Source organism: Theobroma cacao, chromosome 7 (assembly GCF_053813885.1).
Source record: "Theobroma cacao isolate CCN51 chromosome 7, ASM5381388v1, whole genome shotgun sequence".
NCBI classification, from domain to species: Eukaryota; Viridiplantae; Streptophyta; class Magnoliopsida; order Malvales; family Malvaceae; genus Theobroma; species Theobroma cacao.
The window spans coordinates 13,579,219-13,651,307 of NC_142645.1; the positions used below are offsets into that span (position 1 = coordinate 13,579,219).

Here is a 72,089-nt window from a genome sequence, read left to right on the forward strand (position 1 = left end):
AAGAAAGCCTGGCGTAAATCTCAATATAATATGATAAAAACTATACCTAGCACTCCTTTTGTTTGTGAGGGGTGAGAAACAAGTTCTAAAAGAGAGATTTTTTACCTCGATTAATCACCCTGGTCTTGCATTAGAGATGATAAAGGAAACTGGGAAGATTGAAGCAAAGTATATTCTCCCTCCTCTTCTGCTGGATTGGACAACAAAGGAATCGCAAAAAACTTTTTGTCGGCCACGTTTCCATAGTTTCATTATTGAAGCAAAGAATTAAGAATAAAACTTTTTACTTTTTTTTTGCTTGTCATTGAGTGGGAGCTTTCTACTTTTGTTTTTTTTTTTTTTTTTGGTATGTACACGTATTTAGATTCTTTCATGTATTATTTGAAAGGAAAAAACAGGAGAAGAATTCCAAATCCAAAAAAGAAAAGATATAACATCGCACAGAACAGCCCAATAAATACCCCAAATATTAAAACACATAGCCAAAATCTTTCAAGTTTCAAAACAAGTGAAATATAAAAGCTTAACCAATTCATTGTCCTTTTCACACAAGACAGAGACAACCGAATTCTTATCTAAAAATCCCCTTTTAACTAATTCATCTTTCTCATCAACTCTGCCTTTTAGCACTTGTTAGTAGAAGATCTCGATTTTAAGAGGGACAAGGCCTACCCATGCCTGTTTCTAGTGATCAAATTTGAGACAAGAAGTGGCAAGAATCAGCTTGTAGAAAGACTTCACTGAATATTCATATACGTAGAATTTGTCATCATGCCAATGTTATTAGAAGCATTTAAACATTTTCATTAAGAGCCTTTTGCTCATCCTTTTCTCGTAACAGTCACACTAAATATTCTTGAATGAGACTATTAAAATAAAAATTTAGTGCATAATAACAACAGATAGTAACTTGTTATCATCCATTGAACTTTTATTGTTAGTTTTGCTAACTCAAAGTTAAGTTTCTATTACTAGCACATTTAAGTCAAGGGTTTTAGTCCCATTTCACTAGATGCTGATTTTACAACCTCTCTTGGCAATGCTTTGGCAAGTAGATTAGCCAAGTTCTAGCAAGATTGAACATAAGTTATTATTACAACACCATTTAAGATTAATTCTTTTATATAGGCATATTCGTAGACTTATGTGTCTAGACTTTCGATTATAAATCTTATTGTGGGCTACACACATTGTAGCCTTACTATAACAATATATGAAAATAGCTGGCATCGGTTGTGGTCACAACTTTATATCTAATAACAAATTTCTCATTCATTTCGCTTCCTTCACAATAGTTGCTAATGCTAAAATTCAGATTTCATTATGGAATAAGTAATACAAGTCTGCTTCTTACATGCCCAACTAATGGGACCACCTTTTAAGGTAAAAATCCATCCTGATGTGGATTTGTTGTTATCAATTTTAGTTATCCAACTAGTATTAAAAAAATTTTCTAAACTACTAGAAAAACCACTGTAACAAATCTCCAAATTTTTTATTTTCTTTAAATATCCAAGTACTTTAGTGATAGCCGTCCAATAATCTTTGGTAGGTTTACTTGTAAACCTTGAAAGTCTGTAAATGGCAAAAGCTATATCCAATTTGGTACAATATGCAGCATACATTATACTACCTATGATACTTGCATATTCTAATTGTATCATAACTCTTTCACAATTCATAGTCAATTTTATACAAGAATCACAACAAGCATTAAACTCTTCGATTTCTAAAGGACTAAATTTGTGAAGAATTTTCTCTATGTGATGTGATTGATTCAATGAAATACCTTTTTTATCTCTTTTGACTTTAATTCCCAAGATTGTATCAACTTTATTAAGATCTTTCATTTTGAAAACTGACGTCAAATATTTCTTGGTTTTAATAATTCCAAGCATATTTGTACCGAATATCAACAAATCATCTACATAAAGACATATGATTACACCATAGTTTTTCGTAAATTTAGAGTAAATGCACTTATCTGCATTATTATGTACAAATCCATTTGAAAGTAAATTCCTATCAAACTTTTCATGCCATTGCTTTAAAGCTTATTTTAGTGTATAAAGAGATTTGATTTTACAAACTTTCCTCTCATTTCCAAGAAGTATAAAACCTTCAGGTTGCTCCATATATATTTCTTCACTTAGATCTTTATTTAAGAAGGCAGTTTTAATATGCATTTGATGTACATGTTATTTATAAATAGGTGCTAAAGCAAAAAGCACTCTTATGGATGTTATTCTTACTACTGGAGCATTATACGTATCAAAATAATAATGCTTTCTTTTTATGTCAAACCTTTAGTAACAAGTTTAGCTTTAAAAGTTTGTACTGAACCATTTGTGTAATATTTCTTTCTAAATACCCATTTACAATCTAGGGTGTTTGATCCAAGACCTTAACGTCAAGGTCTTTTCGTTTTGAAACTAAAATTTGTAGTTCATGCACTTGATCCATGATAAGCAGATTGCCACTTATCTTAAACTTAAAATATTTTAAGGACAAAATTTATCAATACCTCATTTGTCGTTCTTGTAGGTAGTCTCCAAGGCTACCATATTTCCTTTGGAGTTTTTAGATTAGAGTAGAGATCATATAGATAATCTATCAAAGTGTTTAGGATATGTCCATGGCATATCAATTCATCTTCTTCATGTTTTTCTCTTTTTACCTTTTGTGCATCAGAATCTTCATCAGTTGGTTTTGGAAGTGTAGTAAGACTTGAACTGAGAACATAATAAGGCAATGAGCAAAAACACCATCTTATCCCTCCAACGAGTGAAATTAGTTCCACCAAATTGGTCAAGTTTGACGAATGCTTGCTTCATGACTTTAAACCTCAGATTTGGATTAGACTCCATTCAAAAAAACTTTTTAAAATTGTTAGAAAAGTAGCATAAGAAAAGGAGCAAGAAGGCTTGAGGCGCACTGTAACATACTATATTTAAAGAGTTGTTGCCTACTATAGGGATTTAAAAACAAAAGCTTTCCAAGATACAACAAGGCTATTGCAGAATTTTATTAAAAGTTGAAGTCTGTTTTGGAAGTACATTCACTATTATGAACACTGAACCAGTATTTTTCAGTAGTTGTGTTTGTTGAAAACTCTAAACAACTAATCAGTGTATTTCAACAGTTGTGTTTGTTGAAAACACTTCTATTTATGTAAAAGTTATATCTTAAACTGAACAGTCATAACTGAATAATTAATTAACTTTTAATGTCAGTTTTCCAATAAATCCAAATATTACAAACTATCTAATAACTACTTGCATAGTTATCTTGTTACTTGAGTAATAACTAGGGATTTGCGCTCGAACCATGAAAGGAAGCAAATAGTAGTGCAGAAACTTCTCTAAATTTTGAGTTGGGGAAAAAGTGTCATAAAGAGGATTTTGTTAAGCATTGAAAGAGTTTGATCATTCAATTCATCAAGAGCTTTTGTCTTTCTTCTAATACCATCAGGATGAGTAGGAACACAACACTAGTGCTTGATGATGAACTTGGGTGGATTGCATGATTTGCTCAAACAGGCTTGAGAGCTGGATCGTTGGCAGAGTTCTTTTGGGAACCATTTCAACTTGACAACTTGAATTTTGAAGAAAAGATATGAGAGGCAAAGATTTTTCCCAACAAGCATGTCAAAAATTTTTATACACAAATTTTGTGTACAAATTATCATTTTTAAATATTTGTTATTGATTATAATTAAAATTATAATCATTAATTAATAATAATAACATTTATTTAATTATCTATATATGTGTATGTGCATAAAAATAAATTAAAAAATTAATATATTGAGGAAATTATTAATCATTCTAACCTCGTAAGTTAGAGTCGATATTTTGGAGAATTATTGATGACTCCACACAAATTAAGGTGCTTCGAATAAGCACACCACCAAAGACTTTTGTAGATTTTTGGACTTTCAGAGACACCCTCAGATATCCCTATTATCACATAGTGCACCTCTATTCCAACTCCAAAACCTATAAACCATATATAAAAAATATACATCAAAATTAAGATTTTAAGATCAAATTATATAAATACAAAATTCCAATTAATTATGCATCAATTTGATGGCTAAACATATCTTAAGTCAAAATTAAAGAAATAATATGTAATTAGTTCAACCTCTTTCCTCACAAAGGAAAACAACTTAGTAAACCAAATTCTCTTCATCAAAATTACCTAAGAGATATAACTCGGTTTGGATCTTTGAAGTAGCTGAGTTCAACCTGAACCCTCAACTTGGAGAGATTAATAAATGTGAGAGGTCATGGGATACTACGATTGAGGATATCAAGTTTAAAGCTTAGGATGTTTTGGATTGTCATTTTAGCTTTGTGAAAAGAGAGGCCAACATATAGTCTTGCTAATTTGTTAGCTAGCTAGGCAGGAGTGTGAACCTTATGCTAAATTGGTTTGAATGGATTCTCTTCTGGTCTCTATTTGTAACCCTGATGTTTCCATTTGATCTTTAATGATATTTTTTTTTTCTCCTTTCTGGTGCAGAGCATTTGCTGCCTTATTTGTACGAAGAATATGGTTGGGGATTTGTTTATAGAGTTAGTTGGTGACTCATTTTGAACTTTAGTTGTAGAAATCATGTGATTGTTTTTTTTTAAAGGGATTTCTAAATCAATCCCTACAATTAAAGATAGCCCAAAGTGAGCTTATTTGAGTGCTCGATAAGTGGCAATTTTAGCCACTTCAAAGCTCGACATGTGGCATAATTAATTGGGTTCAAGTGTGTTTATCTCTTGACACTTTGCTCTATATGAATCCCTACAATCAAACAATTTAAGGTTTGATTTTAACAAATTAAAAAGAATAGATTTTTCTTAAAAAAATATTATTAGTAACACATGAATAATGAGATTATACATCATGAGCAGGCATGTGACAAAGAAACTAACAATGAAAAATATGATGTAGATTATCTACATATCATGTACAAGTTCTGATATGGAGGAATAAGTTCCTAGAACTCCCGCAATGGTTCCAAATACAATAATTCCAACAATGCATATTAGCTTGCAGCTCCAACTCTGATAGGAACCAGAAGCTTTTAAGTAGCACAAGCAAGGTAGAACAAATGAAGCTAAAACCACAAATATTGATCCCACAATGGCCATCAGGTTCTCAAAATAAGGAAATACAAAGGCCACAATAGTTGTGCTAACCAGCAATGCTATCCTAATAAACAACTTCACTGCTCTCCAATTTTTTAGATTTTCTGATAGCCCACCTTCAATAGCTGTTGCAACAGGGGTTACCATCAAAGCATATCTGGTAACTGGGATGAGTAAAGTGGTGTATATTGCAACTTTTGCAGCAACTTCTCTTGTTGGTAAATTCAGTGTAATCTGCGATTCCACACCATCACCGTACATGAGGTATCCGACCATGGCAGTTGAGGCATAGGTAATTGTTGTAAGGACGAAACTAAACAGCAACACCTACAAGACAGTACAATAAAATATAAATGCAATGTTTTAAACGGTATAGATTTTGTTGAATGGTCGATGAGGCAGCCTTAAAATCTTGTAGGTCATAGGTACAAGCTCATCAAGAGTGGGTTGGTCCTAGTATCCAACTATGTGTTGAATTTTATCCAGTTATATTCTAATTTGTTAAATGAAAACATCATGTCTAAATATACCTTACTGAACTGGTGTGTGTCTCGCATTGAAGTGTATATAGATGGGATCACCGGATGGCCAGCAAAGCACACTATATACAAACTAACTGCAGTAGGAATCCCATTCATGTTCAACAATTTTCCTCTTGCATTAAACCCGACACCACCAATTGCTCCAACACACAAAGTTGATCCAAAAATGAGAAGGCAAGAAAATACCCCAGTTGCAGATACATAGGATAGTATGCTCAAGTCAGTTAGCAGCATTGAGGGCAATATAACTAGAGCTGTTAATACAACAAATGCCTGCCTTCCATCTACTAAAATTGTTCCAAGCTTGACCATGAATTTTGGAAATAATTTGTGTAAATTGTCCCCTTCTAGTATCAGAAGCCCTATTGCTACGAGGTACAGCTCCGAATTCATGATAATCATGACTAGAATTCTTCCTTTTTTTCCAAATGCATGCTCAGCTATGTCAAGGTAACTTTTGATAGAAGGATTAGCATCCATGCACTTCTTCAGGAGAATGCCAGTATAAAAGGTCATGATACCAATCAAGAAAAAGAAAAATAAACTCAACCAACCTCCACTTGCAAGTGCATAAGGCACTGTTAAAAGACCGATTCCTGAAAAAGCAGAAAAGTGCTGTCAGTAAGTAGTGTATGATTGATTTTAGTACTGTTGGAAACTGAAAGAATAGAAAAATGGGGAAAACAGAAAATTTTCTGCGGAGGGCTATGGAAGAGGACTCCAGCTTACCAAGGAAAGCATTCGTTCCATTGAAGCATGCCTTTATAAAACTGGAACCTGTGGTGGTTTGAGTTAGCGGAGTTCTTAACTCATTTGCCATGATTTCTACCTGTTCAATGAATACACAACTGGAATATTTCAGAACTCTGGAATGATTTGAGAGTTACAGGAAGCATTACAAATTGTCAATAGTCTCTCGCAAGCATTGCAGCTGTGTATTTATATTGACTCTGTCGCATGCTAATTACTAATTATAAACTTCACATGAGCTTCTCCCTTTAGAATTTGCTGGTAACATTTTCTTAGATTCAAAGATCCATTTGCAGGAAAAACTTTTCTTATAATTTGCAGGAAATTTTTTCAAATAACGAAAGACTTTTCTTTTTCCAAGTCGATCTCTCTATTTACCAATCTACACATTTCTTCAGGAAAGCCCTGAAAATCTAACAACCCCAAAGTCTTTATTTTCTATACAAATCACTTATCAAAACAGTTTAGCAACACAAGAGAATAAGAACTGAGAGTAATGTATGCTTACCTAGTAAAAATAGAAGAACGTACAGTTGGAGAAAACAATTTTAGAAACAGGTGAGTAATAAGGCTTTAGAAGGATGCATGCTGCACGTCAGTGCCAATGTCAGAGTGAGCTTGACTGGAAGCTTACAACTTAGAACTAGTGGCCAGGTTTCTAATTTCAATGCATGTAATTGGCCATACATGTTAGTATATGCATGCTCTTATGTATAGAGAGCTTAACCCTTAGGTAGTGTTTGGTATAAGGAAAGTGGGAGCACATTCCTTGCAATGTGTCCAATTAAATTACATTACAGTATTTGTTTTGCAACAGATCACTGCAATATAAGATTGTAATGTAATCACATTAAAGTCAAGAGATATAATGTGATTGCAATCCAAACCAATGCAATCACATTACATTGCACTCTGTAATGTTCTTAAAGACACTTTTACTCTTCAACTTTATTACCTTATTAAAAACATTTTGTAACGTTATAATTAAAATAAAATATATAATATAAAAATTAAAAATTAAAATAAAATAAAATATAAGAAATTAAAATTTATATAATATAGGTAAAAAATTAAAATAAAATATATAATAGAAAATATATATTAAAAAATAAAAATAAAATATATAAAATTATAATTAGAAATAAAAATAAAATATATGACATTAAAAATATATTGAAGAGATGATATTATATAAAAATTAACAATAAAAAATACAAGTATATTAAACTTGCATTTTAATAAATAGAGGTAACTTTGAAAATTAACATTATATTCTCAGCAAAGTACTTGTAAATCAAACGCTATAATGTTATCTTCCCTGCATTTTAATCATTATTTTACTTGCATACCAAATACTGTAATGTTATTTTTTCTACAATCACATTACTTACAGTCACATTACTTGTAATCACATTACCTGTAATCATATTGCATTATAAAATATCAAACGTCACCTCAATAATAAATCTTTTAGAATGTCAGCTACCTTTCTCACCTACCATTCCTCTATATTTGCATGATTGCAAACTCTCCTTTGATTTATTATGGTCTCATATGTCTAGAGATCTGTGTGATTAGGTCCCACAATATATTCCCACCAGCAGCAGCCAAAATATGGAAGAAAATGGCAAATTCATCATGAATGAAGAGCTGTTGTCTGGTTAGGCAAATATAGGGACAGGTCATAGACAAGGGCAGAATAAGAATTTAAACCTGGCTAATTTTGTTGCTCTTTTGAAGACTGTTGAGTTACCTTCTGTTACTGTCGAATTCCATCATTGACAAGATGTAGAGTCCCCTTTTCTTTTCTTTTTTTTGAATAATTGAATTGAATTATTTTTAGAGAAGTAGAAGAATTGCTACAACATAAATTAAACAAGGCAATTACCATGAAAAAGTGTCTCCTATAGCAGCAGGTGCATCTCTAACCTAAATTATTGGTTTCCATTAAGTAAATAGTAAAGCAGAACCAGCGACAAACCAATAATACTGGAAAACAAGAATCCAGGACAGAACAAAATACTTTTATAGTGCATCTTGCTCCACATCATTTTGTTGGCACTGCTTTTGGTCTGCAGTGAGCGCTGCGTCAAATTATTAAAACAGACAGATGCATTGCGTCACTTTGACTCCCACTACTTTGACCATTGTCTTTACGTAGATATAAGTCTAAGGAATCACGTCTGACAATATATATGTTAGCATGAATAGATCCAATTTAGATTAATGTGATAAAGTTTATTATTATTAAAATCATGCATTTGATTCAAATTCGAATTAGTTCATACTATTTTAGATGGGTCTAAAAATAGAAATTGAATTTGAGCCTCAAAATTCATATACAACTGGCACAAATTCACGTTTGTCTAATGTTGTTAAGGGTTCTCTTTTTTCTTATTGACAGGAATCGTTATTTCTCATCTTATAAATAGAGATTACAAGTAAATTAACTTGCATAAGTATTGTAAGAAATTAAATAATAAGATAACAAAAAAAAAAAAAGAAAAAGAAGCGGAAGTCACCTAAATTATATATGAAGATTATAAATTTAAGCATGAGATAAAAACTATAAAATGGGTTCTTTCATAGAATTAATTCTGTTGAAATATTTTGACGGATTATCGATAGAATGAATACTTCACTCTTTTCAACAAATATGAATTTGGATCAATTCAAATTCACATGAACAAGCATGTTAATATCTCAGCATAATATACAAAAAATAAAAAAAAAAAATCTAAAGATGTTATGTCTTGTAACCTTTTGTTGCTGGAACCAATTCAACCTTCTTAAGTAGACAGAGATGGTGAAATGCTCGTTTGACCTAATGCAATGAGTACAGGGCAAAACTTATTTGTAATGATCCTATATTGAATATACTTGTGAAAACTTATACAAAACTCATTCTAGTTTCACAATTATTTGCTTTAATCAGGTCAACCTCTTTTATAGCTATGACTACCCCACTTGTTATGTATGAACAAAACCACCAAGATGGAACAAACGTTGAGGTAGCTTGCCATTTGATTGCTAACATGACTTTCCAACGAGACTTGCTATCAAGAAAAGGTTCATTTATAATGTGATCAGTAAGGGGCTGAGAGGCATAGCATTTATGTTACTTTCTCTATAACCACACAATTTAATGCCATACTTTTTCTCCATCATTGTTAATTCTTCAATGGCTTTCTTTAAAACACAAAATGAAGCTCAATAGAGGCCTTCATTTCATGACAATTATGTCCAAAAGGACTAAAAAACTATAACCAAGAACAAGTAGGAAAAAAAAAACAATAAGAGATAGGGACTTGCTCCAATTAGCTTTAGCTTTATCAAAACACTAAATTTGCATTGCAAAACGTGTAATATACACTTTGCTTATCAAAACATTCAATTTACATTGATAAATATGTAATAGATGGTTTTGTTTTGCACAAAACTAAATATTCCTTGAAAGTTTAATTTTTAAAATTAAAAATTAAGTTTAAGTCAAACAATAAATCAATCAAAATAATATCTACAAGTTCATCAATCTGTTGAAACATTAACTAATGTTGACTTGTTTTGTTTGATATCTAAATACATTTTTGAAGCTTGTCTGGTGGTAAATAGATGCTAATCAACTTGTACATGACCGTAAATTGAAACTCCACCCCTACACGGATATAAACTGGATAAAACTTCAAATTTTATTTCCGAAATAATTGTAAAACCAACCAAACATTCAAACTAGTAACCGCTTGCAGCTCACATTCTGTAGTTATACACATGATTTACAAAGAAGACTACATGAATTGTTTAGATTTACACCAAAACAGTAATGATCAAAAAGGAGAAAATCTCACCTTTCCTCGCCAATGATACTATGGAGCATAGGTTTAGTAACGTCCATTGGTGAATTCTCTGTATTAGCTACTATGGTTGCACTTGTTGAGGTATCATAGCTGGTTTCACTCGCTCTAGTTGCCTGATTACTCATAAAACTGGTGTCATCAAACTTCCAGTCAGTTAAGTATCCAGGCTTTGAAACCACTCTGCTCACTTCAGCGTCTCCCAAAAGCATAGCCACCACACGGGACATGGATGGCCTTCGCATTGGTGATGCCTGAGTGCACAAAAGAGCTATTCCTATTACACACTTCACTTCTTCCTCGTTGAATTCTGATAAACTACCATCCACTAGTTCAACCTCACGATTGTTTTCATGCAGGTACCAAGCCTTATAAGCAGAAAGACGAAAGAATATTTTACAAAAAATAATTAGACATAATGCAAATGAATCTCAGAAAGCAGAGGACTAAAGGTGTAGAATGTGTTTTTAGTTGTATAAAGTCACATGAATACAAGTCAATAAGTCTAATTAATCATACATGAGATTTAAATGAACATGACTAGTATTTGAATTCAAGTAATCACTCCCTTCAGCTTTTTCCCCTAGAATAAGAATATTGGGGCAGAAAACCCAACATCACACACCAAAGCAAAAGGAAAATGTTGTCAAAGCTAAACAATTTAAGGTACCAGAAGAGAAGTGAATATGCCATAGTGCAAGTCACAAACTTTTTAATCCTATAACAACTTTGCAAGTCACATTCCCTTAGGTTCCAATCAGACCATTTCAATTGCACTGTTGTGAGAGAAAGAGAGAGAGAGAATAAGTCAATTCCAAGGGATGTCCAGAATTCAAACATTAATGTGAACAGGAGTTTTCTTGACATTCCATTTTCAATAGTGAAATACATGTATATTGTCAAAGCATCAGGGCTAAGTTTCAAACACATGGCTAACATTGATATAATGCAACAGCAACTAGTAGAAAATTGTAGTTACTATATCCAATGATGATGCAGTACTAAATTAAAACTTTTTAAAACTTCTCTCTTTGGAAAAAATAAAAGCAAAAAGAAAAGAGATGGACTGACATGTAAATCAGTATACGAGAAAATATCATTCACACCCATCACCAGAGTGTAGCAATGTCGGTACCTATTTACACGTCAAAGTCTTGGTTCTAGGGCCAAGGTTAGAGGTTGATACCACTATAACAGCTAGGCACACTAATATACTAACAATCTACCATATAACTAAAATGATAAATTAATTCATACCCATTCAAGAAGGTAGATCTGCTCTTCCTCCAAGCTAGAGTCAGAGTTAGGTCTTCCGCTAACAATCTCTAGAGCCACAACACCAAAGGCAAACACATCAGTCTTCTCTGTAAGGTGTCCACGCATGGCATACTCCGGTGCAAGATACCCACTACATAGGTGATGACAACAACCATTTAGTAATAATCTACTAGAGGCATAAAAATATGAGAAATAATAAAGTTGTTTAGAAAGAAGAGGGCTGCTAGTCTTCAGAATCTTACATTGTCCCTGCAACACGGGTGCTTATGTGGGTTTTCTTATCATCGTAAAGTTTGGCTAAACCAAAATCAGAGATTTTTGGGATGAGCTTAGAACCAAGCAAAATATTACTGGCCTTGACATCTCTGTGCACAATGCGGACACTTGATTCTTCATGAAGATAAGCCAGACCTCGTGCCACTCCCAAGCATATATCATAACGTGTAGACCAGCTGAGGTTCAAATTTTTTCCTGCTTCATGAAAGCCATATGTAACTAGATACTAACATGTTTCAAACTTTCCATCTTCAAGAGAAAAGCATAAAACATTACATATATTCTATCTACGTACCAAAAAGTATTTGATCTAGACTCTTGTTTTCCAGATACTCATAAACAAGGAGACATTGATCTGCCTCGAAACAGCATCCATATAGTTTGACAAGGTTACGGTGTTGCACAGCCGATATGGTGGCAATTTCTGTAACAAACTCACTCTTGCCTTGGCGTGATGCTATCGACAATTGCTTCACAGCAATTACTCTTCCATCATCAAGTTTTCCCTGGTGTTCAAATCAAGTCAAACATAATGAATGAAAATATAACAAACTTAATAACAAAAATTAATCATGCTATGCTCCAATATTTTTATACAATAGAGTTCATTTCATTCAGTTTGTTAATTTCAGTGACTAAAATCTGATTCAATGAAATTATAATAAACTTCGATCCTCAATGTTCCCTCCATTGGAGCACACAATTTCTCAAAAGAAAAGTAATAGAATAACCATCAAATGTGTCAAATTTCTTTAATTAGGTTTTCAAATGGAAACAATTGAGGATAAAAGGATCAGTCAATTGCAATTCCTTATCGTGTCAAATGCCTATGTCTTATCCCAGCTTTCATCCTTCCCTGTGAGCATATGTTATCGATTAACAATTAAAAGGAGAGAACTACTTCCACTTAGTAAAATTGATATAAAACGTAATTCTCAATCTGAGATTAGTCATGGATTCAGAAGCGTTATCTACTTTATGCATAGATAAATGCCTCCATTTCAGACAAAAATCCCATAACACGGTGTATTCATCCACCTCTTTACTACTGATACAACCACAAATTACCTCATAGACTGGCCCAAATCCTCCCTCTCCAAGCTTATTTTCAGGATTGAAATCCTCTGTAGCAGCTTTTAGTTCAGCATAACTGAAAGTGTATGGTCTAGCATCTATTCCTAGGAGCTCTGCAAATTCAAGAAAAACACAGATTAGTGTTGTGAAACAGCTTGTCTAAAGATAAATTCGCTTGTTTAGCCTATAAGTTGGTAATAAATACACCTAAGTTTTTTTCTTAAAGAAAAGGTTCTTTAGTAAATATTTCTAAGGTCCCATAAATCTATAAAATGAATGTTGCCTCTGTTAACTGTGACAGAAGACTAGGACCACATGGATGCTCAGGACAAGTGTTCATATCCGAAAGCAGCTTCAAACTAAAGAAGTTAAACAACTCAAATATCAGCAGCAAGACTTTAAGTTCTACCTTCATCATCTTTCCTATGGGCCCTTCTTTTTCTAAAAATGCAGAAAGCTGCAACAGACAGAAGACTTACAACTCCGACACCAACAACAATCCCCACGATCAGACCAGTTCTACTCTTCTTGCTTGTTGGAGCGTTATTATTAACAGTAGGTATGAAATCTGCTTAAAAGACTGCAGTTAATAATACTGTGATACTGTGCTGTAAATCAAGAAAATTTGTTAATTGCTCACCTGGGGTAGCACTGATTGCTGAAATGGATGGTCCATATTTACCTTCAGCTGGTACACAGCAAGTCCCTTTTCCAGCCCAAAACAGATGAATTTCAAGGTAATTTTCTGATACCTGAGCCTTAAACTCTTTTGGTACTGCTCGTTTAGAAACTCCACCAGCCTCCTTGCGTATGTCAAAATCTTCCAAAACAAGATTACCCTGGAATAATCAAATTCAGAAATTAAAGAAAGAAGAATGTTATTCTAACAAAAAAGTTTTTTTTTTTTTGAAAAGCAACAAAAAGGTAGTTATTAATCACATTAAAACTGGTCGTCATTCTTAAACTAGAATAAGCCTACCTAAGACCGAAGGGAGCCTTGTTCAGTTAGTACCAACTGACTTGTTAAGGGCAAAGCTCAAAGCTTCAAACCTTTGCAACAGCTAGGCGCACTAACAATATCTCATTTATCAAAAAACTTCCTACCTGGGTGGAATTGTATGATGCCAAGAATAATAAATTTAAAATGAGGGGAGCAAATCTTGGGTGGTCATTTTCTGAAATTTCCTATGTAGGAAATCTAGGGAGTTAGTATCAGTACCACGGAATCTAAGAGCAATTCTTCAAGTAATGAATTATTTGGATTAAATATGTTTCACATGCTCAGCAAAGGTTGCCACTAGTTCAAGACTTCTAATTATCAAGAAAACCTTCTACATCATGACCATGAATACTACAGTTTGAAAGGTAACAGTTAAAGGGCAGCCTAGGGATTTCAGTAGTGTGATACAGACCTGGATATATATATCAAAAACACGCCTCCCAAGACTTTCCCATCTTTTTGTATCCATAATTTCTATTTCTGCAAACTGGAGCCTCACAGTGTAGTTTCCATTCTCAAGCCCCAATCCATAGTACCTTAGTGATGAAGCAGAAACCCGTGCTGTCTGGAATAGTTTTGAGTCTAGGGTGCTTGTGGACTGAGATGATGAAGAAATTTTGTACTGTGGATTTTTGCTCTCAGCGAAATACCCAACGTTACTGACTGCCCAACTATTTGTGTCAGTCACATAATATGATGCTGGACCAAGAGTCTCATCATCCCTCTCAAACAGAGTCCCATCAGATGATGTAATCTGTGGACCACCACACTTAATTGCAAAGTTAGAATCTGGGAAACCAAAAAGAAAAGAGATATTCAGCAATCACACTGAAAAAGGTTCTTTACAAGAAAATATTAGCATAGTAGGCACACTTATGATCATACTATTGAGCACTCCCCCCAAACCCGCCAATGGCGTTAGCTCAATACTAACAACCGAAACAACCAAGCTTACTATGTGGACAACAAATAAGGGATGGCAAATGTTATAGAATAGGAACGTGTAAATATTTTTTTATTAATAAATGTAATTAAAGGAACGTAATTATAGAAATTAGAAATCACCACGATTATAGAAGTTGAGAATCATCATAATTATAAGGATTTTATTTTTTTTATTTTTTTTATTTTAAAGATGTTTAGGCTGTATATATAGATAATGTATTATGAATGAAAGGTGTGGAACTTTCTCTTCCTAAATAACATGGTATCATAGCTATTTTGGCAAGATTTGATTCCTTTGAAACAGAGTTCTTAGTTTTTTCTTTTACACACCACTTTTAGTTTCTTGTTTTGTTCCACACGGTGGCCATCTGTCGGAGATTCACTCCGGTCTTCTCTTCTGGTCTTTACGCCGGAAGGTTTCAATAAGATAGTTTGGTATTCTTGTTAGGTTTTGTTGTTGGGTTTTCAAAATGGCAAAATCTGTGCCAGAGAAAAAATCAATGGTAGTGGCTGATGTGATTCCTGTGATGACAAAGATCACAGAGCATAAACTTAATGGTTCCAATTATTTGGATTGCAGCAAGACAGTTCGGGTCTATTTAAGAAGCATTGATAAGGATGATCATATTACTAATGATCCTCCTACTGATAATACAAGGCAAACCTGGATGAGGGAAGACGCACGGCTGTTCCTGCAGATTTGGAATTCCATTAATGGTGAGATTATTATCCTGATTAATCATTGTGAGTTTGTTAAAAAGTTGATGGATTATTTAGTTTTTTTTTATTCTGGTAAAGGGAATATCTCTCGTATTTATGAGGTATGAAAAGCATTTTATCGTGCAGAGAAACAAGATAGGTCTCTCACAGCCTATTTTATGGATTTTAAAAGAATTTATGAGGAGCTTAATGTTCTGTTGCCTCTTAGTCCTGATGTGAAGGTCCAGCAGGCTCAACGGAAGCAAATGGCGGTTATGAGTTTTCTTGCAAGTCTCCTTGCAGAGCTTGAGACTGTCAAATCTCATGTTCTTTCTGGTTCTGAGATCTCCTCTCTGCATGACACCTTTACGAGAGTACTTCGTACAGAAAGCTCTAGCTTGACATTGGCTCCGACTAATAACAGTGCTCTTGTAAGTCGTCAGAATAATAGAAGCGGTAACAGAGGAAGGGGAACGGGCAATTGTAATCGAGATGTTGATAGTCGTAGTCAAGAGTCAAGAGAAATTGTGTGCTATTATTGTCATGAGCCGGGCCATACAAAGCGTTTTTGTAAGAAACTCCAAAATAAGTCTCAATGAGGTCAATCGGCAAATGTTACAATTGTTAATACTTCATCCTCTGATAAGACTATTCTAGTTTCTGCAGATGAATTTGCTCAATTCTCTCAGTACCAGGAATCATTAAAATCCACTACTTCTCCTATCAAAGCTATCGCTGAGTTAGGTAACCCCACTACATGTCTTATTTCCTCATCATCCAAATGGGTCATTGATTCTGGTGCCTCAGACCATATGACAAGTAATTCAAATCTATTTTCCACTTTCCAATCACATACAACCTCCTCTAATGTTACTTTAGCCGATGGATCAACCTCTTGTGTTCTTGGTTCTGGAACTATTAATCCAACCTCATCAATTTCATTGTCCAATGTCTTAAATCTATCTAAGTTTTCTTTTAATCTAATCTCTGTTAGTAAACTCACTCGTGCCTTGAATTGTTGTATCTCATTCTTTCCCGATTTTTGTCTATTTCAGGATCTTATGACGAAGCGTATTATTGGTAAAGGTCATGAGTTTGGAGGTCTCTACTACCTTGACACACAGGTGCTGAGATCCATTGCTTGTTCAAGTGTATTGACCCCTTTTGAGGTGCATTGTCGGTTGGGACATCCTTCTCTGTCTTCCTTAAAAAAATTATGTCCTCAATTTCAAAATGTGTCTTCGTTGAATTGTGAGTCATGTCAGTTTGCCAAACATCATCGTCTCTCTTCAGCTTCTAGAGTCAATAAACGAGTTATGTCCACTTTTGAGTTAGTTCATTCTGATGTTTGGGGTCCTTGTCCTATTGTGTCTAAATCTGATTTGAAATACTTTGTTACTTTTGTTGATGACTATTCTCGTGTCACTTGGCTATTCTTAATGAAAAATCGTTCTAAGTTATTTTCCATTTTTTGTGCCTTTTGTGCTAAAATAAAAACACAATTTAATGTTTCTGTGCGCACATTGCGAAGTGATAATGCCAAAGAATATTTTTTCGATAAATTTCAATCCTATATGATTCAGAATGGCATTCTCCATCAATCTTCTTGTATTGATACACCCTCTCAAAATGGAGTTGCCGAGAGAAAAAATAGACATCTCCTTGAGGTAGCCCGAGCACTTCTTTTTCATATAAAAGTTCCTAAACAGTTTTGGGCTGATACTGTCTCCACAGCTTGTTTTCTGATTAATCGAATGCCTTCCTCTGTCTTTCATGGTGATATTCCCTATAATATCCTCTTTCCTTCCAAGTCTTTGTCTCCTATTGAACCTAGGATATTTGGTAGCACATGTTTTGTTCATGATGTTCGTCCCTAAGTCAACAAATTAGATCCAAAATCTCTCAAATGTGTTTTCCTTGGGTATTCTCACCTTCAGAAAGGTTACAAATGTTATTCTCCTACTCTGAACTGATATCTTGTCTCCGCAGATGTCACTTTCCTAGAAAATACTCATTTCTTTTCCTCATCTTCTAGTTATGATAGTCAGGGGGAGGAAGATGATCTACTAGTTTATACTGCAACCCATCCTGTCAATACCACATATATTCTTGCACCTGATCCTTCACCTGCTTGGCCACCTATTGCCCACATCTATTCTAGACGACTAGAGGCTCAGACCACATGCCCTTTACCAATCCCTTCACTGTCAGATCTAGTCTCCAATGATCATGATCCTAGTCTCAATCTCCCCATTGCTCTTCGCAAAGGTAAACGTCAATGTACTTACCCTATTTCATCCTTTGTTTCTTATGATCACTTGTCTTCTTTTTCTAGTTCATTTGTTACATCCTTGGATTCTGTTTCAATTCTTAAAACTGTTCATGAAGCCTTGTCCCATCCTGGCTGGCGTGCTGCTATGGTAGAGGAGATGGTGGCTTTAGATGATAACGGTACTTGGGATTTGGTAGATTTGCCTATTGGGAAGAAAGCTATTAGGTGCAAATGGGTGTTTGCTGTAAAGGTAAATCCTAATGGATCAGTGGCTCGCCTTAAAGCCCATCTTGTTGCTAAAGGATATCCCTAGACTTATGGTGTTGATTATTCTGATACTTTCTCTCCAATAGCTAAACTTACCTCTGTTCGTTTACTCATCTCTATGACGGCTACCTATGATTGGCCTTTACATTAATTAGATATCAAAAATGCCTTTTCTCATGGTGACCTCCAGGAGGAAGTGTATATGGAGCAACCACCTGGGTTTGTTGCTCAGGGGGAGTATGGGAAAGTCTGTCATCTTCGAAAATCCTTGTATGGCCTGAAACAAAGCCCTCGTGCTGGGTTTGGCAAATTCAATGAGGCAATTCAAGAGTTTGGGATGAAGAAGAGTAAGTGTGACCACTCAGTGTTTTATAAACAGTCTGAGGCAGGCATAATCTTACTAGTAGTGTATGTTGATGATATTGTCATTACTGGGAGTGACATTACAGGTATTTCATATCTCAAATCCTTTCTTCATACCCAGTTTTATACAAAAGATTTGAGGTTGTTGAAGTATTTTTTGGGTGTTGAGGTGACAAGGAGTAAGAAAGGTACATTCTTGTCTCAAAGAAAATATGTTCTTGACTTGTTGACTGAAATAGGAAAATTTGGTGCTAAGCTGTGTAATGCACCAATGACTCCTAATTTGCAACTTATAAAAGAAGATGGTGAATTGTTTGAAGACCCTGAAAAGTATAGAAAGTTGGTTGAAAAATTGAATTATCTTACAGTGACTCGTCCTGATATTGCTTACTCTGTTAGTGTTGTAAGTTAGTTTATGTCTGCTCCAACAATTAACCATTGGGCAGCTTTGGAACAAATCCTATGTTCTTTGAAGGAGGCTCCAAGATGTGGTCTATTTTATGGAAATCATAGACACTAATATTGAATGTTTTTCAGATGCAGATTGGGCAAGTCCCAAGAGTGACAGGAGATCCACTACGGGATGTTGTGTTTTTGTTGGAGGAAATCTGGTCTCATGGAAAAGTAAGAAGCAGAATGTAGTATCTCAGTCTAGTGCAGAATCAGAATACAGAGCTATGGCACAAACTGTGTGTGAGGTAGTATGGATGTATCAACTATTAAGTGAAGTTGGTCTTAAGTCTTCTTTGCCGGCAAAGCTATGGTGTGATAATCAAGCTGCTCTCCATATTGCCGCCAATCCCGTGTTTCATGAGCACACTAAGCATATTGAAATTGATTGCCATTTTGTTCGTGAAAAGATTTAGCAAAAGTTCATCTCTACACGATATGTTAAAACTGAAGACCAACTAGGAGATATCTTCACAAAAGCATTGAATGGACCTCGAGTTGATTATATTCGTAGCAAGCTGGGCATGATTAACATCTATACTCCAGCTTGAGGGGGAGTGTTATAGAATATGAATGTGCAAATATTCTTTTATTAATAAACGTAATTATAAGAATGTAATTATAGGATTTAGAAATCACCATGATTATAGAGATTGAGAATCATCATAATTATAGGGATTTTATTTTCTTTATTTTCTTTATTCTTTTTCTCTTTTAGATATATTTAAGCTATATATATAGACGATGTATTATGAATGAAAGGTGTGAAATTTTCTCTTCCTAAATAACAGCAAACAACATAACAATCAAGTCAAGGAACAACCTGCATTGAAATTGTATTAAACATCCAACCTAAAATTAATTGGCAATAAATGCAAAAACCTGAACTACATATAAGGTCACAATAAATCCCAAACTTAAACATGAGAAAAACCAGTCGCATTTATATGTATGCCCAACACAAACAACGCAAACGGACAAACCTACTGCATGACTGACAAATATGGGACAACATACAACAAATAACACACACCAAATGGGCCTTTCCAAGATAAAAAAAAGCACACACATACACACCAAATGGATCAACAAACAACCAGGACATAACCAACGAGCCTACCACGACTAACAAATATAAAACAACACAATGAATAACATACACCAAATAGGTCATCAAACAACCTGGACTTTTTTACCCTGTTAAGCATCCAACCTGAAAATAATTGGTATTAGTAAAATGTAACCTGTATACAGTCCTCAAAAGATTATTTAAGTTTAGGGGGTAAAGGAATGCCAAAACACAATTTTAGTAAGTTTTAGGAATTTCATTATTGAGCGTCTACAAATGCCTAAAATTCTAACCTACAAGGACAGTTATAAAATTATTTTAATGAGTTTTAAATGTAAAGAAATGTGTGTTAAAAGAAAGAATAGTTACAGTCATTGTTCAAGGATATAAATGGATACCTATGGGTACCCATTCATTAAACCACTTAACTATGGATTTGATAACTAAATGGATGAGCTATTTCAAATTTAAGTTTCAATCTCAGATAGGAGCTTAAATATACTCCATGGAACAATATGATTGGTTCAACACTCAGTTCTGTAGCTTTAGTTTGTCTCAAATTGTTAAAGGGGCCATATAAATAATTCTGGCCTAGAAGAATAGGTACTTTAGTTCACAACTACTCCCTCCAATAAAATATAATACAACAAATCATTTTTCTCATTATCTCCCCTTAATTTTCTTCAGCTCCCAACTAATGCAGCTAGATAGAAGGTTTCATTTGCAATTTTACATGTAATATTTAGGATTGAGAAAGTAAAAGCCTTTTATCAAGTTGAGTTGGGCACCTTCAATGCAATCATTTCCAATTTCTTTTTTGCCTACTGAGGCATTCAAGGCCCTTTTATTTATGAAACTAAACTCAGTGTCTCTGTAGTCTCTCTGTTTAACATAAAACAGGAAGTTACCAGAAGAAATCTTTGGCAGTTCTCATTACTTCACCTAAAACTTAAGCTTAAGTGCAAGAGCCATTCAATCTATTCCTCGGGAATATAAAGGTTGCTCCGAATTTATTAAAATCAAGAGACTGCAGATTTATGTTCTGATTTTTAAACACTGTATGTATTTGGGAGTTTGGAGCTATAGGAGATATTAATTTGCCTAGGTTAAAGAATCCTAAATTTGTTTAGATGGAGTGCAAGTTGATCTGTCATGTTTTTAGTAGACGATATCCTGTTTGTAACTTTTAATCCTTACAAGATAATAGTGTGCTATCTTGTGTTCTACTCTTTCCTCTTTTATCATCTTTCTTGCCTTCTTCTGAAACTAAATTTTCTACTGTTTTACACTCCAAAATAATTCACAACAAGCCCTCTTTCCCTTTAATCCGCAATTCTCAACCCTTCCTGCTCTGTTTCACCAATTACTTTAATAATAGTAGGCCTTAAAAGGCCCTAATCACTAGCCATTCACCTTGCTCCTGCAACCTGGTATTTGAGTTCTAGCAACCTGTCCACCTACCTAGCATGTTTTTGGGTGGGGTAAAAGTGGAGGACGGTAGAGTGAAAGAGAGTAACGATTGCTACCCTGTTTACAGAGGGTTTGGAGGCAAATTAAATTCCTCCAGACACCCTTTAAATTTTTATATTTTCTCAAATGAAGATAATTAGAGAATAAAGTAAAGTATATAATTTCATTTTGTGATTCCTTTTTCCCCTTTCAAAATTTACATTATTGATGATTGCATATTGCAGTATAGTTGTAATATAGTAATATTTGTTCTCCTCTACTATGCACTTCCTATGGTAATAATAGGCAATGAACCCAGTTCTATATAATGTTATTAAATTTTCATTCCCCATCAATGCTAATCTTTGCAAGATATGATGGATAACTAAAGATTTTTTTATAAATATTATTGGTGAGTAAGACAATGGAAATCATGTATATTAAGCTTTTCTTTTTTTTTTTTTTTTAAAGGCATATATTAAGCATTAAATTTTTATCAAAATATTTAACCTCTTTTTTGCTTTTCTTTTTTGCAGTTTTTTCTTTTGATTTGAACTAATTTCCTTGGGAATTTGACAAGTTTATGAATCACAAGGATAGATCAATTGTACAATGTCATCATTCCATCAATTTAATATTTCCCTTTTTCCAAATAGATATTTCTTGGGAGTGTATAATTTCCAGTTCTTTGCATCTAACTTAACTCATCCACAATCATTGAGAATTACATGGAAGTACTTGATCTAGCAACAAAATTTTCAATTCATTTTTGCCAATAACGCATGCAGTGAACTCAGGAAGGTCCCTGTATTCTGTCTGCCAACCTATTTGTTTCTCACAAAGAAGGGAAAGTTTTAACTACACTTACAGGTTCCACGTCCTCCTTTGCAAGGAAAATTCCGCTGAAGGCAGTTCAATCCTGATGGCAAAACACTGAAAATAGAAGAGCAATGGAGTTGCATAAGGATGATGATTACACGCTTAGCAATGTTTGATGATGTTTGACCATCTAAATCTCAATAAGGCTATGTAAGCTGACTTAAACCTTTTAAATTCTTAAATAGAGTTATGCAGAACAAGGAGGGGAAAAGAGACAGATAATAGAATCAGAGAGAGACAAAATAAATTAGAGAGAAACAGGGGAAATTGGGGAGAAACAGAAGAGTAAGGGAAAGAAAACAAGAAAAAATTAATAGAGGAAGAAAATCTCAATACTCAATAATTGATAATCCAAAAGCTCAATACCTCACAATCAAAGCATTCTAGAAACTAAAAAGAACATAGATATCTATAGGCTATATCCTAAACCCTGATAAAACATGAATAACAAACATAAATGTAAAAATGCAATTCTTGATAAATAAGCAAAAATAATTACTATAAAACAGCCTATAACCCAAATCTATAAAGGGTACAATTAAGCTCATAAAGCATAACATTACAAAATAAAATCTTTAAGTCAAGCAACTTCTTTCCATGCTGCATCATGGAGTCTGTATAAAAATGCAATCAGCTGCTGTTCGTTTTCCCTTCTTCTTCAAGAGTGACAACAGGGAAGGAGCCAGTTTTATTCTCCAGATATAAAAGTATATATTTACTTATTATTCATTATACAGCATCATAATACAAGATTCAGAAAGTGGACAGAAACAAAGGATAATTTTAAGCATTGAACAGCTTATTATCATGTTCCAAACCTCATAGATATTGCTAATAACTTATCAAAAGAAAACTACAGTATCACTTATAGCTCATTTGTGGCCCATGATCAGCAACTTAACAAGGGCAAATGACCAACATACAAGTAAGAACATTAATATTCTGATTAGAGAGAGAGCAAATACATTTTAAGTCAACTTCACATGTTCAATCATAAATAAGTGAAGATAGCACTAAGAATCACCTGCCATTTGACTGTCCTATTGTGAAGTTGTTGGCAACTAAATTACTGCATATTATACACCATAAAGAAAGCAGTCAATTTCAATATTAAGTGTACATAGAATGAAAACCAATTTTACAGATTTGAGATTTTCTATAATATTGAACATACAATACTCAAAAGCTAGCAGAAGACAATATCTTTGGCAGAGTGTGTAAATATATACATTGATCATATTGCATATGTGCAATTATGAACCTATAAGAGACTTACATTGACAAATTTGGTTCGTTGACCCAAGAAGGAAAGCTCCCAGCTAAATTGTTGTACGACACATCTCTGCAAGGGTTGTGCGTTTAGAATGGCACATATTCAGAGAATTAAGCACTAGTCAAATCACATCAGCCCATGCAAGTTGTTAACACCATCCAAAACTTCTACACCTCTATGTTTCCCCACAAATATCAAAGCTAGTTGGTGTTGCACCTTAGATAGACATATGGTCTCTAGTTTGTAAGGTAAAACAAAACAGCAGCAATAGGTCTTTCAAAGGCTATGGCATGATGAATGTGCCTTCATCTCTAACTTCAGATGTCTAACTCAGTAACATATATGATTTCCTAACAGAAATAGGTCTAAATACAACATCCGTTTCAGATAAATCATATTCCTTTTGCATTGAAGAACCACTAAGAGACTTAAATAAGTAAAAGAAATAGTAAACAGCCACATACACATCAAGCTTCATACAAATTCAACAGCACATCTAAATTTTCTATTGCACAGATGCCACATTGAATTATTTTTTTTTCCACAAAGTGGTATATATACATATACATATAAATACATATACATATATACATACATATATATATATATATATATATCTTTCGTCCCACACAGAACTTTATCAGCTGGGTCCTAAGGTTCTTTCAGGACAAAGATAAAGCCATTGCAGCAATAATTTGAAGAAGAGATTGAAGCTCGAAATGTCCCTTGGATTGAAAAAACTAAAAGATATTGACTGGGAATATACTGTTAGCCCAAATTAGTTTGTTTCTTAGTATATTATGATCACATCGAGTGACAAGACATAAGTTGCTCTTACATAGTGCGAAGAGATGAACTCTTTTGTGCAGGAAGGGAGCCATGTAACTTATTATTTCCAAGAAACCTGAAATAAAAAGATCAAAATTTGCTATACTTTCATATTTAAATCAGCAGGTATATTAAAGAAAAAAAATCAGCAGGTATGTGAAGCTATTTATTAAATTTTGCATCTTACAAATGATTGAGTGAACTCAAACTGAAAAGCGAGTCTGGGATCTGTCCAGTTATATTGTTGAAGCTTAAATCCCTAGATAACAATAATAATAATTAAACAATTACAAGAACAAGTTCAACTAGTAAGCAAAAGGAAAAAGGTAATAAAAGAAACAACTCTATTTATGCAAAGTATAGGCTTGCAAACTTTCATACAAATCCAGCAAAACACAACCACCTTGGACCCTGCAAAAACATTTTCATATGTACATACATACATACATATATATTTATACTCTACACACATGTATGCACACAGACATACACATATACGTATATGTAGATGCAGACACATACATTTGGTACAAACACGCGCGCACACAAGAAAACAATTAACTTTAGATTTTGTGTAAAATGATTGCTAAACCGATTTTAAATAAAATGGGTTTTGTTTACAAGCACACCAACCAACCAGCTAAGTAGTATCATTTAAATATACTTAATAAACTTTATATAGGGCTCATAAAATATCTGACCATCAGGTTAGACGGACCAATCAAGTGGTCAATTGACTGCTTTCAGGTCCAACTCACTCAGAAACTGCCTTGACAGAATTCTGAATTGTAACTAAGGAAACAACTGCTCAGGAGAATAACTTACAGCTGCCTCAAACTCTGGTATTCTCCAAAAGTGGATGGAATTGTATCAGAAATATTATTGTTCCTTAGTTCTCTGCACGAAATATCCTTTCTTGAGACAATGTAACTAAGCTATTGGACAACAGGAGAGAATAAGGAACAAATTGAATCGTAAACTGGAACTGAGATAGCTTACAAGATATTTAAGGACTTCATCTCCTTCATAAATGATAGAGAACTTCCATTAGATAAACCGCTTATCCTCCTATAATTGCATAACATTGGATTGTTGGCATCACAGACCTTCAACATATTAGCAAAGTTACAGAAAAGATGTAGCCACTCACAACTCTGTCAGTGAAGTAAGATTGGAAAATGTTGAAGGCATTGAACCTTCAAAAGAGTTTCCTTGAAATCTCCTACAATCAAATAATAGATTGAACATTATAAATTGTGCAGTGATAGCAATAACACAAATAGCTATCATTTTCCTCTGCTCTCATTCAAAAAAGAGTTTAGAATCACATGAAGAAAATAAACCATACAAAACACGAAGCTTTGACCAATTCCCTATAAAGTCAGGTATCCTCCCTGTAAGTTCTGTGTCCGATGCCGACCTGAAACAAATTGAAGTATTGCTTCAAAATTTTCATGAATATACTCCTTTCTTCCAACAAAGCATATGTGTTTGAAAGTTTCTAGAAAGAAAAAAGCATCAAAAACATTCTTACACTGCTAGCAGGTTCTGCAGATTAGTGAATGTTGAAGGAATCTCACCAGTTACACCGGAACTATCAAAATAACTGCCAAAATAAACAAGGTTCCATCATTTCTGATTGTCTTTAATATTTTTTATCAAGAAAAAACGCAGAAATGTAATTGATCATAAATCATAAGTATCAAACTTCAGAAAGGTACACAGACACTACAAAAGAAGATAAATAACAGAATCTTATAAGAACTAACTGCAAGTTTTGATACATGATACTTCAAGCATAGAACATCCTAGAAACTCCAGAGACTTCATAGTCAAACATGTAAATTGATAGAGAAATCTATCATCTGGTCCTTCCTAACAGACAGGATCAACAAAAAATAAAGAGATTTAAGGTCGTCAAGGTTTACAGCAGTTACAAAAAAAAAAATCTAAACATGCATTACAAACTGTTATTTTAATATCCGTGATGTGTTTAATTTTTGAAATATACAATTCATAATAGCAATAACTTCTTCTATTATTTAAGCCATTATACACATAGGACAAGAATCATTGCAGTACCTCACAGAATACAAAATCTTAGAGAACTTAAAAGGCTTAGAGTAGTCATTAAGCAAAAGTCTAGCCACCAATAAGGTCAAACATACTCATAGCCTACTAAATGGTATGGCAATATATAATGATTGTCTATATAAAAGAAAGGTGCTGCCGTCATTTATCAATTAACGCTATGTGGACACAAATATCTTTCCTGAGTTACTTTCTTCTAGATAGTTTCAATATCCCAGCTAATTAAATACAGCATAAAAGAGAGCCTTAGCTGTCAGAAGGCAACATATAATGATTGTCTATATAAAAGAAAGGTGCCACTGTCAGTTATCAATTGACGCTATGTGGACACAAATATCTTTCCTGAATTACTTTCTTCTAGATAGTTTCAATATCCCAGCTAATTAAATACAGCATAAAAGAGAGCCTTAGCTGTCAGAAGCAGATGCAAATTTCTTTAGAAAGATTTTGAAGAATTGAACCAGTAAATCACTTTCTGCAAGGTTTTGCACAAAAGTGAGTCTTTGTTTAGTAATGTTTTTGGCTTGTTAGGCTTTTTACATATATTCCTTCATGTAACTATTGTCTTGTTCCTGTTTCCACAACTTTATTTTGAGTAATTGTTTGCTTGTGCCTATTTTCTCAGTTATAACATGACCATGATCTATTAAAACTAGATGTTCTTTCAAAGCCAACTTGGTTTTCCTCATAGTTTGTTCAGAAGCCTAAGCAAAGATCCCATTGGTTCCCAACAAACGATTGTTCAGTTCTGGAACCTCACTTCAATTGTCCATAACATCATAATTCCTGTACATTGAAGGATCAATGTATCCTATGGCAATGATGTCCCAGTGATTGATCTTCAAAAGTAATTACTATAATTTTAAATCACCCAATATTTAATTTTTCACCATCTTCCTACTTCAAAATAAATACCCAAATATTCTAAAAATTCTTAAAATTAATGGAGGTTGCGTATACGAATAGACTGGAAGCCAAGAACTAGACAAAAGTATAACATGTCAATGTTTTAGACTAGCCTAAGCCCTAAATTTAAATTTCTATTTGGATTACAAACATCTTATGTCTTTTCAGCAATAAAATAATAAATATATCATGTGATTCATCAAAACTCTAAGTAATTTTAAATAATTGTCACCAGCATGTCTCTATGTAAGTTGTTCTCTTTCATACTGTTTAGGTTGGCTACTATTCTTGCCTTGTTAATTAAATACTAGTTTTTTATATGTTATAGATCCATTTCCAAGATAGTAACTTTTTCCTATCAAAGCTTACAGAATCTGCACTGAAAATGGAAGGAATGTCCAACATTGTACAAGAACTTACAGTTGTTCTAGCATTGAGCAGTTGCCAATCTCCGATGGCAAAGGACCCGAGAAGTTATTAGTTCCAATGGCCCTGCCATATGAAGAAGTACATAAATAAATAGATTATACATCTCAAGCACTTTGTTTGCTTTAGTAGAAATCAGTTCAACAAATACGAGAAGGCAACCCGATATATGAGGAACAAAAAGGGAAGTCAAGGAACAACAATCTTAAGTAAACAAATCCTATCATTGGAAACATTATATATATATATATATATTGCAAAACTAAAGAAGAAACCTTCAGTTGGAGATGATGACCATCATGCAACCATAGAGAGTTGAAAAAACAAGGTGCTAAATAAATTATACAGAAGAATGAGATTAGCTTACAAGAATCTTAAATCAGTAAGCAATCCAATTTCCTTTGGAAGCTCCCCTGATAATGCATTATGGCCAAGGGCCCTATTCAACACAAAGATTACATATCAGAACAGAAAAGATGAATAAAAATAACTCAAGATTGAAAATTTATAAATTATAAAAGTTGCAACGCCGTACAGCCACTCCATTCGAGTTAGATTGCCAATCGAAGCAGATAAGGGACCCGTCAAGTAATTTTGGCCCAGCCTCCTGAAAGAAGAGGCGATAAGAAGGGGGGAAGTCAGTATTCTTAACAGAAGTAAACTTGACCAATCCATCGCGAGAAACTATCCTGCTTGTGCTGGATGGTAACAGTATAGCTAAAGTCATGCAACATAATTCACATTTCACGTTTGGCAGCAGCTTGATCTTAGCAGAGATATCAAAGTATGTAATCATTAAAACTATAGAATTCTAAGTATATACACGTGTAAATGGAAATCATACAGATTGGTAAGAAAAGTCAAAGTCCAAATCTCATCTGGAATCGGACCCACGACATTCAGCGCAAAAACTTTCCTGTAAAAAAAGTTATCTGGAATAAGAACATATGAAATGAAGCTTTTTCAAATACATCAGTCCAAAAATTCAGATATTAAACTCTCATCATCATTACATAATAATACTAACAATTAAGTATTACATGATAAGAACATTCTTCAAACATGAATTAGAGTCAAGCGCTCAGTTTCTTTATTTGTAGTAACAGAAATTTGAGTGTCTTTTTGGAAAAATAAATATACAAATACCCACTAATAATCCTTGATTAGAATGGCACAAAACCCAACCATTGCATGCATTACTCAGTTCCTCTGTTGAAAAAGAATAGAAGGCAACTCGAAAGTGCATCACATTTAATAAAATTATCTTTTTCTTTTATTTTATACGTATTAAAGTCAATGGGATTGGAGCCAAAAAAAAAAAAACTCTCTACCACTTCAAAAATGTTATCTCTCCCTCAGAATTTAATTGGAAGTTCAAGCATATCCTAGGCAGATAATTTGCTTCCATAGCTAAATTAAAAAAAAAAAGAAAAAGAAAAAGAAAAGGAAAGAAACTACATTTTCTAAATGGAACCAATAGCAAGCAGGCAATTTTAGCATCAATGCAAGCACCGTCCGAGGCTTTTTGCACTCGAGCAATCACCATTCAGACATAATGTCAAACGGATTCTTTGCATTTTCTGTTAACAACATCGGCTGACAGCACCCAAATGAAACAAGGAAGCCAGTTGAAAAAAAGAAAAGGATACATACAGATGGGTGATGTGGCAAGTAGAGCCATTGTTGAAAGAACAGTTACATTTGACGAAAGGGTTGTAATCATCGTTATTAATGTCTGTAGAGTCAGAGTCGAGGGCAGCTCCGCTGCATGGGTCGCCGCTTATGTTCCATTGGTTTCGTCTCGCTGAAATTCCCCATTTTTGGAATATTGAGTTCAAAGCTCGTACTGCATTCCAATTTTACCGTGTTTACTTCCAATTACAGAAAAATTACAGAAAACTTGGGCAAAACCAAAAGCTTACAACAGGTTGCGAGGCCCCTCACTTTCAATTATTATTATTGTTCATGGGTCGCTATAAGAAACTTTTAATTGATTTTAATATGTTCTATATTTAAATTTTAATTTTTCTTTTCAAATTAATGTTTTATGACTTATAATATTAAAAAGTAAAAAAAAAAATCACAAAAATTAATTTTAGATATAAAATAAAAAAATACTAACTGTTAAAAAAAGGGTAACTCTGGAAATTTCAAAAATGAAAAATAGGCAAATAAATGGGCACTAATACTTGTCAAAAATTCTAATTAATTATAAAAATTTGGAACAAATTTTGTTACATAGGCAAATAAATGGTTTTTGTTTTTTTTTATTTTTTTAGTTAGGCATGGAGTTTGCTGTTTGATGTTTTCTTATCATGGGAGCTTGCTCTTTGCTTACAGTATTCATGGATGAAGTACTAGAAACGCTGGAAGAGAGAAGCAGCAACAGAAGAAGTAAATACCTTCAGCAGGATCAGTAGGAGGCTGAGATTGATTCTGAGCTTGAGCTGCACCTATGATGCACAGAGCATAGAAACAACCCAAAGCCAAATGTTGAGGTGATCTCATCACTCGATGCATCATTTGTTCACCAATTATTTTTCTGCTTCATTAATGTTCAATGAAAAAGTTGTATGAGAAGAACTACCGCGTTGCTGAGTCCAGCCCAATATTTAATAAGCAGAGAAAAGCATGAAAAAGCCTGCTCATGGAAACAACTCATAAAGTCTGACTACCGTTCAAGTTAACGAAAGGCTTGGCTCACACCAGCCAATCACATTTCAGACGACAGACGCACATGCATGTCATGGACATTACACCAACGATCACAAATGGTTTGGTATCCAATGGAAAATTCTCTTTTTGGATAAATCTTCATTCGTGCGTATAACGTTTTCAATTTTTTAACTTGTTAAAAGTCATTTTCTTTTAATATACATTGATGGTGAGCTATATATATGACAAGAAATAGTTTCCTTTTTTCCATAAATCTCATTAAGTTGATTTCAAATTGGAATTCAAGTTTTCAAAAATAAAATCTTGGACTCTAACCTTAATGCATCACTCGCACTCTTGTTTAAATTTTACTAAAAAGATTTTGTTATGTTAATAGCAAGGTTTACTTATTCTAGTCTTTTACAAAACATGTTATTTTAGAAAAATGATATAAAACTTGAAAAGTCTCTCGATTATTTAAAAAAATTTAAATAAATTATTAGTCTTCTCTTATGTTCAATTAGATTTTTATATTTTTATTTTAAATCAAATAAACTTTTATAATTAATAATTTATTAATTACAATTAGTTAAATTAGCACATATCATTTTATTCTTATGTGGTGTTGAAATGACGTTGACGTAAATAGTAAAAAATTATAACCATATCATCATATTACATCAATATGTCGCATCATCATCTATTACTACATAACAATATTTCAAGAGGCATAAAATGACAAGTGATATTTTAACTAATAACAGTTAGCTAACCATTAGTCATAAAAATTTATTTAGCTCAAAATAAAACTATAAGGATTTAATTGAAAGCAATAAAAGTATAAAAATTTACTTAAATTTTTCTAAATAACTCATAAACTCTTTTAGATATTATACCAAAAATAATTATGCCATACTTGTAAGAAAAGGAGGAGTAAATTAGTTTGTGTACTGTCTTTAATAAGATAGTCACTAAATTTTTTGCTAACAGGTTATCCAAATTTCTTTATGCAATTATTTTTTACAATTAAAGTGATTTTGTTAGTGGCAAGCTCATTAGTGATAACATTTTGCTAGCACAAGAGTTGATTGGCAAACTTGACTATAAATCGAGAGGAGGAAATGTTGTTTAACAATTAGATATGATGATAGCTTATCACCAGTTGCATTGGGATTTTTTATACTTGGTGATGGAAAATCTTGGTTTTAATGATCATTGGATTGGTATGATGAGGAGATGCATCTCAAATTGCTAGTTGTCCTTGTTGATTAATGGGTAGTTAGTTGGCTATTTTAAGTCAGCAAGGGGGTTTAGACAAGATGACTCTATTTCGCCACTCTTATTTATTTTAACAGCTGAATACTTATCACGAGGCATCAATCATCTTTTTGCTTAGTATAAATCACTACATTATCAGTTTGGTTGTAGTATGAATATTAGCCACTTTGCATTTGCTGACGATGTGATGATTTTTACTAATGGAAGCCATTCAACTTTGTAGAAGATTTTTGAATTTTTACAGGAGTACAAGCAAATTTTCAAACAGCAAGTGAGCCATCAAAAGAGTTGTTTTATTACAGCTAATAATCTTGAAGCTTCAAGGAAACATATTATTTCACAAACTATAGGATTTACACATAAAACATTATTGATTATTTATTTAGGTGCTCCGCTGTACAAAGGTGCGAATAAGGTACTCTTATTTGATTCACTTATTAATAAAATACGTGACCGTATTTCAAGATGGGTAAATAAGATCCTCCCCCTTAATGGCTGAATTACTTTACTATGGAGTGTTCTTTCTTCATTGCCAATTTACCTCTTCATTGCCAACTTAACTCTTACAAGTTCTTAAGCCTCTAGTGAGCGTGATTGAAAAAATCAAGAGGCTTTTTAACAGTTTTCTTTGAGGAAGATCTATAGAGTGTAAACGGATCCATTGGGCAAGCTGGCAAAAAATTACTATTCCATTTTCAGAAGGTGGTTGAGATATCAGAAGCTTAAAGGACGTCTTTGAGGCCTTTACATCAAAACTATGGTCGCGGTTCCAAACTTGTAACAGTATTTGGACATAATTCATGAGAACAAAATATTGTGCTGTCAAATACCTCATACTGTAACCCACAAACTAAAAGAATGGTTGATGGCAGAACTTTCACTGAACCAAATATCAGGTAGTAGATAGGTAAAGGAGAGTTGTTCTTTTGGCATGACTGTTGGATAAGAGATCAACCGTTAGTAAATTCTTTTCCTTCATTTCTTCATTCAATGGCTAAAGTTAATTACTTTTATAATGGAAATAATTGGGATATAAAGAAATTGAGAATGGTAGTTTCAAATGTTATCGCTAAGGAAATTATGAGGACTCCTTTTGATAAAACCAAGGATGATACAGCTTACTGGTCCTATATCTAATGGTGATTTTACTACCAAAAGTGCATGGAAAGTAATCTGGCATGGACAACCTACCAACTTCTTGGGTAAAGCTTATTTAGCATAAAAGTATACCACTAACGATTCCTTTCTTCTTATGGAGAACGATCAATAATTGGATACCGATGGAGATCTGAATGAAATATAAAGGCATCCAGCTTGCTTCTAAATGCCTTTGTTGTAATTTGAAGGAATGTCACATCTCGGTTTGTCCAAAACATTTTTTTAAAAAAAAAAATTTACATTGCATCTTTGAAAATTCGTGCCTAATTATTTTCAAAGCGTCAAATATTGGGTATTATAAAATTTATCATTTTCTCAAAATAAAATTTATGCATGAATTTCAAATAGTGATTTACAAGGTGAATAAGCAATATAATTATGAATGCACACTGCACAAATATATAAGTCACATTTCGGCGTAAAACAATGTAAAGGGCTTGTTTCCCGATTTTTAAAACACTTTACATATAATTTATACATATATATATTCCAAATGATTTCTAAACATAATTTGCAACCACAATTTCCTAAGATTGTTACCAGCATATGCTATCCACAATTTTCGCGTTTAAAATAAATCATACGTATAGGTATATATTTATGAAAATTTTTAAAATTGACACCCCCTACTCACCTCACAATAACGAGATTACTACGTCGCTATTGGTTTGTACGTGTAATAATTATTCCTATTTGCTAGTCATGTACTTCGTCCGACACGTCTCTACGATAAACTTTCTTAACAACAATTTAAACCAAATATACTTAATCACATACAAGTATGGATAGCAGCTTAATTAAAAATTCCTTATCCAAATTGCATATTTTTCATCCAAAATATGCACCATATTAAACTACGCATAATCCTTAAAATGTAATATTAACTTACCATTTTTTTTTTCTTCTCCATCTTTCTCCTTTCTTCCCCCTTATGCTGGCTGCAACCACCCTTCCTTTCCCTCACAAACCAGCAACACAAAGCCTCTTATTCCTCTCTAAAAAAAATCAACTCTTTTCCTCCTTAAACCGACAGCAGCTCAACCTTTTCTTTTTCTCCTTAAACCGGCAACACCAACTCTTTGTTTCTCTCCCCTGAGCCGGCTTCCTCTCTACTCTCTCTTACCGCTGGTCACTTTCCTTTTCTTCTTCTGTTTCTTTTTCTTTTCTCCCTTCCTTCTCCTCTGACACGTTATTCTTCCTCTCTCTCTTTCTTTTTCTTCTTCTTTTATTTCTTTTGGCTGGCCCCTCCATCATTCCTTCTCTTTCTTTCCTTACTTTTCTTTCTTTTTCCCTTTCATCTCTTTTATCTCACTTTACTCACCAATTTAGCCGGCCACTACCACCTTCGTTTCATTTTTTTACTTTCTTTATTCTTTATTATTTAATCTTACCCTTCTCTCCATTTGGTCACATGGGCGGCTAGCCCATGAACCCATGCCCTTTTCCTCATCTATTTATGTTTTAAAGCTCATGGCCAACCTTTTAAGGCATCATTCCCATATGTCACCTCCATTCTTTCTTTTTTTTTTCTCTTTATCTCCTTAGTTTTCTTTCTTTATTTGTCCCATCCATTTAATTTACATATCATTTCACATATATATATTTTTTTTAATGCCACCATATCATTCAATAATATCTCATTAACCTCTAAATATTAAAATTACATGTAATCCTTAATTTTTCTTTATTTACCGTATAACTTTTCAAACTTTTTTTTTTATAATGTAATCCTTCCGACACGTTTTAAAATTGTCATTTCTTTTTATCTTTATTCCTTTATACGTATACAATCAAAATATCAAAATTACATTTCAACGCGATATTACCATAATATTTAAATATTTATTTACCAACACTAGCTTAATTTAATAAAACACGCGGTTTCACTTACGTCATTTATCTCCAAAATTCATTCGTTCTTCTTCTCCCCCACTTAAATTGATCATATAATCTTTCTTCAGACTGATTCCAACATCCGATTAAATATTAATATTTTAATATTACTTTATTCAAAAATTTTCACTTATCTCCTCTGGTCTCGAAATGTCTTAGTGGGACGGTTACATTGACTACTATACGAGGGTACGAGATGTTACAAATATTATACAAGTTATCTATTCATGGTACCATTCAGGAGACTGTATTAGACAAGGTCATATTTGTGTATTACTGCCTCTCTTTATTTGTTGGTTTTTATGGTTTGAAAGAAATGATGTAAAACACAGGAATCTAGGTATATATCTTGACAGAATAATATGGCGTACCATGAAATTATTGAGACAACTGCACCAAGGGAATCTTTTGAAACAATAGCAGTGGAAAAGAGATACCCAAATAGCTAACCTGTGGGGTTTTGAATACCCAACAATGTGGCCTTTGCCTCCCCAAATTATTAGGTGGGTAAAATCGTTGATAGGTGAATTCTAGTTGAATGTCAATGGTAGCAATCAGAAAAATTTTCAAAATACAGCGTGCAGGGGAGATCTTTGAGATCATACTGATAAGCTCAGTTTTTGGTTTTTTTGAGAATCTTGGTCCCACTCATTCTTTGAAGGTGGAATTATTGGCCTTACATAGAGGCTTACTTTTATGCCAAGCTTACAATATTTCTAAAGTCTGGCTAGAGATGGATGCTTTGGTAGTCATTAACATGCTTTGAGAGAACAAGAAAGGGTCTTATGAAATCCTGTATTTGTTGGAATCTATAAAGGAGTGTTTGAACAATATTTCCTATAGAATTTCTCACATTTACAAGGAAGGTAATCAGGCTATAGATTTTTTGTTGAATAAGGTTTATCAACACTAGAATCTGAGTTATGTGGCATTTTAAAGTTAGATAAACTTTATCTACCTTATGTTCGCTTTAAATAAATGTACATGAGTTATACTCTTAATTTATTTTTATTGTTATTTCTTTTTATTCTTAAAATCCTATAAAAATGGGACTTTTATCTTTACCGTAGCATCCAAAATTATGCAAAATTATGCACATAAAGTAAAACCTTCTTTAGGCCTTCACTTAATTTTAATTTTGTGATCATGTAAATTCGGAGGTAAGGTTTATGTTCCCCTCCTATCTATACGTTTTTATTTGTTTCGACAGATTATCGATAGAATGAATACTTCACTCTTTTCAACAAATATGAATTTGGGTCAATTCAAATTCACATGAAAAAACATGTTAATATCTCAGCATAATATATAAAATAATAAAAAAAATCTAAAGATGTTATGTCTTGTAACCTTTTGTTGCTGGAACAAATTCAACATTCTTATGTAGACAGAGATGGTGAAATGCTCGTGACTAAGCGCAATTGTCCAATGTTTGAATACTCTTTGTTACAACGACTGATGAATTCATAAATCAAGAGTCTTCTTTACTAATGCAGCGTGACAAACTTGACCTAATGCAATGAGTACAGGGCAAAACTTATTTGTAATGATCCTATATTGAATATACTTGTGAAAACTTATACAAAACTCATTCTAGTTTCACAATTATTTGCTTTAATCAGGTCAACCTCTTTTATAGCTATGACTACCCCACTTGCTACATATGAACAAAACCACCAAGATGGAACAAGCATTGAGGTAGCTTGCCATTTGATTGCTAAGATGACTTTCCAACGAGACTTGCTATCAAGAAAAGGTTCATTTATAATGTAATCAGTAAGGGGCTGAGAGGCATAGCATTCATGTTACTTTCTCTATAACCACACAATTTAATGCCATACTTTTTCTCCATCATTGTTAATTCTTCAATGGCTTTCTTTAAAACACAAAATGAAGCTCAATAGAGGCCTTCATTTCATGACAATTATGTCCAAAAGGACTAAAAAACTATAACCAAGAACAAGTGGAAAAAAAAAAAACAATAAGAGATAGGGACTTGCTCCAATTAGCTTTAGCTTTATCAAAACACTAAATTTGCATTGCAAAACGTGTAATATACACTTTGCTTATCAAAACAGTAAATTTACATTGATAAATATGTAATAGATGGTTTTGTTTTGCACAAAACTAAATATTCCTTGAAAGTTTAATTTTTAAAATTAAAAATTAAGTTTAAGTCAAACAATAAATCAATCAAAATAATATCTACAAGTTCATCAATCTGTTGAAACATTAACTAATGTTGACTTGTTTTGTTTGATATCTAAATACATTTTTGAAGCTTGTCTGGTGGTAAATAGATGCTAATCAACTTGTACATGACCGTAAATTGAAACTCCACCCCTACACGGATATAAACTGGATAAAACTTCAAATTTTATTTCCGAAATAGTTGTAAAACCAACCAAACATTCAAATTAGTAACCGCTTGCAGCTTACATTCTGTAGTTATAAACATGATTTACAATGGAGACTACATGAATTATTTAGATTTACACCAAAACAGTAATGATCAAAAAGGAGAAAATCTCACCTTCCCTCTCCAATGATACTATGGGGCATAGGTTTAGTAACGTCCATTGGTGAATTCTCTGTATTAGCTACTATGCTTGTACTTGTTGAGGTATCATAGCTGGTTTCACTCGCTCTAGTTGCCAGATTACTCATAAAGCTGGTGTCATCAAACTTCCAGTCAGTCAAGTATCCAGGCTTTGAAACCACTCTGCTCACGTCAGCGTCTCCCGAAAGCATAGCCACCACACGGGACATGGATGGCCTTTGCATTGGTGATGTCTGAGTGCACAAAAGAGCTATTCCGATTACACGCTTCACTTCTTCCTCGTTGAATTCTGATAAACTACCGTCCACTAGTTCAACCTCACGATCATTTTCATGCAGGTACCAAGCCTTATAAGCAGAAAGATGAAAGAATATTTTACAAAAAAAATTAGACATAATGCATATGAAACTCAGAAAGCAGAGGACTAAAGGTGTAGAATGTGTTTTTAGTTGTATAAAGTCACATGAATACAAGTCAATGAGTCTAATTTATCATACATGAGATTTAAATGAACATGACTAGTATTTGAATTCAAGTAATCACTCCCTTCAGCTTTTTCCCCTAGAATAAGAATATTGGAGCAGAAAACCCAACATTACATACCCAAGCAAAAGGAAAATGTTGTCAAAGCTAAACAATTTAAGGTACCAGAAGAGAAGTGAATATGCCATATTGCAAGTCACACAAACTTTTTAATCCTATAACAACTTTGCAAGTCACATTCCCTTAAGTTCCAATCGGACCATTTCAATTGCACTGTTGTGAGAGAAAGAGAGAGAATAAGTCAATTCCAAGGAATGTCCAGAATTCAAACATTAATGTGAACAGTAGTTTTCTTGACATTCCATTTTCAATAGTGAAATACATGTATATTGTTAAAGCATCAGGGCTAAGTTTCAAACACATTGCTAACATTGCTAGTAGAAAATTATAGTTATTATGATCCAATGATGATGCAGTACTAAATTAAAACTTTTTAAAACTTCTCTCTTTGGAAAAAATAAAAGCAAAAAGAAAAAAGATGGACTGACATGTAAATCAGTATACGAGAAAATATCATTCACACCCATCACCAGAGTGTAGCAATGTCGGTACCTATTTACACGTCAAAGTCTTGGTTCTAGGGCCAAGGTTAGACATTGATACCACTATAACAGCTAGGCACACTAATAGACTAACAATCTACTATATAACTAAAATGATAAATTAATTCATACCCATTCAAGAAGGTAGATCTGCTCTTCCTCCAAGCTAGAGTCCGAGTTAGGTCTTCCGCTAACAATCTCTAGAGCCACAACACCAAAGGCAAACACATCAGTCTTCTCTGTAAGGTGTCCACGCATGGCATACTCCGGTGCAAGATACCCACTACATAGGTGATGACAACAACCATTTAGTAATAATCTACTAGAGGCATAAAAATGATGAGAAATAATAAAGTTGTTTAGAAAGAAGAGGGTTGCTAGTCTTCAGAATCTTACATTGTCCCTGCAACACGGGTGCTTATGTGGGTTTTCTTATCATCATAAAGTTTGGCTAAACCAAAATCAGAGATTTTTGGGATGAGATTAGAACCAAGCAAAATATTACTGGCCTTGACATCTCTGTGCACAATACGGACGCTTGATTCTTCATGAAGATAAGCTAGACCTCGTGCTACTCCCAAGCATATATCATAACGTGTAGACCAGCTGAGGTTCAAATTTTTTCCTGCTTCATGAAAGCCATATGTAACTAGATACTAACATGTTTCCAACTTTCCATCTTCAAGAGAAAAGCATAAAACGCTTCATATATTCTATCTACGTACCAAAAAGTATTTGATCTAGACTCTTGTTTTCCAGATACTCATAAACAAGAAGACGTTGATCTGCCTCGAAACAGCATCCATATAGTTTGACAAGGTTACGGTGTTGCACAGCTGATATGGTGGCAATTTCTGTAACAAACTCACTCTTGCCTTGGCGTGATGCTATGGACAATTGCTTCACAGCAATTACTCTTCCATCATCAAGTTTTCCCTGGTGTTCAAATCAAGTCAAACATAATGAATGAAAATATAACAAACTTAACAAAAAAAATTAATCATGCTATGCTCCAACATTTTTATACAATAGAGTTCATTTCATTCAGTTTGTTAATTTCAGTGACTAAAATCTGATTCAATGAAATTGTAATCAACTTCGATCCTCAATGTTCCCTCCATTGGAGCACACAATTTCTCAAAAGAAAAGTAATAGAATAACCACCAAATGTGTCAAATTTCTTCAATTACGTTGTCAAATGGAAACAATTAAGGCGGATAAAAGGATCAGTAAATTGCAATTCCTTATCATGTCAAATGACTATGTCTTATCCCAGCTTTCATCCTTTCCTGGGTGCATATGTTACGATTAACAATCAAAAGGAGAGAACTGCTTCCACTTAGTAAAATTGATAAAAAAGGTAATTCTCAATCTGAGATTAGTCACGGATTCAGAGGTGTTATCTACTTTATGCATAGATAAATGCCTCCATTTCAAACAAAAATCCCATAACAAGGTGCATTCATCCACCTCTTTACTATTAATACAACCACAAATTACCTTATAGACTGGCCCAAATCCTCCCTCTCCAAGCTTATTTTCAGGATTGAAATCCTCTGTAGCAGCTTTTAGTTCAGCATAACTGAAAGTGTATGGTCTAGCATCTATTCCTAGGAGCTCTGCAAATTCAAGAAAACACAGATTAGTGTTGTGAAACTGCTTGTCTAAAGATAAATTCACTTGTTTAGCCTATAAGTTGGTAATAAATACACCTAAGTTTTTTTCTTAAAGATAAGGTTCTTTAGTAAATATTTCTAAGGTCCCATAAATCTTTAAAATGAATGTTGCCTCTGTTAACTGTGATAGAAGACTAGGACCACATGGATGCTCAGGACAAGTGTTCATATCCGGAAGCAGCTTCAAACTAAAGAAGTTCAACAACTTAAATATCAGCAACAAGACTTTAAATTCTACCTTCATCATCTTTTTTATGGGCCCTTCTTTTCCTAAAAATGCAGAAAGCTGCAACAGACAGAAGGCTTACAGCTCCAACACCAACAACAATCCCCACGATCAGACCCGTTCTACTCTTCTTGCTTGTTGGAGCATTATTATTAACAGTAGGTATGAAATCTGCTTAAAAGACTGCAGTTAATAATACTGTGATACTGTGCTGTAAATCAAGAAAATTTGCTAATTGCTCACCTGGGGTAGCACTGATTGCTGAAATGGATGGTCCATATTTACCTTGAGCTGGTACACAGCAAGTCCCTTTCCCAGCCCAAAACAGATGAATTTCAAGGTAATTTTCTGATACCTGAGCCTTAAACTCTTTTGGTACTGCTCGTTTAGAAACTCCACCAGCCTCCTTGCGTATGTCAAAATCTTCCAAAACAAGATTACCCTGGAATAATCAAATTCAAAAATTAAAGAAAGAAGAATGTTATTCGAACAAAAAAAAAATTTTTTTTTTGAAAGCAACAAAAATGTAGTTATTAATCACATTAAAACTGGTCGTCACTCTTAAACTAGAATAATCCTACCTAAGACCAAAGGAAGCCTTGTTCAGTTAGCACCAACTGACTTGTTACGGGCAAAGCTCAAAGCTTCAAACCTTTGCAACAGCTAGGTGCACTAACAATATCCCATTTATCAAAAAACTTCCTACCTGGGTGGCATTGTATGATGCCACGAATAATAAATTTAAAATGAGGGGAGCAAATCTTGGGTGGTCATTTTCTGAAATTTCCTATGTTGAAAATCTAGGGAGTTAGTCTCAGTACCACGGAATCTAAGAGCAATTCTTCAAGTAATGAATTGTTTGGATTAAATATGTTTCACATGCTCAGCAAAGGTTTTCACTACTTCAAGACTTCTAATTATCAAGAAAACCTTCTACATCATGATCATGAATACTACAGTTTGAAAGGTAACAGTTAAAGGGCAGCCCAGGGATTTCAGTAATGTGATACAGACCTGGATATAAATATCAAAAACACGCCTCCCAAGACTTTCCCATATATTTGTATCCATAATTTCTATTTCTGCAAACTGGAGCTTCACAGTGTAGTTTCCATTCTCAAGCCCCAATCCATAGTACCTTATTGATGAAGCAGAAACCCGTGCTGTCTGGAATAGTTCTGGATCTAGGGTGCTTGTGAACTGAGATGATGAAGAAATTGTGTACTGTGGATTATTGCTCCCAGTGAAATACCCAACATTACTGACTGCCCACCTATTTGTGTCAGTCACATAATATGATGCTGGACCAAGAGTCTCATTATCCCTCTCGAACAGAGTCCCATCGGATGATGTAATCTGTGGACCACCACACTTAATTGCAAAGTTATAATCTGGGAAACCAAAAAGAAAAGAGATATTCATCAATCACACTGAAAAAGGTTCTTTACAAGAAAATATTAGCATAGTAGGCACACTTATGATCATACTATTGAGCACTCCCCCCCAACCCGCCAATGGCGTTAGCTCAATACCAACAACTGAAACAAACAAGCTTACTATGCGGACAACAAATAAGGGATGGCAATCAACATAACAAACAAGTCAAGGAACAACCTGCATTGAAATTGTATTAAACATCCAACCTAAAATTAATTGGCAATAAATGCAAAAACCTGAACTACATATAAGGTCACAATAAATCCCAAACTTAAACACGAGAAAAACCAGTCGCATTTATATGTATGCCCAACACAAACAACGCAAACAGACAAACCTACTGCATGACCGACAAATATGGGACAACAAACAACAAATAACACACACCAAATGGGCCTTTCAAAGATAAAAAAAAGCACACACATGCACACCAAATGGATCAACAAACAACCAGGACATAACCAACGAGCCTACCACATGACTAACAAATATAAAACAACACAATGAATAACATACACTAAATGGGTCAACAAACAACCTGGACTTTTTTATCATGTTAAGCATCCAACCTGAAAATAATTGGTATTAGTAAAATGTAACCTGTATACAGTCCTCAAAAGATTATTTAAGTTTAGGGGGTAAAGGAATGCCAAAACACAATTTTAGTAAGTTTTAGGAATTTCATTATTGAGCGTCTACAAATGCCTAAAAATTCTAACCTACAAGGACATTTATAAAATTATTTTAATGAGTTTTAAATGTAAAGAAATGTGTGTTAAAAGAAAGAATAGTTGCAGTCATTGTTCAAGGATATAAATGGATACCTATGGGTACCCATTCATTAAACCACTTAACTATGGGTTTGATAACTAAATGGATGAGGTATTTCAAATTTAAGTTTCAATCTCAGATAGGAGCTTAAATATACTCCATGGAACAATATGATTGGTTCAACACTCAGTTATGTAGCTTTAGTTTGTCTCAAATTGTTAAAGGGGCCATATAAATAATTCTGGCCTAGAAGAATAGGTACTTTAGTTCTCAACTACTCCCTCCAATAAAATATAATACAACAAATCATTTTCATCATTATCTCCCCTTAATTTTCTTCAGCTCCCAACTAATGCAGCTAGATAGAAGGTTTCATTTGCAATTTCACATGTAATATTTAGGATTGAGAAAGTAAAAGCCTTTTATCAAGTTGAGTTGCGCACCTTTAATGCAATTATTTCCAATTTCATTTTTGCCTAATGAGGCATTCAAGGCCCTTTTATTTATGAAACTAAACTCAGTGTGTCTGTAGTCTCTCTGTTTAACATAAAACAGGAAGTTACCAGAAAAAATCTCTGGCAGTTCTCATTACTTCACCTGAAAACTTAAGCTTAAGTGCAAGAGCCATTCAATCTATTCCTCGGGAATATAAAGGTTGCTCCGAATTTATTAAAATCAAGAGACTGCAGATTTATGTTCTGATTTTTAAACACTGTATGTATTTGGGAGTTTGGAGCTATAGCAGATATTAATTTGCCTAAGTTAAAGAATCCTAAATTTGTTTAGATGGGGTGCAAGTTGATCTGTCATGTTTTTAGTAGATGATATCCTGTTTGTAACTTTTAATCCTTACAAGATAATAGTGTTCTATCTTGTGTTCTATTTCTACTCTTTCCTCTTTTATCATCTTTCTTGCCTTCTTCTGAAACTAAATTTTCTACTGTTTTACACTCCAAAATAATTCACAACAAGCCCTCTTTCCCTTTAATCCGCAATTGTCAACCCTTCCTGCTCTGTTTCACCAATTACTTTAATAATAGTAGGCCTTAAAAGGCCCTAATCACTAGCCATTCAGCGTGCTCCTGAAACCTGGTATTTGAATTCTAGCAACCTGTCCACCTACCTAGCATGTTTTTGGGTGGGGTAAAAGTGGAGGACGGTAGAGTGAAAGAGAGTAACGATTGCTACCCTGTTTACAGAGGGTTTGGAGGCAAAATAAAATTCCTCCAGACACCCTTTAAACTTTTATATTCTCTCAAATGAAGATGATTAGAGAATAAAGTAAAGTATATAATTTCATTTTGCGATTCCCTTTTCACCTTTCAAAATTTACATTAGTGATGATTGCATATTGCAGTATAGTTGTAATATAGTAATATTTGTTCTCCTCTACTATGCACTTCCTATGGTAATAATAGGCAATGAACCCAGTTCTATATAATGTTATTAACTTTTCATTCCCCATCAATTCTAATCTTTGCAAGATATGATGGATACCTAAAGATTTTTTTATAAATATTATTGGTGAGTAAGACAATGGAAATCATGTATATTAAGCTTTTCTTTTTTATTTTTTTCGAAAGGCATATATTAAGCATTAAATTTTTCTCAAAATATTTAACCTCTTTTTCGCTTTTCTTTTTTGCAGTTTTTTCTTTTGATTTGAACTAATTTCCTTGGGAATTTGACAAGTTTATGAATCACAAGGAAAGATCAATTGTACAATGTCATCATTCCATCAATTTAATATTTTCCTTTTTCCAAATAGTTATTTCTTGGGAGTGTATAATTTCCAGTTCTTTGCGTCTAACTTAACTCATCCACAATCATTGAGAATTACATGGAAGTACTTGACCTAGCAACAAAATTTTCCACTAATTTTTGCCAATAACGCATGTAGTGAACTCAAGAAGGTCCCTGTATTCTGTCTGCCAACCTATTTGTTTCTCACAAAGAAGGGAAAGTTTTAACTACACTTACAGGTTCCACGTCCTCGATTGCAAGGAAAATTCCGTTGAAGGCAGTTCAATCCTGATGGCAAAACACTGAAAATAGAAGAGCAATGGAGTTGCATAAGGATGATGATTACACGCTTAGCAATGTTTGAAGATGTTTGACCATCTAAATCTCAATAAGGCTATGTAAGCTGACTTAAACCTTTTAAATTCTTAAATAGAGTTATGCAGAACAAGGAGGGGAAAAGAGACAGATAATAGAATCAGAGAGAGACAAAATAAATTAGAGAGAAACAGGGGAAATTGGGGAGAAGCAGAAGAATAAGGGAAAGAAAACAAGAAAGAATTAATAGAGGAAGAAAATCTCAATACTCAATAATTGATAATCCAAAAGCTCAATACCTCACAATCGAAGCATTCTAGAAACTAAAAAGAACATAGATATCTACTGGCTATATCCTAAACCCTGATAAAACATGAATAACAAACATAAATGTAAAAATGCAATTCGTGATAAATAAGCAAAACTAATTACTATAAAATAGCCTATAACCCAAATTTATAAAGGGTACAATTAAGCTCATAAAGCATAACATTACAAAATAAAATCTTTAAGTCAAGCGACTTCTTTCCATGCTGCATCATGGAGTCTGCAAAAAAATGCAATCAGCTGCTGTTCTTTTTCCCTTCTTCTTCAAGAGTGACAACAGGGAAGGAGCCAGTTTTATTCTCCAGATATAATAGTATATATTTACTTATTATTCATTATACAGCATCATAATACAAGATTCAGAAAGTGGATAGAGACAAAGGATAATTTTAAGCATTGAACAGCTTATTACCATGTTCCAAACCTCATAGATATTGCCAATAACTTATCAAAAGAAAACTACATTATCACTTATAGCTCACTTGTGGCCCATGATCAGCAACTTAACAAGGGCAAATGACCAAAATACAAGTAAGAACATTAATATTCTGATTAGAGAGAGAGCAAATACATTTTAAGTCAACTTCACATGTTCAATCATAAATAAGTGAAGATAGCACTAAGAATCACCTGCTGTTTGACTGTCCTATTGTGAAGTTGTTGGCAACTAAATTACTGCATATTACACACCATAAAGAAAGCAGTCAATTTCAATATTAAGTGTACATAGAATGAAAACCAATTTTACAGATTTGAAGTTTTCTATAATATTGAACATACAATACTCAAAAGCTAGCAGAAGACAATATCTTTGGCAGTGTGTAAATATATACATTGATCATATTGCATATGTGCAATTATGAACCTATAAGAGACTTACATCGACAAATTTGGTTCGTTGACCCAAGAAGGAAAGCTCCCAGCTAAATTGTTGTACGACACATCTCTGCAAGGGTTGTGTGTTTAGAATGGCACACATTCAGAGAATTAAGCACTAGTCAAATCACATCAGCCCATGCAAGTTGTTAACACCATCCAAAACTTCTACACCTCTATGTTTCCCCACAAATATCAAAGCTAGTTGGCCTTGCACCTTTGCTAGACATATGGTCTCTAGTTTGCAAGGTAAAACAAAACAGCAGCAATAGGTCATTCAAAGGCTATGGCATGATCAATGTGCCTTCATCTCTACCTTCAGATGTCTAACTCAGCAACATATATGATTTCCTAGCAGAAATAGGTCTAAATACAACATCCTTTTCAGATAAATCATATTCCTTTTGCATTGAAGAACCACTAAGAGACTTAAATAAGTAAAAGAAATAGTGAACAGCCACATACACATCAAGCTTCATACAAATTCAACAGCGCATCTAAATTTTCTAAAGCACATATACTACATTGAATTATTTTTTTTTCACAAAGTGGTATATATACATATACATATATAAATACATACACATACATACATACATACACATACATACATACATATATATATATATATACATACATACATATATATATATATACATATACATACATACATATATATATATATACATATACATACATACATATATATATATATATATATATACATACATACATATATATATATATATATATACATACATACATATATATATATATATACATACATACATATATATATATATATATACATACATACATATATATATATATATATACATATATATATATATATATATATATCTTTCGTCCTACACAGAACTTTATCAGCTGGGTCCCAAGGTTCTTTCAGGACAAAGATAAAGCCATTGCAGCAATAATTTGAAGAAGAGATTGAAGCTCGAAATGTCCCTTGGATTGGAAAAACTAAAAGATATTGACTGGGAATATACAGTTAGTCCAAATTAATTTGTTTCTTAGTATATTATGATCACATCGAGTGACAAGACATAAGTTGCTCTTACATATTGCGAAGAGATGAACTCTTTTGTGCAGGAAGGGAGCCATTTAACTTATTATTTCCAAGAAACCTGAAATAAAAACATCAAAATTTGCTATACTTTCATATTTAAATCAGCAGGTATATTAAAGAAAAAAAAGCAGCAGGTATGTGAAGCTATTTATTAAATTTTGCATCTTACAATTGAGTGAGCGAACTCAAATTGAAAAGTGAGTCTGGGATCTGTCCAGTTATATTGTTGAAGCTTAAATCCCTAGAAAAGAATATTAATAATTAAACAGTTACAGGAAAAAGTACAACTACTAAGCAAAAAGAAAAAAGTAATAAAAGAAACAACTCTATTTATGCAAAGTATAAAGCTGGCAAACTTTCATACAAATCCAGCAAAACACAACCACCTTGGAACCCGCAAAAACATTTTCATATATACATACATACATACATATATATTTATACTCTACACACATGTATGCACACAGACATAGACATGTTTGTATATGTAGATGCAGACACATACATTCGGTACAAACAAGCGCACACACAAGAAAACAATTAACTTTAGATTTTGTGTAAAATGGTGGCTAAACCGATTTTAAATAAAATGGGTTCTGGTTACAAGCACACCAACCAACCAGCTAAGTAGTATCATTTAAATATACTTAATAAACTTTATATAGCGCTCATAAAATATCTGACCATCAGGTTAGAAGGACCAATCAAGTGGTCAATTGACTGCTTTCAGGTCCAACTCACTCAGAAACTGCCTTGACAGAATTCTGAATTGTAACTAAGCAAACAACCGCTAAGGAGAATAACTTACAGCTGCGTCAAACTCTGGTATTCTCCAATAGTGGATGGAATTGTATCAGAAATATTATTGTTCCTTAGATCTCTGCACGAAATATCCTTTCTTGAGACAATGTAACTAAGCTATTGGACAACAGGGGAGAAGAAGGAACAAATTGAATCATAAACTGAAACTGAGATAGCTTACAAGATAGTTAAGGACTTTATATCCTTCATAAATGATAGAGAACTTCCATTAGATAAACCGCTTATCCTCCTATAATTAAATAACACTGGATTGTTGGCATCACAGACCTTCAACATATTAGCAAAGTTACAGAAAGGATGTAGGCACTCACAACTCTGTCAGTGAAGTAAGATTGGAAAATGTTGAAGGTATTGGACCTTCAAAAGAGTTTCCTTGAAATCTCCTACAATCATATAATAGATTGAACGTTATAAATTGTGCAGTGATAGCAATAACACAAATAGCTATCATTTTCCTCTGCTCTCTTTCAAAAAAGACTTTAGAATCACATAAAGAAAATAACCATACAAGTCACGAAGCTTTGACCAATTCCCTATAAAGTCAGGTATCCTCCCTGTAAGTTCTGTGTCTGATGCCCACCTGAAATAAATTGAAGTATTGCTTCAAACTTTTCATGAATATACTCCTTTCTTCCAACAAAGCATATGTGTTTGAAAGTTTCTAGAAAGAAAAAAGCATCAAAAACATTCTTACACTGTTTGCAGGTTCTGCAGATTAGTGAATGTTGAAGGAATCTCACCAGTTACACCGGAACTATCAAAATAACTGCCAAAATAAACAAGGTTCCATTATTTCTGATTGTCTTTAATGTTTTTTATCGAGAAAAAATGCAGAAATGTAATTGATCATAAATCATAAGTATCAAACTTCAGAAAGGTACACAGACACTACAAAAGAAGATATATAACAGAATCTTATAGGAACTAACTGCAAGTTTTGATACATAATACTTCAAGCATGGAACATCCTAGAAACTCCAGAGACTTCATAGTCAAACATGTAAATTGATAGAGAAATCTATCATCTGGTCCTTCCTAACAAAGAGGATCAACAAAAAATAAATAGATTTAAGGTTGTCAAGTTCTACAGCAGTTACAAAAAATAAAAATCTAAACATGCATTACAAACTGTTATTTTAATATCCGTGATTTGTTTAATGTTTAAAATATACAATTCATAATAGCAATAACTTCTTCTATTATTTAAGCCATTATGCCCATAGGACAGGAATCATTGCAGTACCTCACAGAATACAAAATCTTAGAGAATTTAAAAGGCTTAGAGTAGTCATTAAGCAAAAGTCTAGCCACCAATAAGGTCAAACATACTCATAGCCTACTAAATGGTATGGCAATATATAATGATTGTCTATATAAAAGAAAGGTGCCACCGTCAGTTATCAATTGACGCTCTGTGGACACAAATATCTTTCCTGAATTACTTTCTTCTAAATGGTTTCAATATCCCAGTTAATTAAATACAGCATAAAAGAGAGCCTTAGCTGTCAGAAGCAGATGCAAATTTCTTTAAAAAGATTTTGAAGAATTGAACCAGTAAATCACTTTCTGCAAGGTTTTGCACAAAAGTGAGTCTTCGTTTAGTAATGTTTTTGGGTTGTTAGGCTTTTTACATATATTCCTTCATGTAATTATTGTCTTGTTCCTGTTTCCACAGTTTTATTTTGAGTAATTGTTTGCTTGTGCTTATTTTCTCAGTTATAACATGACCATGATCTATTAAAACTAGATGTTCTTTCAAAGCCAACTTGGTTTTCATCACAGCTCCGGTGATGAGGAGAATGATAATGCTGCAGAAAAAAAAAAAAAAAAAAACTCGGTTTTCATCATAGTTCGTTCAGAAGCCTAAGCAAAGATCCCATTGGTTCCCAACAAACGATAGTTCTGCTCTGGAACCTCACTTCAATTGTCCATAACATCATAATTCCTGTGCATTGAAGGATCAATGTATCTTATGGCAATGATGACCCAGTGATTGATCTTCAAAAGTAATTATTATAATTTTAAATCAACCAAAATTTAATTTTTCACCATCTTCCATACTTCAAAATAAATACCCAAATATTCTAAAAATTCTTAAAATTAATGGAGGTTGCGTATACGAATAGACTAGAAGCCAAGAACTAGACAAAAGTATAACATGTCAATGTTTTAGACTAGCCTAAGCCCTAAATTTAAATTTGTATTTGGATTGTAAACATCTTATGTCTTTTGAACAATAAAATAATAAACATATCATGTGATTCATCAAAACTCTAAGTGATTTTAAATAATTGTTACCAGCATGTCTCTATATAAGTTGTTCTCTTTCACACTGTTTAGGTTGTCTAATATTCTGGCCTTGTCAATTAAATACCTTTCTTCTGCAGAGCATTGATATTGGGGAATCACCAACCATAGGAGCTTTTGCAAATAAATGATCATCTGAGTGACACACACGTTGATTTATTTTAGTTTTTCATATGTTATAGATCCATTTCCAAGATAGGAACTTTTTCCTATCAAAGCTTGCAGAATCTCCACTGAAAATGGAAGGAATGTCCAACATTGTACAAGAACTTACAGTTGTTCTAGCATTGAGCAATTGCCAATCTCTGATGGCAGAGGACCCGAGAAGTTATTAGTTCCAATGGCCCTGCCATATGAAGAAGTACATAAATAAATAGATTATACATCTCAAGCACTTTGTTTGCTTTAGTAGAAATCAGTTCAACAAATTTGAGAAGGCAACCCGATATATGAGGAACAAAAAGGGAAGTCAAGGAACAACAATCTTAGGTAAACAAATCCTATAGTTGGAAACATTATATATATATATATATGTATATATACTTCAGAAACCTTCAGTTGGAGATGATGACCATCGTGCAACCATAAAGAGTTGAAAAAACAAGGTGCTAAATAAATTATACAGAAGAATGAGATTAGCTTACAATGATCTTAAATCAGTAAGCAATCCAATTTCCTTCGGAAGCTCCCCTGATAATGCATTAATGCCAAGGTCCCTATTGAAAACAAAGATTACATATCAGAACAGAAAAGATGAATAAAAATAAAGTCAAGACTGAAAGTTTATAAATTACAAAAGTTGCAACGCCGTACAGCCACTGCATTCGAATTAGATTGCCAATCGAAGCAGATAAGGGACCTGTCAAGTAATTTTGGCCCAGCTTCCTGAAAGAAGAGGGGAAGTCAGTATTCTTAACAGAAGTAAACATGACCAATCCACAGTGAGAAACTATTCTGCTTGTGCTGGACGGTAACAGTATAGCCAAAGTCATGCAACATAATGCACATTTCAAGTTTGGCAGCAGCTTGATCTTAGCACAGATATCAAAGTATGTAATCATTAAAACTATAGAATTCTAAGTATAAACGCGTGTAAATGGAAATCATACAGATTGGTAAGAAAAGTCAAAGTCCAAAGCTCATCAGGAATCACACCCACGACATTCAGCGCATAAACTTTCCTGTAAAAAAAGTTATCTGGAATAAGGACATATGAAATGAAGCTTTCTCAAATACATTAGTCCAAAAATTCAGATATTAAACTCTCATCATCATATACATAATAATACTAACAATTAAGTATTACATAATAAGAACATTCTTCAAACATGAATTAGAGTCAAGCGTTCAGTTTCTTTATTTGTAGTAACAGAAATTTGAGTGTCTTTTTGGAAAAATAAATAAACAAATACCCACTAATAATCCATGATTACAATGGCCCAAAACCCAATCATTGCATGCATTACTCAGTTCCTCTGCTGAGAAAGAATCGAAGGCAAATCGAAAGTGCATCACATTTAATAAAATTACCTTTTTCTTTTATTTTATACGTATTAAACTCAATGGGATTCGAGCCAAAAAAAAAAAAAAAACTCCCTAGCACTTCAAAACAAAAATATTATCTCTCCCTCAGAATTTAAATACGTTGGAAGTTCAAGCATCTCCCAGGCAGACAACGTGCTTCCATAGCTAAATTTACAAAAAAAAAAAAAGAAACTACATTTTCTAAAGGAACCAATAGCAAGCAGGCAATTTTAGCATCAATGCAAGCACTGTCCGAGGCTATTTGAACTTGAGCAATCACCATTCAGACATAATGTCAAACAGATTCTTTGCATTTTCTGTTAACAACATTGGCTTACTGCACCCACTGAAATAAGGAAGCCAATTTAAAAAAAAAAAAAAAGGATGCATACAGACGGGTGATGTGGCAAGTGGAGCGACTGTTGAAAGAACAGTCGCATTGGATGATAGGGTTGTAATCTCCGCTTTCAAAGTTTGCAGAGTCAGAGTCGAGGGCAGCTCCGCTGCATGGTTCGCCGCTTATGTTCCATTGGCCTTGTCTCGCTGATATTCCCCATTGTTGAAATATTGAGTTCAATGCTCTTACTGCATTCCAAGTTTACCGTGTTTGCTTTCAATTACAGAAAAATTACAGAAAACTTGGGCAAAACCAAAAAGCTTACAACACCCTTACTTTCAATTATTACTGTTCATGGGTCACTATAAGGTCATGTTTGGTCGGTGGCCTCTCTATTCCTTATAAAATTTTATCCCTCGTTTGGTTTGCTCTTTGGGAAGGAATAGCCATTCCAAAAGGAATGGCTATTCTTTAAAATTAGGCAAAAGTTTGAAATAACTAATACCACTATCCCTCATGGTATTAACTATTTCACACCTATGGAAATAAAATTTATACATTTTGGATTAAAATATCATTATTTATTTTTAAAAATGATAAATTTAAATTTATAAAATTAATATTTTAAATTAAAATATAAAAATATTAATATTTTTATATTTTAATTATAACATATTTAAATTATAAATAAAAAATTAGTATTTTAAAATATTAATTTTTAAATTATTAAGTGAAATTTAAATTAAAAAATGAAAAATGCAAATAGAGAAAAATAAATCTTATTATAATAAAAAGGTTAAGTTATTAATTATATATTATAAAATATTTTGAATTTAAAAATTAATTAAAAGTATTAATATTTTAATCATAATAATATTTAAATTATAAATTAAATTACCAATTATTAATATTTTCAATCAATTATAAATTATTAATATTTAAAAAATAAAATAAAAACAAATAATCATAATAACATTTAAATTATAAATAGAATAGTAGTATTTTATAATATTAATGATTAAATTACAAATAAAATATTAATAGTTAAATAATCAACTATTAATATTTAAAAATATAAATTATTAATATTTAAAAGATAAAATAAAATAAAAATAAATAATCACAATAACATTTAATATTAATGATTAAAGTATAAATAAAATATTAATATTTAAACTATCAATTTTTAATATTTTAAATAAATTATACATTATTAATGTTTAAAAATAAAATAATTTAAAAATAAATAATCATTATAACATTTAAATTATAAATAAAATATTAGTATTTTGTAATATTAATGATTAGATTATAAATAAAATATTAATATTTAAAAAATAAAATAAAAATTAAATAATTATTATATAATAATGGGTATTTTTATCTTTTTATTTTTATTCTTTTCTTATTCCAAAGTTATTTTTACCAACCAAACACTGTAATACGTCATAATAATCATTCCTGCTCTATTCCATTTATCATACCAAACTATATAATACCTATTCTATTCTATTATCATCTCATTCTATTCTCACGTAATAGCTATTTTATTCCATTCCTGTCTATTCCGCGAACCAAACGTGCTATAAAAAACTTTCATGTGTCTAAATTTTTTAATTGATTTTAATATGTTCTATATTTAAATTTTTTTTTCAAATTAATGTTTTATGACTTATAATATAAAAAAGTAAAAAAAATCATAAAAATTAATTTTAAATATCAAAAATAAAAATATTAACGGCTAAAAAAAGGGTAACTCTGGAAATTTTAAAAATGAAAAATAGACAAATAAATGGATACTAATACTTCTCAAAAACTCTAATTAATTATGAAAATTTGGAACAAAAGTTACAAATAATTATTTCATGTAAAAGTAAAATAATGCATTATTATTTACAAGAGATTAAATTTTTTATTTTTAATCATTCAAAACATTATTTATCTTTATATTTCATTAAATGTACTTTTTACTTCTCTTTAACTTTAAAACATTTAATAAAAGTAACAATCAAAATATAGACATAATATACGAGTTTTAAAATAAATAAAAAGAAGGATTTACATGTCAAGGACAAACTTTTCTTCCATTTGTTTTTGTTTGTTGTTTTTTTAAGTTAGGCATGGAGTTTGCTGTTTGATGTTTTCTTATCGCCGGAGCTTGCTCTTTGCTTACAGTATTCATGGATGAACTATCAGAAAACGATGGAAACAATAAACAGAGAAGCAGAAGCAGAAGCAGCAGTAGAAGAAGCAAATACCTTCAGCAGGATCAGTAGCAGGCTGAGATTGATTCTGAGCTTGAGCTGCACCTAAGATGCAAAGAGCATAGAAACAACCCAAAGCCAAATGTTGTGGTGATCTCATCACCATCTTCATCATCACTCGAAATATCATTTGTTCATCATTTCTCTTCTCTGTTTCATTAGTGTTCAATGAAAAAGTTGTATGAGAAGACTTGATGCGTTGCCTTCTCTAGTAGTTGCCGAGCCACCTGATAGAATCAAACCAATCCCAATAATAAGTAGAGAAAAGTATGAAAAAGCCTGCTCTTGGTAACAAGTTAGAAAGTTTGACTACTGCTCAAGTTAACGAATGTCTTGGCTCACACCGGCCATCACATGTCAGACGCACATCCATGACATGGACATTATACTATCATAAATGCTTTGGTATCTAATGGCAAATTCTCTTTTTAGATAAACTTCATTCGTATGCATGACGTTTTCAATTTTTTTGACTTGTGAAAAGTCTTTTTTTTTCAATATACATTGATGGTGAGCTATATATATGACAAGAAATAGTTTCCTTTTTTCCATAAATCTCATTAAGTTCATTTTAAATTGGAATTCAAGTTTTCAAAAATAAAATCTTGGACTCTAACCTTAATGCATCACTCGCACTCTTGTTTAAATTTTACTAAAAAGATTTTGTTATGTTAATAGCAAGGTTTACTTCTTCTAATCTTTTACAAAACATGTTATTCTAGAAAAATGACATAAAACTTGAAAAGCCCCTTGATTATTTAAAAAAAATTTAAATAAATCATTATTCTTCTTTCACATTCAATTAAATTTTTATATTTTTATTTTAAATCAAATAGACCTTTATAATTAACGATTTATTAATTATAATTTGTCAAACTACCACACATCATTTTATATTTATGTGGTGTTGATATTACATTTGACGTAGATGGTAAAAAATCATATCTATATCATCATACTACATCAACATGTTACATTATCATCTATTATAATATGTCAATATGTCACATGACATAAAATGACAAATGATATTTTAACTAATAATTGTTGGTCAACTATTAATAATAAAAATTTATTTAGCTCAAAATAAGATTATAATGATTTGATTGAAAATAATAAAAATATAAATATTTATTTAAATTTTTCTAAATAACTCATAAACTCTTTTAGATATTATGCCATACTTATAAGAAAAGGAGGAGTAAATATAAATATTTGATATGGGTACGTATTCTATTTTTCAAGTAGATAAGAATAAGTTTATGAAATGATCAAATGTTATTTATTAAAGTTTTAATCAATTGTAGTGTTCTACTTGCTCCTTTTTTTTTTGGAAATAAAAATACTTTAAAAAATGTAAAATTAGAATTTTTGACTTATATTTATATATATTAGAATAACTGTCTAGTGGGGTAATAGGAAACATTAGAATAAATAGCCCATGACTATATAACGAAAGCGTACTTTGTATTAAAATAAGCTGAAGCCTTTTTGTTTCCCTATGTCAAAGTAGTTAACCGATTTTGACGTGTATCCAAACACGCCGTCAGCGAGTTCGAGAGCCGCTGTCGTTTTAATGTTGTGATTAATTAATGAATATTTTAAGTGTAATTTACGGGTCATAATAACACATGGACAGAAGCCTTCAACGCTGTCAGCTGCTAGACGATGACAAGCAAAATCAACCCAAATGTCTGCGTTGCATGCGTGTCTCCTTTGCTGGTAAAATAATAAAAAAGATTGATGCTAAGTTGTTTTTTCTTCACTATAATAATAATATGGGATAATGTCAAGTTTCAACAGCAGGATTTCAATTCTGATTACAGTTGCATATTGTTAGATTTCAACTTGATTTTGAAAATGGGAAAAACATGGTCGTGATTTAAGTTTAACTCTGATCATGCAGGGTCAGCCTCCTAATGGAGGAACTAGAGAAATTGGAAAAGTCTAGTAGTTTCCTCTACTAAATTAATGGATTATAGAGAAAGAAGAAAAGAGAGGAAGAATGAATGCACAAAGAGGTTCATTATTTGTGCAAAAACAAAAAAAAAAAATGATAGTCAACATATGTGTACACAAATTTCATATCAAAAATATAATATGAAAATTTGGAGACCAATAACAATTTATTTATCATATGTGTAACTACAATTTTTAATTTTTTTAAAATAAGAGAATAATACGTGCAATTTACGCAATGTAGCTTTCAAGCAATTTGTTAGCTTTAATAACTTAAAAATTATTAGAGCTTTGATATGATAAAAATGATCAAAATTACTTCTCTAAGTGATCCTTGAATGCTTTTGATGTGTTTTTATGTATCTTTACTTAATTGACATTTGAACTTGTATTTGTCTTGTGAAAGGAAAATTTTTTTATACACTTTGAAAATCAAGTTCAAACAAAAGGAATCAACTACTGGAAAAGGAAACATCGATTTTTGTAAAATGAAATATTTAGACAAGTTTCTCTAGAAGCTCAAGAATTGATTTTCAATGGTTAAAAAGACAATTCCTACAAGATAGAATTTCAAAACAAGTTATTGGAATTCTAAGAATCGACACTTGGGAGTCAAGAAGTCGATTCTCGCAAGTTTGGGTAGAAAAATAAGCACAAAGAATCGATTTCTAAAGAAGCAAATATTGGTTCTTGGAGGACCAAAGGAAAAAAATCAAAAACTTGAAAAAGAAGGAAGAGATGAAATAAATGGATAAGATTGGAGCGTCAAAGATCAAGTTCAAATTCAAATTTTAACACCTAACTACAGTGAATAATCGATACCTAGTGAAAGAAGAATCGATTCTTGAAAAATTGTAAAAGTGTCACCTTTGAACCAAGTTGAGAAGAATCAACATCTGGTAGGCAAGAATTGATTCTCAAACAAGAAGAATCGACACCTTAGGAATGAAGAATCGATTCTCAGAAAATAGAAAACTCCAGACTTTAAGTGAGACAAGAAGAATCAACATCTGGAAAGGCAAGAATCAATTTTTAAACAAGAAAAATCGACACCTCAGGAATGAAGAATTGATTCTTAGAAAAACAAAAACCTTCAGACCAAAGAAGAATCGATTCTCGAGAAGAAAAGTCAATTCTTAGTAGCCGTTAGACACAAAAAAGAAAAAGACAAGATCAACGGCTAGTTTCTCCGCCAAGTCATCCCTAATGGCTATAAACTTTTTCCAAGTATAAAAGGTACTTCTCCAACACATTTTGGGCAAGAAAAGAGTTGAGAAAAAGATCATTTGATCAAGAATCGTATGAGATGAAGAAGAAGAGAAAAAAGAGAGAAAGACCAAGCTAAAGAAAGCCATTCATATTCTTCTAAAAAGCTTGTGAACTGCCTTGTGCTTCAAATTCTTTGTGTTTTCACTCACATCTTTTGTAATCATTCTTTAGCTCTACTAAACGCTTCCTTCATGTACTTATTAAGCAAAACCCACCTTCTAGAGGTATCATTTGCTTTGAGCTTGTAAGAGAGAAAAGTTATGCCTTAACCTTTGAAAGGCAATGTTGTAAAGGTTCTACTAGATCCTTGTTGTTGATTTCTCACGCAAGTGCACATATCATTAACAAATAATATAATAGAAAGTAGAATTCGTTCCCACAAAAAATTGAATTAATTCCTAATTGCTAATTACTAAAATTATAACACACTAATCTTATCCAAACAACCTAATTATTAAAAAGAAAAATTAAAACTAATAACTAAAATTAATCTATCAGTAAAATTATTTTATTAAATTCGAGTGACTACCAGACCTAAGATTATGATATCCCTCAATACTTCATCTGATTATTGTCTCTCTTTCTTAACTTAGTTTAATGGATTAAGTTGTTAACCTAAAATCCTAATTTATTTACAAGTTTCTGTCGAGTTTCTTATAAAAATATCTTTCCCAATTAACTTACTATATGTCTATGCAAATTAAGTTGAAGAAAGATTCATTAAGTTCGTGCTCTAATTTTAACTACGTATGGCTTATAGGTGTATGTTTACCCTATATGCAAATGAAACCACCTAATCAACTAAGTGCTTTCGATCATATGCTATTTTATTCAAGTTTTACTTAAATCTCCTTCATCAAGGTTTAACTTAGGTTTCCAATTCAATCTAATTCATGGCCAATCAATTAGAAGTATTAAGAACAAAATAAAATAAACAACTTAATTCCATCAAATATAAGCAAAAGAGAGATAAATAAATAAGACAACGTATTAAGTTTAATCATAATCTTAGAGAAATAAGTTAGTTCCTTATCAAGTCACACCATCATCAAATTAAGTTTAAACATTAAAATCAAACTAAGAAAACAATAGAATAACAAAAAGATAATAGAACTTAAGAATTGTAATCTTGATCTTCCAAATCTTCTTGAATCCCTCAATTGCTTCTCAACTTCAATGACTTTGCGACTTGATTCTCAATTTTTAATTTGGTGTTTCGTTCCTCTCTAAAAGTCTTCCAAAAGGTTGTTTTTATGGAGCTTTGAAGTTAGACTAAGTTGGGTGAAGAAAGAAATCAATTTTAACTAGGAATTCCTCATCAAACTACATGAGCCATGGCCTACCTCCACCAAAGCTACGGCCTCGACCAATTAATTAGTAAAAATCATAATTACTCTAGGACTGCTACAGTGTTTCAACTTTGACAAGATTTTTGACTACTTGCCATGCCCAACTAGATGAAGTCGTAAACATGAAAGTTGAAGTTTTTTGTCTTATCTTTCCAATGGTCTAAGAATTATCTCAATTGGAGTTTTGTAAAGGGAATTATGGTCAAAAAAATAAAATATGTGCAATGAAAGCCTACACCTCAAAATTGCTCTCATTTTTCTATTAAAAGTCTTCCTTCATTCAACACCTACAAAAGTACAAATAAATCAATAACAACTTATCTAAATCACATTAACACCAAATTAAGTATAAAATTATCTAAGATTAGATTGACTCAACTAAATTAATTAACTTAAGTAATTTAACTAAAACCCTCAAATTTCTATGCATTACCACAAGAACTAAGTTAAATTATTATCAAAATTAAACCCAAATAACTCTATATCATAAAGTTATCAATTCTTGAAAAGGTTGAGATTATGTCTACTCCTTGAAAAGGCATATAGGTTTTGCTTTATCCTTGAAAAGGCTGAGGCTATGGTTGATCCGCAAAAGGCATGGGTTGTGCTTGCTCTAGTAAAAAGGTAGTGAAGGCTGAGGTTATGCTTGATCCGTGAAAAGGCATGGGTTATGCTTGCTCTAGTAAAAGGTAGTGTGTAAGGTTATGCTTGATCCTCTCGAAAAAGTAGTGTGTAAAGGTTATGCTTGAACCTTTAAAATGCAGTTTTTATAGTGGATTGCAAACTATTTAGAGAGCCAAGAGAGAGGATATAGGCACTTATGGAGAGAGTCGAACTTCTATAAATGATTTGTGTCTTTCTCTCTTCTCTTTACTCGTGAACTTGTGCTTTTGCTCTTTACTTTTCACTACCTCTTACTTGTGTAATTTACTTTACTATGAAAATATTTAAGTATTTGTTTTCTAACTTGCTTTTTTCTTCAACTCAATCTTCAATTCACTTTTTATTTACTTTGATATATTTGTTCACTTTGCTTTGAAGAGTTTTTAGAATTTCCTTTCTTATCCAACTTATGCATTTTACTTTGAAGAAATTTTTAAAACTCACAGTTCACTCACTATTCACTCTTATACTTGTATGTTTTTACTTTTTTGTGAAAAGATTTGAATTATTGTTTTCAAATATGTTTTCCAATTCATTCTTTAAAGGATTTGAATATTTGTTTTTGAACTTATTCTTTTACTCACTCCTCAAATCCTTTTTGATATGTTTGCATATTTTATTTTGAAGAGTTTTGAAAATTTGTTTTCAACTTATTTGTTCATTACTTTTGGTTTGTTTCAAAAAGAAAGCAATTCATCCCTCCTCTTGGATATTTTCCTCATTATTATTTAGTTAACACATTTCTAACACAATTCATGTGGAGGTTCATCACGAATTCAAAATAGTTGTCTAATAGAGATTAGAGATCAAATCAATGTTTAACTCATGATCCATCTTAAAGCCCAATTACCCAAGCTTTTCCATATAACTGAGCATTTTAAAGTAATGTGCGTTTGACAAAATTTCCTTTTGCCATCTTACAATAAAACAATTTCCTAAAAGTCTCATACCTCTTTGTACAACTTTGCTTAAAGAACAATTCTCTTAGATGCAAAATCATACTTAGAGCATCTATGTTTTCAAAATCATACTTAAAGCATCCATGTTTTTCTGTTGCTTTTGAAGCTAAGGGGACATGCTATTTAGCATCACACATGCAGCAAGTTCATCATCATCATCTTTGTGATGCTGATCAACATCCCACATTTTATCACAGTATTACTCAACAAGGACTAGTGGCCCAACATTCTCAAGGACATAAAGTTTCTACTCTTCCTTGAGAACTATTCTTAAGTTTTAATACCAATTTAAAAGGTTTGGTCCAATAAGCTTATTTGCATCAAGCACACTTCACAAGGAAATATTGTTAGTCATTTTAATCTATAACCTAAGTAATATATAACGAACGTGTATAAGTTATTTAATCATATAAAAGAATATAAGATAAGGTCTTTAATTTTTTTTTGAAAAGTACTTTTTTAGCACTAGAACCATTATTCCTTCAAAAGTCTCTATACTAACCATTATAGATATCTATTGGCATATAAACATCTAGCCTATGCAACATAGAACATGAACAATTACAGATAACATTACCCTTCAATAAGTCATCAACGGCTTCGTCATCCCTAACATGATCAAGTCATATGTATGAACAAGGTCTCAACACTTTTCCCAACAAAGCTAAAGTTGAGCTACAAAAATAATGCAACTACTTAAACACACATAAACCTTCTTCAAAGCCCTTGTTAATCGACCAACCAAAAAAAACATAGACATGCCAGCCACAATTCACCTACTTTTGCTATGTACACAAAAAAAGACTTGAACAAGAAGACTTACAACAAAATGGATCAAACTCATAAGACATAAGCAAAACGTGTCCCTCATTAACATATCATAAAAATACAATTAAAGCAAAGGCATCAAAGCCATCAGCAACAAGCATCGAAAAAAAATTCAGAAGTAACCTTCTTTTCAAAAGTGATTAAAATAAAAAAGATCTTACTTGTAAATAACCAACTCTAAAAAAAGCACCATTTCCCACTAACATAAAGCCACAAAGATGGCCTAGAGAATCTTTACCTTTGTGTTCCATTGCCTCGAGTTCCACAATTCTTTATATTACCTCCTCCTTGTCTACTATAAAATTTAAGCCTAACTTCTTGCTTAATTCCTAAATCTCTTTGGCCTCTCTAACCATCATTGGATTTCTTCTCTTAGTCAACATCCAAAACTAACCCTTCCTCTAAATCCATTTTCTTAATACCATTCTACCCTTTTTGCTCTTTTCAACTCTCTTTTTTTTTGCCTTTTATTTTTGTAGCTTAACCTTGTCCTAGATGTTGTAAACTTTAGTTTCGGTTCACCTCTCCCACCTTTCAAATAACCCTTCCCTACTCATACTATTCTGACCACTTTTCATATTTGGAGAGTACCTTTTAGTGTTGTTTTTCCCTCTTTTGCTTCTTTTTAACTTGTCTCCCATTCCTCTTCAATCTGCCATCCTAATCTTTCATTTTTTTTCTTTCTCTAACTAAGATTCCCCACTAATAAATTTTTTCTCTTTGGTATTATCCACAACCTCTTCAACATCGATCCTTGTTCCCACATGAAGCACATCATCAACCACTTTGTCTTTCACCTCTTTTTGTTTATCCATCTCACCTTTATCCCTCAACACTTGATTTTTTTATTCCTTTGTTAGCCTTCCTTAACCCACTATTTTGAGAATCCTTTTTTATTTGTCGTTGAAACTCGTTTTCCAAATTTCTTTGGGTGCCTTCTAGATTTTCATTATGCTTCTTATGCTTAAAATCAGAGCCTTCATCACCCCAAATCCTTTTGTGGCACATACATGCCTCTTTAAAACCACTCATTGGCCCATTATCACCATATATAGCTTTGGCTTGCTTTAACTTAAGACAACCCACTTGATTAAAATCTTTTTGGCCTTTAAACCTTCTAGCCGAACTTTGTGGGCTTTCATGCTCTTTCATTAACCCACATCCTACCTCAAGCTCACTACACTTTAATTTCTTTGGGCTTTGGTCACTATTAAATGGGCTTGCATTCAACAGGTTCATCACCTTTAACTTCTTTCTAAGACATTCTTTTTTTTGGTTCATAAGGTATCTTTTTTCACCATTCAAGTTGTTTTTTAACTTTTTGCACTTTCCTACTCTAAGCACGTCTTTTCCACCCTTTTTTCTTTCAGATCTGTTAACCTCCTCTGAAGCCATCTCACTCATTTTTAGACTATATGTCACAGCCCAATTTTCGGTCATGACCGGTGCATGGACCTAATGGGCATAGCCCACTAAGCCCAAGCAAGCTTATTTATATAACCTGTTCATCATTCTATCAAATATTCCTAAAGTCACATTTCATAATTCTAACCTACAAGTACTTTAATAATGTGCTACAACAATCAAATACTTGCATTTATATTAATCCAAAATAATATTAACCATTGCTAACTAATAGTACCATTGCCAACTAGTAGTGCCATTACCAATCAAAATATACATATATTGTCTAAGACCTATATCTTAGTAATTTACATCGCGTTTATCTATACACAACAAAAAGACACTCGACTTCCAGCGGAGTGACCTTGGCGAAGGTACAGCTATTGAATGCTGAGATACCTACCAAGGAGACGAATCTACGTGGACACCTCGACCTAGGTTCCAACTGCTTCCTGATCTGAAAACATGAAGTTGAAAACAGTGAGTATAAACCCAGTGAGTGAACATAATAAGGGAACAAGCAAACGATACAAGAGATTTTGAAAACATGATGCACTTTAGTTACAAACAATGCAACTTAGTTTAATTTCTTGTAAAGCCTCTTAATTCAATTCTTGATTATTTAACTCCTTAGTATTGAAAATCCATGATAACCAATGAAGTTGAAAAGAATGAAAATTTCAGCAAATATCCACGTAAGACAAGCAAAACAAAGGGTTTCTTACTGTAGCAGAAAGGCATTCTTGGCAATTACTTGCCATTATCAACAACCTAACATCAATCCTAATTCATTACTCACCTTGGTAGATTTGTAGTTGAATTCTTTCTCAAGAGTTCTCAAGCTATTATGGATAATCTCTCTCTCTCTCTCTTTTTCTCTCTCTAAAATGTCCAGCTAGTGAGAGAAAGTATTGAGGAAAGACTTTTGATGGTTCTTGAAGTGTAGAAGTGAAAGAGCATGAAAAATCCTATGACAAGGTATATAAAAACATAAGTTTTGGGGTTACCATGAGAAAATTTATGGAGGTTTCAAAGCAAGCTTCCATGGAAGATGAGAAAACATGAGAAGGGGAGAAGAGATGGAAGGAAGAAGAAGAAGCTGCTGGAAAGTAGATATTTATATATAAAGTTTATCCAATTTCTCACATAAATTACCAAAATGCCCTTAACAAGGTCACTTTGTCTTCCTTCTATCCTTTGTGTGCAATCTTTTTACTCTTTTGATACTAAAACAAAGTCCATAATAGTCTAGAAATACTCGGGTTCACGAAAACGTAAAAATTTAAGCTCGATATGAAAAATGACCATTTTACCCTTGCTATGGAAATTATTAGTATATCTATCTTCTTCATTCATTTTACCATCATTCAACTATTCCTTAGGCCTACTTAAACTTTAATAACATTAGAAAGCTACTTTCAGGAGCTCATCATGAGAAACAACGAAATTACCCCTAGTTCGTGTTATCGCATCTACTTCTAGTTACGGGTCTATAGAGGTTGAGGTTTCACACTATATTCAACCTCTTCTACAAAAACCTCCTGTTTTTCCTCCTCATTCATACTCACTTTCCTGTTCATCACCTTTTACTTTATTTCAAAACCATCTGCCATCTTTTTTTTTCTCGTTTAACCCTTTGATCTATTCTCTCTGTCATGGTCCTTGTTCTTCCCATACATAGTTTCCAACTTTATTTCTCTCTCCTTGCTATCCCTGCCACCCTTACCACTCATCACAACCTTTTGTTTCACCATCTAGATCATTTTTTCCCTTTAGAATACAACTCCAACTCATAATTACCCTTAAATCCCATAATGCTAACCATAATATTAAAAGGTTGTCCATCGACTTCGATATGCACCATATCTAGGATCACAGTTTTTCTTTTAACCTTGATGAGCACAAAGGCTTGATCAAACCTTTATTTCTTATAAGCATTCCAATCAATGCTAATATACCTTCCCTAACACTGACCAATTACTCTAAAGTTGTTATTGTGACAAGCTTGGATCAGAATCTCATTTTACCTTAACTAGAGACTTGCTTCTCTAACATCGTGTGCATAGATCGCTGGGGTGACAAAAGTAAACCAAGTCTACATCAACTCCATATAACAATCTAAAATTGTCTCCATCAATCCCCACTCATCGAAGGTTAACAAAATAGACATTCCTTCAAGGATTCTCACTATTACCTTGATACTTTCATTAGCCAAATTAGCTTGGATAACACTACATGCCACTCTCTTTTTCAATTCGCCCATGGCACTTCATTTTACCCACTCCATTTCTTCCTCTGGTACCATTATGCTCACACTGACTATCCTACTTTCTTTCTTTTGATTGTCAACTTTATGCTCTATTTTCCTTTCCACCATTTTACCTTTATTCCCTTTCACCCCCATCCCCTATTGTTTCCTTTTTTTTTGTTTTCACTGTATCCACCACTTCTCTTACCTCTTTCTTACGCTTTTCTACTACCTTAGTCTCGTTTATCACCATACCCTTATACAATCGACTGCTTATCCCCTAGTTGCTTAGCTTACGTTGATTCCATCCTCTTGACCTAACCTCCTATCAATATCATTTTTCTTTATTGGTTTTGCTCTTTTCACAATAACACATTTGCCATTGATCCATTTATGGTTGCCTCATTTGATTGCTCTTTCCATCTCGTGCCTTTTTTTATACTAACAAATGTAAAGTTGGTTATTCTCCCTTTATCTTGCAAACTCTTCTTCCAAATAAATGCATCCATAACTCTTCCATATTTCTCGAAAGCTCTTTTGAGTGCTAACCATATAACTCTCTTGCTGACATTACCTACAAAGACTGAGTATAAGCTATCCAGCCACTTGCGATCTAGCATACTTTCAACATTAATGTGAAATCCCACCCTAAGTAAAAGGATAAATTAAGAAATTCTTAAGTGAGCATGTGAACACTTTTGTTTAAAACATTACACTTAGTTTTAAACCTTAGAAAAATTCATGTTTTGGAATACGTTGATGTTTGGCAAAATTAGATGTTGAAAAAAGGTCCAATTGGACAAGTTTCTAAGTGTTTTTTGTATACTAGAGTAAATGTATCTATACATGGTCTTCATGTCTCAATAAATTTAGTTTAGAAAGTTTTTAAGAAGAGATTTGAAGAACATGTATCGAGAGATTTGGATTTCTATGAACATTTATCGATGCATAGCCAAATGTGTCGATAAAATTTTTCTAAAAGCCAATATATCAATACATGGACCCAATGTATCAATACATTTCATCATTTTTAGAAAATTAAAAGGGGTAAAAAGGTATTTTCACACCTTAGATTATAAAGATGCCACATTTTTTGAGAGTTGGCAACCCTCAACCATTTTTGCAAGGTAATTTCTAAACCTTAAACCCTCTTTAACCTATTTTCAACCCAAAACCTCATTTTTGATGATTTTAAGGCTTGGATTTAAGTTTTTAAGAAACAATGACATTTTTTAACTTTAAATCCTTGATTTATGGTTTTTCCAAAACTAAAGATGTTATTTTTATGCCCAGATTTTCTATTGAGTACTAGAGCTCAAAGGTTTTGTGATTTTTCTTAGCATCTAAACTCACATAAAGTAAGGATGAAAGATTTATGGGTTCCTAAGCTTTATTTATGTTAAGTAGTAAGGATGAAAGATTTATGGGTTCCTAAGCTTTATTTATGTTAAGTAGTAGTAAGTTCAACTTAAAAAATTAGTTTCGATGAATCTAACTAGTTTTGATAGTGCTGGAAATGACTAATATGAAATTATTAGACTAGGTAATGATTGTGATGTTGTTGAATGATTGGAAACAGTTGGGAATTTCAAGGAATCCATTAGAGTGGAGTCATAATTGGAGCTAGACATCGAATCTCCAATTAGGTGAGTGGATACACCTCTTTAAGTATTTAATATGTAAAGTGGGCATAATTTTCATGGAAATAAATGTTTATACGATGTTGGAATGTTATTTTCATAAATGACTTATTAAAGGACTTGAGTTTTAAGATTTTCAATTGACTTTCAAAGAGTATGCTTAAAGAACGTGATTTGATAATGATTTGTGATATGAGTGACAGAAATGATTTTCAAGTTGTTTGCAAATCTACTATGCATGTAAATATCCTACTCTGTATTAGTTTTCAACAAAAGAGGGACAAGCCCTTTCAAATGTTTTCCTTTAAAATAAGATGAATGGTATTATGTACATGCTTGACATGGCGTAGCATGTAGGGTATGATGGATACATAAGTTCCATTTATGAGATTATGACATGTGTGCCATGAGATGTATGTGTTGAGAATATCATGTACACTATGGGCTAAGCATGTGAGTGATTTATGAGGTTATGAAATGCATGCCATGAGATGTAAGTGTTGAGATAGTCATATACACTATGGGCTAGGCATGATGATGATTTACGAAAATGTTACTTGTTTGTAATCCATGTTAAAGATGAGAATGATCCTAAGCTTAAGGAATCCTATGACGATAATGGGGATTGATCACTATCCATTTAAGTGCGGTGGGACCACTCAAAGGGTTATGGGTGAGGTTAATGTACCACTCACACAACTAAGATGATCGTTCATGCGAAGTGAACCAGATGGTAGTGAGGGCTTTGTCCACTACTCGCCTGAGTGGGGTAGGACTACTCAAATTATGGGTGAGGTTGATATGCCACTCATAAGAGCGCGTTAGGAATTCTAGGTAGTGAGGATTAAATCATCATCTGTTTGAATGGGGCAAAGACCACTCATAGCTAGGAAATGTTTATGGTTTATGAAAAAGTTTATGAATTTATGCTCACAAAGTCTACGTTATGTGTACTGAGAATGATTGTTGATTTACATGTTTAAATGTGTTCAATATATTGATTAAGTGAGGTTGATATTATATAATCTAGTACGAGGTGAATGTAGGCTTGGTTAGACTAAACCTTAGCCTAAGGAATGGTTCTAAGAGGTAATAAGACATATAAATGGATATATGTAGGATTTTACCTAGAAAAATGGGTTCTATGCCTAAAGTATCAATACATAAAGAGCATGTATTGACACTTTTTGGATAGGATGCAAAAGGAGGCATTCTATGTACAATGTATCGACATATTTTTCCTAAAATGAGTTTCCAAGTGTTTCCTAAAAAGGTTTTCAAATTCAAACGGTTTCTAATGGTTTATGCAAACCTATTTTCCATGACATGTTATTTAATTGAGTTTCAATTCTATGTTTCATGATTATCATGGAAATGAAGGAAAGATTTATGAATCATATGTATTTATAAGTGCATGGTTATGAAAAACTCTCCACCTTTGCTTGTCTCCTTCCTCGTATCCACTCATAGAGTCTTTATGACTCACATGTTATTTTTCCTTACTATTTTTGTTATAGATCAGTGATAGCATTCTCTTGCTAGCAACTAGTGTCACAAAAACATGATCCATTCTTCTTTTGGTAGGTGATTGTAACGACCGCTCCTCGGTCATTACCAGCGTTCGAGACATGCGGGTAAACCTGTCAAATCCCAAACAAGCCTTACTAGAAATACCCTTTAGCTTACTATATACGATCACCATTCCATATTAGTGCTTACACCATATACTTTCGTATCATAACTTGAACCATAATTATAATAATCAATTCAATCTTTAAAACATATAATCATAAGTATATACAATGAGGTCTAAAGTCTCCAGTTTAATACTTATACCAAGACCGTTATCCATTTACAATTAAATAAACAAAGTACTACGACTCGACCTCTAGCAATGGAGTGACTTGGAATGAAATGCTATGAGATGCTTTTACCTATCCACAATGGACCATAAGTGCCGATGATTGCAAGCTAGGCCGATCACTATCTGCAAAAGGGAAATAAGGGGGTGAGTCTCATAGACTCAGTGATCATCAGCTCCATGAGCAAGGAGTATATGGGAAACAAGCAATAAGCAGATCATTTGAATGATAAAACTAGAATATAAAATGCAAATCTTATAAACCAAACCACAAGGAGAATATTTGTGCATTGTAAAAATAATATTGTAAAATCATAACACAATGCTTTCTTTGGCAAAACAGTGTCGAAAATAAGTGTAACAGAAAAAGTTTCAATCACAGGAAACACCATTGCCATCCAAATATGAAATACAGTATAAAGGTAAGCACGCTTCCAAAATGTGTGGCATGTAAAGAAATCAAAGTGTACGGCCACCTAAATCAACTCATGTTTGTCAAGTAAGCATAAAAAGCTTTTATTTAAACAATGGGAGATGTAGAGAAAATCTTAACTTTCCACCATGTAAGAGAGTTTGCGTTGAAAAGTCACAAGGCTCTCTATTAAGAAAGTATAATATCAACACGTGGACCCACTTCCACGTAGTAATAATCTGAGAGTCTTACTCCACCGTATTCCCATAGCCATGGCAATTTCCACGATGTTGGGCAACATCGGAGAATCAAGCGGTCGCAACCGTTCACATCCGGGAACCCCGCTCCACAGGATCACTTGTGGCCTAGCCACGTATACACATCACTAGCTATGGCCCCCACCACTCCTAACCGCCTGTCGAAGACCCCAAGGTTCTCTAACTAGAGCTCACTCGTGCACGAGGATCAAAATTAACCGAAGTGACAATCGGCCTACTATCGACACAGTTGGTTTTTCAAAACCATTTTCAAAAATCACATTGAGGTTTCCAAGTCTTTCGCTTAAAACCATTTGAAACCAAGGTTCAATAACCTTTCAAATTACTTTTCACATAAAAAGGCATGATGTATTCTCTTATACGAAAATCAGACTAAAATCGGTACTCTAAACTTGCATTTTAAATCATTTAACAATTGCATTTAAACTATGCATATCACACAAAAAAACAAGGCACGGATTTTGAATACAAAGCAGTATAAAAGGCTTGTTTCCTGATTCTTAAAACACTTTACGTATATAGCTCATTTATAGATATATCCAAAACAATTTTCAAAACAACTTGCATCCACAATTTCCTATGAGTTCTACCAGCTCATGTTTTCCACAATAACAGTGTATAAATCATTATAAATCCATTTAGAAATCACCTATCGAGGCTAACAGCTCATACTTTCCATAATTGCATTTAATAAAATTTGGCAACGTTTATAAAACGAATAACCTTATATAGCTATGGAAATTTTTGAAATAGGTCCCTCTTACTCTCTTTACAATAGCGGGACGCTTCGTCGTTATTGATTCGGGTGCGTATCTCGCTATTTCTATTTGTTGGTCACTCGCTACCTCGCTCGGTACGCCACCATGGCCACTTTCCTAGCAACAAATTAAACTCAATACATTTAGTGTATATCATTTCCACTTCTCTTTGTCATTCAATCATGAATCCTCATTCTACTAACTTGCGTCTTGACACGTTTTTGCTAAGGTTCTTCATATCCTTTGCTTACGTAATTCTTTAAATTATAAGTACCGACAACTTGTTTATAACGTTAGCACACATATTAATTCTTTCCAATGGTATCTATCAAGTTCAACTATCACTTTCACACCAATAACCTCACATATGGCAGTAATTATAAATCTAATCTCATCAAGCATTTCCTAAGTTTACATGCACCACAATTTACATTCATATACTGCCCACACTTGCACAATTATTTCCTCACAATATTGAACTAACCGTAGGCTTTAAAATATAGTGCTAAGTTTACCGTTTTCCTTTTTCACTTTGAGTCCATCATGTACCCGCGGGTTTATTGGCTTGTATGTCACAAATTTTTTCTCCAATCAAGCCAATCTTTGCTGCCACAAGAAATTTCTCTTAGTCACTAACTCATTTTCAAAGATTATTCAAGCTAAAAACAAGAATCCTTACCTTTCCTTGCTTGAATCACCAAAACTAAGCTTTTTCTTCCTTTCTCTCTTTTTCTTTCTCCTTTCTTTCTTTCCTCTCTTTTTTCTTCCAACTGATCTCATCTATTTTCTTTCTAAGAGTATGGTTTTCCTTGCAAAACAAAGCCATTTTTCTTTTCAAATGCGTGGTGGCAAGATGAAAGTGGCATGGAAGCTTGAAAATGGCGTGGAAGCATGAAGGTGAAGAAGAAAATATCTTGTGGGTGGAGATAAGAACCGACCATGGGATAAGGATGAAAAGTCAAAGCTTCCTTTGAAAGCTTTGACCAAACTAATGGTAAAATTATCATTTTACCCTCCAAGGTTTTCACCCTTTCTAATTGTATTCTCCCACAATCTTTTAATTCCAATTTCTTTCCATTTTTCTTCCTTAACACTTGTATCAATAAAATATCAAGTTTATACTTCAACGCGGTATCACCGTAATATTTAAATATTTACTTATCCATACTAGCTTCATTTAATAAAGACACGCGAGCCCCATTAACGTCATTTTTCTTCAAAATTTCCTCATTCTTCTTCTCTCCCATTTAGATTAACCATATACTCTTTTTTCATGAAAAATTTCGATATTGAATAAAATATTAATATTTTAATATTATTTTATTCTAAAATTTTTCACTTGTCTCCTTGGTACCTAAATGTCTTATTATGCCCCGATTCATTCCCAAATCACTTTTTATCTCACTAATTCATCCTCAACAAAAATATTATTATTTAATCATTATTTCTTCGCGTGCAAAATATTTTATTCCAAACTATGCCTTTCACCCTTCAGCACTTTTGAACACTCTAATTAACCTTAATTTGCATCCGATAAGGTCTATTAGTCAACATAGCAAAGTACGAGGTGTTATAGTGATCTAGCACCACTTGCAGCTTAAAGGTCAAGTCATGTTTCGTTGACAAGTTGGTCTTTATTTTTATTTATGTTTATGGATGATGAACACATTCATGATGATGTAGCCTATGTTTGGCATTTTACTTTATGAATGTTATGGATAAATGTGCAAAGGTGGCTCGAGAGCCTATATGGACATTTAAGGGTGTTGATAAATGATTATATGATACTATGCATGACATTATGGCACTTTGATGATACATGAGATGATTGCACTTACCCTATTTATGTTGAGAAGCTCCATAACTATGTAATATTGCTTACGGTTGCATGCATATGATTACAATTATGCATATGAATGATTGGATGTATTTTTCTGCACATGATTATGAATGTTTAATGAATGAATGGAATAAGGTTTGCTTGCGCTTAACAGGCTATACTTGTCTAGATCCATGTGCCGATCATATCCCACCACAAAATGGGATGTGACGATTAAGGTTTTTAATTTTATTGGTTACAACCACTATTTATTCAAACTAATAGCCGTTAATATTAAATCAAAACATTTTTAATTTCTTAGTGGGTTAATTAAGATCTCATTTAATATACCACAACTTTGAGTGACTCAACAAATCATGATATATTAAATTAGGTAGATAACTTATTTTATCAATTACATCCACTATAACTCCTAGATCCATTAGATGACAACTTTTTGTCT

At 32.9% G+C, this 72,089-nt stretch overlaps 3 protein-coding genes across 9 annotated transcripts; all 3 read right to left on the reverse strand.

Moving 5' to 3' along the window:
* Positions 1–4,927: 4,927 nt before the first annotated feature.
* On the reverse strand, positions 4,928–7,129 carry LOC18594696 (amino acid transporter AVT1I-like). The gene is made up of 4 exons (XM_007022322.3): positions 6,948–7,129; positions 6,419–6,518; positions 5,678–6,285; positions 4,928–5,474 (listed from the first exon to the last, which is right to left on the reverse strand). Exons 2-4 carry the CDS (start codon positions 6,507–6,509, stop codon positions 4,956–4,958), a joined length of 1,218 nt encoding a protein of 405 aa, XP_007022384.1. The 5' UTR covers positions 6,510–6,518; positions 6,948–7,129; the 3' UTR covers positions 4,928–4,955.
* Positions 7,130–10,105: 2,976 nt separating this feature from the next.
* On the reverse strand, positions 10,106–33,885 carry LOC18594698 (putative LRR receptor-like serine/threonine-protein kinase At1g56130). 6 transcript variants are annotated; one of them, XM_018124686.2, is made up of 24 exons: positions 30,238–30,560; positions 29,489–29,681; positions 28,680–28,751; positions 28,371–28,442; positions 28,203–28,274; positions 27,830–27,901; positions 25,947–26,018; positions 25,761–25,832; positions 25,563–25,634; positions 25,412–25,480; positions 25,238–25,309; positions 24,600–24,671; positions 24,423–24,488; positions 23,588–23,653; positions 23,336–23,380; positions 22,301–22,365; positions 14,331–14,707; positions 13,559–13,757; positions 13,328–13,486; positions 12,913–13,031; positions 12,140–12,350; positions 11,811–12,042; positions 11,548–11,698; positions 10,106–10,658 (listed from the first exon to the last, which is right to left on the reverse strand). In XM_018124686.2, the coding sequence occupies exons 1-24, from the start codon at positions 30,356–30,358 to the stop codon at positions 10,281–10,283; spliced, it is 3,099 nt and encodes a 1,032-aa protein (XP_017980175.2). In that variant the 5' UTR covers positions 30,359–30,560; the 3' UTR covers positions 10,106–10,280. The 6 variants fall into 6 exon arrangements, with proteins under 6 accessions (XP_017980175.2, XP_017980176.2, XP_017980177.2 ...); XM_018124687.2 differs by having other exon boundaries at positions 11,811–12,039; positions 30,238–30,556; XM_018124688.2 differs by having other exon boundaries at positions 29,489–29,639; positions 30,238–30,552.
* Positions 33,886–37,173: 3,288 nt separating this feature from the next.
* LOC108662925 (putative LRR receptor-like serine/threonine-protein kinase At1g56130) lies at positions 37,174–54,504 on the reverse strand. 2 transcript variants are annotated; one of them, XM_088808065.1, is made up of 24 exons: positions 54,174–54,504; positions 51,971–52,163; positions 51,164–51,235; positions 50,868–50,939; positions 50,699–50,770; positions 50,329–50,400; positions 48,442–48,513; positions 48,256–48,327; positions 48,059–48,130; positions 47,908–47,976; positions 47,734–47,805; positions 47,095–47,166; positions 46,918–46,983; positions 45,840–45,905; positions 45,590–45,634; positions 44,555–44,619; positions 41,381–41,757; positions 40,610–40,808; positions 40,379–40,537; positions 39,965–40,083; positions 39,190–39,400; positions 38,861–39,092; positions 38,597–38,747; positions 37,174–37,726 (listed from the first exon to the last, which is right to left on the reverse strand). In XM_088808065.1, the coding sequence occupies exons 1-24, from the start codon at positions 54,307–54,309 to the stop codon at positions 37,349–37,351; spliced, it is 3,114 nt and encodes a 1,037-aa protein (XP_088664191.1). In that variant the 5' UTR covers positions 54,310–54,504; the 3' UTR covers positions 37,174–37,348. The 2 variants fall into 2 exon arrangements, with proteins under 2 accessions (XP_088664191.1, XP_088664192.1); XM_088808066.1 differs by having other exon boundaries at positions 38,861–39,089; positions 54,174–54,502.
* Between the last annotated feature and the right edge of the window lie 17,585 nt (positions 54,505–72,089).

Excerpts from the sequence above, each read along its gene's own strand:
- LOC18594696 (XM_007022322.3), bottom strand. The coding sequence starts at position 6,509 with ATGGCAAATGAGTTAAGAACTCCGCTAACTCAAACCACCACAGGTTCC. Across the intron at positions 6,286-6,418 it reads TGGAACGAATGCTTTCCTTG|GAATCGGTCTTTTAACAGTG; the intron begins GTAAGCTGGAGT and ends CTGCTTTTTCAG. Across the intron at positions 5,475-5,677 it reads ACACACACCAGTTCAGTAAG|GTGTTGCTGTTTAGTTTCGT; the intron begins GTATATTTAGAC and ends ACTGTCTTGTAG.
- LOC108662925 (XM_088808065.1), bottom strand. The coding sequence starts at position 54,309 with ATGATATTTCGAGTGATGATGAAGATGGTGATGAGATCACCACAACAT. Across the intron at positions 48,131-48,255 it reads TGGTCAAAGCTTCGTGACTT|GAGATTTCAAGGAAACTCTT; the intron begins GTATGGTTATTT and ends ATATGATTGTAG. Across the intron at positions 45,906-46,917 it reads AGTTCATCTCTTCGCAATAT|AGATGTGTCGTACAACAATT; the intron begins GTAAGAGCAACT and ends CAACCCTTGCAG.
- LOC18594698 (XM_018124686.2), bottom strand. The coding sequence starts at position 30,358 with ATGATGCATCGAGTGATGAGATCACCTCAACATTTGGCTTTGGGTTGT. Across the intron at positions 25,833-25,946 it reads CTGCAGAACCTGCTAGCAGT|GTCGGCATCGGACACAGAAC; the intron begins GTAAGAATGTTT and ends AATTTGTTTCAG. Across the intron at positions 13,487-13,558 it reads AGCAATCAGTGCTACCCCAG|ATTTCATACCTACTGTTAAT; the intron begins GTGAGCAATTAA and ends TCTTTTAAGCAG.